Source organism: Medicago sativa, chromosome 6 (genome assembly GCF_051527215.1).
Source record: "Medicago sativa cultivar Bolivia chromosome 6, Bolivia_mono, whole genome shotgun sequence".
Classification (NCBI taxonomy): Eukaryota; Viridiplantae; Streptophyta; class Magnoliopsida; order Fabales; family Fabaceae; genus Medicago; species Medicago sativa.
This window is the reverse complement of record NC_140754.1, coordinates 7,398,560-7,470,648: the sequence shown is the minus strand read 5'-3', so window position 1 is coordinate 7,470,648 and position 72,089 is coordinate 7,398,560. Positions and strand designations below refer to the sequence as shown.

General features: G+C 31.4%; 3 protein-coding genes and 2 long non-coding RNA genes across 8 annotated transcripts; 1 reads left to right on the top strand and 4 right to left on the bottom strand.

Moving 5' to 3' along the window:
* The first annotated feature begins 11,014 nt into the window (after positions 1-11,014).
* On the top strand, positions 11,015-12,844 carry LOC146912469 (uncharacterized). Its single transcript, XR_015016503.1, has 4 exons — positions 11,015-11,396; positions 11,629-11,734; positions 11,997-12,113; positions 12,245-12,844. It is a non-coding gene; the product is annotated as an uncharacterized LOC146912469 (long non-coding RNA).
* An 8,418-nt stretch (positions 12,845-21,262) lies between these two features.
* LOC146912468 (uncharacterized) lies at positions 21,263-26,862 on the bottom strand. Its single transcript, XR_015016504.1, has 2 exons — positions 26,526-26,862; positions 21,263-21,554 (listed from the first exon to the last, which is right to left on the bottom strand). It is a non-coding gene; the product is annotated as an uncharacterized LOC146912468 (long non-coding RNA).
* A 7,589-nt stretch (positions 26,863-34,451) lies between these two features.
* Positions 34,452-37,108, bottom strand: LOC146912467 (transcription factor MYB16-like). Its single transcript, XM_085720599.1, has 3 exons — positions 36,788-37,108; positions 36,393-36,522; positions 34,452-35,357 (listed from the first exon to the last, which is right to left on the bottom strand). Exons 1-3 carry the CDS (start codon positions 36,918-36,920, stop codon positions 34,547-34,549), a joined length of 1,074 nt encoding a protein of 357 aa, XP_085576725.1. The 5' UTR covers positions 36,921-37,108; the 3' UTR covers positions 34,452-34,546.
* A 13,619-nt stretch (positions 37,109-50,727) lies between these two features.
* LOC146912466 (uncharacterized) lies at positions 50,728-52,547 on the bottom strand. 4 transcript variants are annotated; one of them, XR_015016495.1, is made up of 4 exons: positions 51,886-52,547; positions 51,158-51,793; positions 51,042-51,071; positions 50,728-50,951 (listed from the first exon to the last, which is right to left on the bottom strand). XR_015016495.1 is itself a non-coding variant. In XM_085720590.1 (4 exons), the coding sequence occupies exons 1-4, from the start codon at positions 51,891-51,893 to the stop codon at positions 50,812-50,814; spliced, it is 426 nt and encodes a 141-aa protein (XP_085576716.1). In that variant the 5' UTR covers positions 51,894-52,547; the 3' UTR covers positions 50,728-50,811. The 4 variants fall into 4 exon arrangements, 1 of the variants encoding a protein (XP_085576716.1); XM_085720590.1 differs by having other exon boundaries at positions 51,546-51,793; XR_015016494.1 differs by having other exon boundaries at positions 50,728-51,071.
* Positions 52,548-58,169: 5,622 nt separating this feature from the next.
* Positions 58,170-60,295, bottom strand: LOC146912465 (NAC domain-containing protein 92-like). The gene is made up of 4 exons (XM_085720589.1): positions 60,136-60,295; positions 59,751-59,974; positions 59,203-59,480; positions 58,170-58,913 (listed from the first exon to the last, which is right to left on the bottom strand). The coding sequence occupies exons 2-4, from the start codon at positions 59,947-59,949 to the stop codon at positions 58,425-58,427; spliced, it is 966 nt and encodes a 321-aa protein (XP_085576715.1). The 5' UTR covers positions 59,950-59,974; positions 60,136-60,295; the 3' UTR covers positions 58,170-58,424.
* Between the last annotated feature and the right edge of the window lie 11,794 nt (positions 60,296-72,089).

The following is a 72,089-nucleotide window of genomic DNA, read 5'->3' as shown; positions in this document are numbered from 1 at the left end:
AAATCCCTTCATGGGAGAAACCGTTATCGGCTGTGTTAATTCATTGCGATAGTACCGCGGCTATTGCAAAGATTAAGAATCGTTATTACAATGGTAAGAGACGACAGATAAGGCGAAAACATAGCACGATTAGAGAGTGTATCTCTAAATGGAGCGGTTAGAGTTGATTTTGTACGTACGAATGAAAACTTAGCTGATCCTTTGACGAAAGGACTTAATAGAGAGAAAGTCCAAGAAACATCCAGAAGGATGGGACTAATGCCTATAGCCCACAAGTGATGGTAACCCGACCTACATGACTGGAGATCCCAAGAAATAGGTTCAATGGGTAAAAACAAGTCATGAAGTGGTAGAACATGCTATGAGAGAAAGAATATAGAAAGCATGATCCTGCAGCGAAAGAAGGATGAGGTAATAGTAACTCTTAATGAGATCTATACTCTATGTTGAGTGGGGTACACAGCTACAGGAGTACCCTTGATAGACTCACCTATACGAATGTGGAACTTAGGCCAGTCCTATGGAATTTCGAGGCAGAATTCCTAGAGCATTCGTTAAAACCGGGATACACGTGCAGGGCCTTAAAACGCACGGGCTTTTAGAATACACCTATGAAAAGGTTTGTGTGTGGATTCTATGTCTGAGATAGAGTTCAATGCTGTAAGCAACTCTTGTTAAATCAGAATATCTTCCACTATGTTAAAGTTCAAGTTGTTGGCGACACCTTTGTATATTAGCAAATCTTATGGAAACGTTTTACGTTATTTCTCGAAACCATTTTGAAGTCAAGTGGGGGATTGTTGGAACACTAGTTAATTCTAGTGAAGAAAATTGGAAAGAAAAACACTATGAAAAAACTAGTGTGTAGGTGTGACTTAAAAATGTCCCACATTGAAGGGTCACCCCAACTAGTAAGTGTTTATATATGGGAAAAATGACCTCTAAGGGTGTGCCCTTGGGGTACCCAATTTTGTGAACGGGTGAACGCTTAAAAAAAATTGATATATATTTTTTTGTCACTTTAAAATGTTAAATTAATTAATTAATTAATTAATTTTTCATTATACGAAAGCGTTACGCGTAACAAATTGATGTGTTACATTCCGACCCGATCCAAACCCGTATCCAGAAGCTTCCGGATATTTCCAATTAAGAAAACATGTTTGCTTGAGGATTAAGCAAACTTAATCCCCAAGTCACGCGTAAAACACGTTTGCTTAAGGATTAAGCAAACTTAATCCCCAAGTAACTCTGCCTATAAAAGGAGAGCTCGCCCCACTCATTCTACACACCAAAATCTCACAGTTGATGCTTCCTGTGCGTTTTTCTCTCTTCTCCCTTTCGATTTTAACAAATCGTTCTTCTTCTTCTACTCCTTTCTGTCCCTTCGGTATTAAGAGTGTTCTTAAGACCATAGTCCCTTGGTCTTAGGTTCATATTCCCTTCGATAATATATGATTCTTCGGAATATAGAGTGCTATTAAGATCATATTAAAGAATGATCTTAACAGTATATATATTATTTTAATAATTTTAAGGAGAGATGGTGGTATCACCATATTTGAGTGGTCGTAGTGCCATATTCATGTTTTGGAGAAGTTAGAATGGTGGTAACACCATATTTGAGTGGTCTCAGCACCATAATAGAATGGTAATAATACCATATTAATTTGAACGGTTTCGAATAGAGCGGTTACGTACCGTATCGAGTGGCTTCGATCAAACGATTGAGCCATATTTTGAGGGTGTAATTCTCGAACGATTTATCTACAGTGCAGTAGTTAATCGAACAGTTGTAGCTGGGCTTGTTTTATCCTGGAGGCGGCGTGGTTGATAGTCTACCTTGCACAACTTTGGGTAGTGCCACGAAACGTCTTAAAGAGAGCGACCTGGTCGTGACTCAACCTAGTAACAACTTCGGTAGATGATAGAAATTTGGAAATTCAAATTTAACAGTTTGGAAATCCAAAAACAACAGGTATAATACTGGGATAATTTATGACAATCATCATATATATTATTTTGAAAAAAACACTTTTGCAAAAGTTAGAAGTGACTTTAAATATTAATAAGTTTTTTAAACACAATAATTCTATGTAACCATTTGTCACAACAAAACAAAATAAATAGAAATTATTTCATATAATAACTTTTCTTTATCCTTTTCACCATTTGATTAGAAACATTTAGAAGTGGCACAAGAAAATAATCTATAATATATTATATTATATTTATACAATCTTATGAACAAGTACCCCCACACAAAATAGTGTATAATATGTAAAACAGTGTTTTCATTTTTAAAATATAATATATTTCTTTTATCACTATGTGTGTTTAGTTTTTTTGAGAGGTGAAACCATTTTTTTTTGGGAGAATGGGTGATACTAATTAATTAGAATGATAAAAAAAATTGAATTAATTAGAATGATAAATGATAAAATTCATACCAATTTATTTTATTTTATCTCTAATATATTTCTATGTATATTTTCTTTAAAAAAATATTCATTGAGACAACAATTATTATTTTTATGGGGGTAAATAAAAATTATTAGATATTTTCCAGAAATATTTTTATTCTCTTCAAAAAAAATTCTTTTGTGGAGCCAACAACCCTATACCATTGTGAATGCATCTACCACTACATTGGATTGATTGGGGTAACTTTTCATTGTTTATTATTGGGTTAATTATGTTTCTAGTCCCTATAAAATAGCGACCTTGTAAGTTTAGTCCTTACTTAATTTTAATAGCATTTTTAGTCCCTATAAAAAAAAATTACTTATAATTTTAGTCCCTGCTAAAACAAAGTTTGATTAATTATCCTTAAACTCTTAAATTTTTGAACGATTTTTTTGAGACAAGATTAGAACACTATGAAAGGTTCGTTTACTAAAATTTAGAATTTTCATACATGAAATGAATTAAATATGAATTTTTTAAAACGACAAAAGTTAAAGATAAAAAGTAATAAAATCTGGATGTAGAAATCAAATTTTGCGATAATTTTTTGCGGAGGAACTTTTAGTAATGTTCTAAACATGTCTGCAAAAAATTGTTCAAAAATTTAAGAGTTTAAGCATAAATTAAACAAATTTGAATTGAGTAGGGACTAATACTCAGGGCAAAAAAACAAAATTAAGAACTAAAAATGCTATTAAAATTAAGTAAGGACTAAACTTTCAAGGTCGCTATTTTATAGGGACTAGAAACATGATTAACCCTTTATTATTTATTGTTTGGTATCAACTTTTTCATTGTTTAGTTATGAGAAAGAATATTCCGTGATGTTGTTCAATGTTCACACAAACACTGTATTTGTCCCTCAAAAAAAAAAAAACACTGTATTTGATTGAATAATACATGTAAACTACATATTATATAATTTTTTTACCCAAAAAAAACTCATTTCATTTTTAGTAGTAGTTATCTCCACAACACAAGAAGGAATACAAACACGATTAGAGTTCGTAGCATTTGCTTGATTCATGGGTTGGTTGATTATTGTTGCAACCTAAACACTTTAACTCAAACCTAATTTTAGAGTGCAACATTCATGATTTTGTAAACTTCTATGGGTTAAGGCTTCTAAACCATGTGTCACTCCACATATCGATGGTTCATGGTTCATCCGTCTCCAATGCACTCATGAAATCCTTTTAATAACAATGATTGACACCTTCATATGCTTCTCCATGTTATTACAACTTGGAGTTGGATAACAATTTCCAAGGATGAAGCATTGGAGTTGGATAACAATTTCCAACCTTAATCATTCAACATTGCTAGATAACTCATGAAATCTACTGCCTAATTCCTCTTCCTTTCCCTTCTATAATACACTACCATTTTGCCCCAACAATATGAATTTAGCATCCCTTGTAAAATCTCCAAAAGAGCTTGGGAGAAAAAGAGAGAATCCTATTGTATAGTGTTATGGAAAGCAATTAGAAATAGAAAATAGTCTCATTTCACGTAAATGTGAAAGAGAGTACATAGAGTATTTATAGGCAATATATGTTAAGTACATTAAGCCTAATCACATGCTAAACAACTCGATTAAGCTACGTAAGACCAGTTAGCTTGTAACTTAAGTAAACTAGGAAAAGTATGTTTATTTTGTTCTTCTTTCTCTAATACATAGACTAGAAGTTCTTGGATCACTTACTTCATGAGTACTTCTTTTCCATCCCTTGGGAAAAAAATTCCACGCCATGAATTAAGCTTCTTCCATAACATACTTGTGCTGCCCATACCAACTGCCCATACGTCCTTGAGGTAATTAAAATAATATGATTAATTAATCTTTCATGCATTTTGTTTTAAATAATTTTTTATTTCTATTTTAATTTCCGTTACTTGTTATTATCTTCATTATTAAAATAATAAGAAATTATAGTATTTTTATTTTTATTCTCATTCGTCCTATGCAGTTCGGATTTTAGAATCCGAACTGCATAAAAACCCCATAAAACCTCCAAAAACACATTGAAATATTTAGAATTTTAGAATCCGAATAGGGCGCGCAAGAAACTCATAGGGTGTGAAAAGTAATGGCCATTTCTTTTAGAGTGTGGGTTGTATAAAATTAGGCTGGGCTAATACAATACGATGAATTTTGCTCTTCACCCAGCACATTTTGCTCGCACCCTGCAGCGATGCCAAAATTGCCCTTGCGCATGTTAAGACATGTAGCGTGACTTAACTAACGCACGTTGTAACCTATGCGTGAGTTAAGTCACGCACCAAATGAGCCATGCGCAAGTTAACTTGAGTAACTTGTGTAAAAACTGATTTTTACTTTTTTATACTTTTGTTGGTTATTACTTTTTGATACCCTCTACGGTATATGCCAATAGCTCATGGGGAAAATAGTGATTAGTCCTGGGGAAAACGACATCAAGATGCCCTTTTCCCCACCAGACCGACCACTACTTCCCCCATAAGCCACTGGTATATACCTAAAGCGGTATAACCACCCTAGAAACTAATAAGAAACAAAGAAGAAGAAGAAGAAGAAGAGAAAGAGGGGGGGAGAGTGGGATGAGAAAATGTGAGGAAAAGAGGAAGTATGTGAGGGTTTTTATAGGTGGTATAGGTATATAACACTTAATGAGGTCCAAAAACGTGGTCAAATATTAAGGAAAACGTGCAAAAACCATTGAAGACCAATGACTACCGTCCAAGAAACGTTTGTGCTTCAGTTTTTAGTACCGGCCACCTTGCGCAAGTTAACTCACGCACAGCTTATAAGGTGCGTTAGTTAAGTCACGCTGAGTTAGTTAATTTGAATTAAAATTTGCGCTAGCGTGAATTTGAATAAAAAGTGTGATATCGTGAATTCGAATAAAAAGTACGATAGCGTGAATTCGAATAAAAAGTACGATAGCGTTAATTCGAATAAAAAGTATGATAGTGTGAATTCAAATAAATATTGCGATAGCATGAATTCGAATAAATATTGCGTATCGAATAAGTAAATTATAATAAGTACACAACATTAATTCAAATAAAAATGGCGTATTGAATAAATAAATTCGATAAGTACACAACATTAATTCTTAGACAATTTTATTTAGATATAATTTCATCTACGTTACATTACATTGTGGTATCATTACATTACATTACGTAAAAGACATGTACGTCAACTATCATTACATTACATTCGGAAATGTACCTTCCAACTACAACAATTATCTTACCTCTGAATGGGGTCAATTCAAACTAGCTAAAAAGCAGGATTCCGGCATTCGTCCAGAAGTGTTATTGTTCCATTCCAAATGTTAAATTCTTGTTGGTCTTGGTTTTAAATGATAGTATCTAAGTGCCAACGGAATGAGGTCCAGACCTTGACACTTCGATACCATCATTTAAACGAAGCCAACAAGAAATTAACATTTAGAATGGAACAAAAACACACTCGGGCGAATGCCGGTGTCCTGCCATTTAACTAGTTTGAATTACCCCATCCAGAGGAAGACAATTGTTGTAGTTGGAATGTGCATTCCGACTACAACAATTGTCTTACCACTGAAATGGGGTAAAGCCAAACTTGCCAAACAACAGGACTCAAGCATTTCGCTCGACATTCATGCTTTCCTTTGAAAAGAATAAATTTTTGTCAAGCTTGATTTAGATGATGGTATTCAAGTGCCAACGAAATGAGGTCCATTCCTTGACACTTAATACCATCATCTAAGCAAGCCTAACAAAAATATAATCTTTTCAAAGGAAAAACATGAATGCCGAGCGAAATGCTTGAGTCCTCGCCGTTTGGCAAGTTTGAATTACCCCATTTCAGAGGTAAGACAAATGTTGTAGTTGGAATGCACCTTATTATCCTAACTAATGACGATCTTCTGGCGGAATCAAGCTGTTGATGATATCTTCAGTTGATCTCATCAACGTCACCCGCATATCGATCCACTGGAACTTGGTGTGCTCCCAAAACATGCTCGTCACGTTTTCGTCGTTCTTTAACTCCACCCAAGTGAATGTTACGCTCCCCTCGTCGAGCTTTGGACGTTTATACCGAACATTTTGCACCCTCCTTATGTCTCTGGGGTCGAGTGCTTGGTTGAATTCATTAAGTTGATCCTTGAGACCTCTTAACGTTACATCAAGGCACCGAACCTTCAACCTCTGAGGTTCTCCGCCGTTGAATTCTGCATGAATGTCGATCCACCCGGCCATTGCTTCAAATCTACACAATAAGAAATTAATCACAATCAATGAAAAAACTCATTCAAACATTTCATCAAACACTTGGAGTGCAAATTATACATAAACCCTAAAAATTATACATTAAACATAAACATGCAAACATCTAAATAATTAAGCAATATTACTCATTTGCATGTAAAATTGTATCATATCTTGCAAAAAAATCAAAATTTAAACAAACCCTAATTCTATAAAAATTCTCTAAAAAAATCTCAAAACTACAACATAAACATGCAAACATCTAAACATTTAAGCAACACAAGCCATTTACATCCTAACATTGTATGATTTCTTGCCAAAAACACCAAAATTTAAACAAACTCTAAATCTAAAAAATTTATAACATGCAAACATAAAAGGTTAATGGTGTTTGATCATGAAAACTTACTTGTTATTGGAGTGTTGTTTGATTTGAACTTGAAGGAATTTTGGATTTGGGTGATTTGAGAGAGATTTTTGAGATTTTTTTTGATTTTAGATGAGAAATGAGGAAATGAGGTGGTCTGCATGCTTAAGACAGCACGCCACGTGAGTTAACTAACGCTACGTTAGTTAACTCACGTGACGTTAGTTAAGTGGCGCATGTTTAACACTTGCGCATGTTAACTTGCGCAAGGGCATATTTGGCATGGCTGCAGGGCGCGAGCAATTTGTGTTGGGTGGAGAGCAAATTTCCAATACGATCCAAGCTTTATTGAGCCAGACTCAAAAAGTGTAGTAGTAACCAGGATAACTTTACTGGCCTCCTAATGTCTTCCAGGCCTCCCAAATATTTAGGTAGATAACTTTCGACAGGATTTTTGTTTTTTAGAAAGGATGATGGTTGAATATGTGTGCGCGTATAATATTTTAATTTTTTCTGGAATAACGTGATAAATGATCAAACAATAAATTTTGTTTTGATACTAATGATTATACAATACTTCAATCACGTATAATTTATTTTAAAAATAGTTTTTAATGCCCTTGATCATTTTTTGTAAGTCATCACTTTCCGTCCCTACAAAATTCTTTATCCAATCATACCCCTAAGAATAGCTATCTATTCCTCCTTAGTTCACCATAAACATAAGTGAATTAATTACAACATTAAAACTATTGAAAGAGTTAAATGGTTCAAACCTGGATCTCTTTGCTTGATGGAAGCCAGGGGTGGCCTTGAGGGGCGGCAGCTCAGGGCACCATTATTTTAGGGACACCAAAATTATTATTTTTGCTTAGTAGTTAGTATTATAAAGATTTTTTTTTTTTAATTCGGTTTGATTAATTATATTGAGAATATATTTTTAAAAAACTTTGATTATAAATGAATTTTTTGCAACAAAAAAATGTAAGAAGAAAACTATTGGAATATAGAGAAATGATATTTTGACAACCACTTTTTGACAATTTTTGGACAACTTTCTCTCTCATACTCACATGATGTTGTTATCCTCTCTCTTCATTTTTCTCTCTCCATTGTTTTTGACCAATAAGAAGTGAAAAAAACAAGGTTGTCAACAAAGTTGTCATCAAATGGATGTCAAAATATCATTACTCTATTTAAAAGGGCACAATTTTATTGTTTCGCCCAGAACACCAAAATTCTTAGGACCAACTCTGATGGAAGTGAACAGACAAAATTTTAATAGGAGTGGAAAATTGTAATACGAACATTCTAAAGAATCCAAAAGTAACCATTTTCAATAAAACATTTGATTCTATAAAATTAAAAAAAAAAAACAAGAAGTAATATTTTATTTCCTCCGGTCTCATGTATAAGAAACAATTGACTTTTTAAATTAATTGAATGATTGATGTATCCAGTTTGAAATATAGACCGGATACATCAATTATTCAATGAATCTAAAACAACAATTGTTTGTGTTTGTTTCAAGTGTATCAAATTTATTCCTAGGAATAACATTCCTTGAAATATAAAGATAGGAATTTTATTACAAGGTATTTAGAAAAAAGATATTTGGTTAACATTATAATATTCCAAGGAACCTTAAAAATAGGGAATATAATAGGTAATTACACATAATTTTATTCTCATCTCCATAGGAACTTTATTCCCACCATTTTTTTGGGAAAACTTTTCTATTCCCAGGAACATTTTATACTCAGGAATAAAATTTAGTAAATTTGTAACAAACACACATAAGACCGGATGGAGTATTAAAATTTACTAAAAATAGTAAAAGATTGCTTTTGATATTTTTCAAAGTCTTTATTAGGTTTATTAAATGAACCCTTCATTTTGATAATTTACATTTAAAAATTCCTCGTTTAAAAGTTTGTTTTTAATCTTTAAACATGTTAGCCCTGCTCTAAACGGTGTTCTTTAAGATGGCATGACATTAGTTTTTTCAACTAAATATTGTAAGAACAAATTTGGTTTTGTCACAATAACAAAACAAAGGAACATCATCTAATGCTCTGATGACAACATAGCAACAAAACTATTTGTCTAATAACAGACATAAATTGAAGTTAATCCTCAAATCCATCTTCTTTCAATGATTCCTGTTTCTTCAACTTGATCCCTCTCTTTTTTTTCTTGCCAAAACCCTCCCCTCCCTCTAAACTCCCAAATAAAGTTTAAAGAAAACAAATAAGAAACGCACATTATAACATACACAATTGATCTTAAGCTGTGGATTACTACAATTTTCTATTATGTAATACTTACGATTACAAAATACAAATTGTGCTTAAATACAAATTTTGATAACAATAATGGTCGCCTGAGTTTAACCCAACAAAAGATCAAGTCCTTAAGTATCAACTACAAAGTCTTAAGACAAATCTTTGAGTAAATAGGCAATTACCCCCTGAAATTGTAAGTTTCGTCAATTACCCCCTAAAATTAACAAAACTTCAATTACCCCCTGAAATTGCACAACGTTAATCAAACTTACAATTTCAGGAGGATAATTGCCTATTTACTCACAAATCTTTTGTTGTATGAAAAACCCTAAAAAAGTATGAATAGTTTTGTTGCACATTTAGATTCCACGCATTAATTTTTACAGTTACGAACATGAATGCCCAATTTTTTCTAATAATACATGTCCTTTTATCCATAATAGTAAGGTCTAGCTAAAGAGGCTATACTCTCACCACATAGTAAATCAAAATTAAAATTTTATTTGAGAGAAATATCCACATTTATTAAACAACACACAGAAATAAAAATTAGCTCAAAAACTAGCTCAAAAAAATTCATTTTAAAAAGTCTTATACTATTTGATTCATCATTTACATCTTGTCACTATTTGATTCATCATTTACATCTTGTCAGAATACAAGTGCAGTACAATACAATTTTCTTCTCGGAAAACATTTAATTGGATAGGACACAGAAAATTTTTCATAAGAGTTTAAAGAAGGATGCTGAATTCCTTTAAATAGCATTCATATGTGAAGGTCTCATAATTACTTATGGTACGGACTTCAGTATGCATGATATAACTGCTACACATATTTGTAAAGAACAATTATCACAAAATTAGTGACATTTTCAATTGTCAATGTAATATGAATTGTACTCTATTATTCATTAAAATACTTTCATTAGTCTAATAATAAATTAAATGCTACACTTTCAAAACCGAAAATATTTATGACGACCATCACACCATAAGTTAAATTCACACAGCAACATTTACTATGTGTCTTGTGACTCACTACTAACTGTTGATAAAGATTGGTTTACACAACAAAAATTTGCAATGGTATACTTGTTTTTAAACTAGTTGAGTACATGCAGAAATATGCTTATAAGGTTGAAGACTGAATGTATAGGCGTCTATCTTTGTTATGTGTCAACGATCATATTTGTTCTCATCTCCAAACTTTTAACATGAGAGTTTTCAAAATAAAGACTAAACAACAATATATAATTAATCTTTTAAAATAGCACCAAACTCAACTAGAATAATAGAAGTCTGAAAACTACTACCTTAAAAGAGTTGGTAAAGTCAGATTAGCTAGGTAGAGTCTTTAGCATTAGGTTTAGGAATTTAGTAATAACTCCACACCAATCCTTATTATTTAATCCTAATGTACAATGTAAACAAGCCTTTCAAAACCCTAAACCTAGATTTTGAGCGGGAAAAATGCTCATTAAATTTGAATTTGAAATTCAAACCTCACAACTACCTTTTCAAAACCCCAAGGTGCATTTATACCTCTTGAAAAGTTGACGTAGGTAAGGGTTTGTTATTTACCATGCAACAATCAGTTTAAATTCAAATGCTATTAATAAATGTTGTTCCATTTCCTATGTGACTTACATCCTTCACTTCTCTCTCTCTCTCTCTCTCTCTCTCTCTCTCTCTCTCTCTCTCTCTCTCTCTCTCTCTCTACCTCTGCTATTCTCTCTCATTTTCCATTTTCTCTCTCAATCGCTGCTCTTCTCCTCTCTCAATTGCTGCTTTTCTTCATCCTCATCGCCTCCCGTTCCAGCCACCTCACCGGAAACCACCGCGTGAGTTGAGAGTGAACATACCCCGAAGTGAATCTCACATCAAATCTAGATATCGAAATCATCTGCATCTAGATCTGTTGGTTTCTACGACACGCTCCGTCACGGCTAGGAGCAGCGGGCTGATTTTTCCGATATAGTGGGCGGCACGGCCGCTATTGACAACAGAGGCGCCGACGATAAAGTTCCAACCCAGGTATAACCATCTTCAACTTAATATTGCTACTCTTGATTTTTATTTTCAATCCAAACACTTTCAATTGCATCCATCAAATATTAAAAAAAATCATATGTGGTCTATGTTAATATTCTCATCGTGTTTTTTTCCAACTTTCTTCGATGATAATTTAGCGTTTTTATTACTTCCACTGAAAACTGATTTTATATGAGACACTAATTTTTTTTTTCTACCTTACAAATTTCTTCAGTGAACCGGGTGAAGAATTTTGTTTTTTTTTCCTTCTATCTTTCTGCATTGGCAAAAGTTCATGGGAACAACAACAACCACTCAATATACCGAGATAAGCTACAAAGGTAAACTAAATCCTTCTTTCTGAATCATTTTTTCTTCTTACTTTTGCCACCACCACCTGTTTGATATAATGCTTATATGAAAAGTGGTCAAACAATCTGATATTTGAAAAATGGTCATGCATTTTGAGGTTCCAATTATAACAATTTACATTTGTAGGCTTATAGCCACCTGATGTTAATATACATGTCTAAAGACTTGCTTAAGTGATAATATTCTTCCTTTCTTTTCAAAAGTTTAATTGCAGCCCTTTTTTTAATTTAGGTTGCCACAAAAGATGAAGGCAAGGGAGAGGATGAACACAACTTTGGTTACTTTTATTCAAATTATTTCACTTACATTTTTATTGTCTGGAAGCTTTTTTTCCGTATATTGTTTAAGGTAAAAATGTGCGTAGATTTAGCTTTCAATTGAGCTTTTCTTTCTCTGATTTTTTTACATGATTTAGTTGTTTTTGCTTTGGTTGGTTTTGCTTTCAGTGACTTACGATTCTTCTGTTATCTCTAATGTAGATACTTATTGAAGCATATAGTGAAAAATATGAATGTCATGTGTTCTTTTGCTGCCAATATGAAGATGAAGTATGATGAGTGGCTGGTCTTTGGAAAAAGATGCAGAATTTCATCATGAGGCGCTGTTTTTTTTTTTTTTTATAAAAGTTTTCTTTCCTATTATGCAGGGACTGAATGTGCAGGATCAGAAAACCTTTGCAGTGATGTTTTGGTGCATATGGCATCGTTGAAATGAAAAAGTCTGGCACAATCAAACGAAGAAGCAACAATTTCAGTTCAGGACACGCATGAAGTGCAATCTGATTGGCAGCAGCTGCACGCTAAGCACAGTGCAACAACTGCAAACAGAGATAAAATGCAATGTCGATAGAACGTCTCTTTCACAGTTACCGTATTTATCATACAACCATGTAATCTTCATAACCTAAAGAGTGGTGATCACCGCTATTTAGGAACAAATTTTTATTGTGTTATTCTTCAATGTAAAATCACCGCTATTCAGAAACATATTTTAACTGTTAATCTTCAATGTAAAATCACCGCTATTTAGGCTAAGATTTTTTACTGTCTTCAATGTAAAATCATTGCTATTTAGGATAATATTTTTACTGTGTCATTCTTCAATATAAAATCACCACTATTTAGGAACATATTTTATACGTGTTATTCTTCAATGCAAAATCACCGTTTTACGTATTATTCTTCAATGCAAAATCACCGTTTTACGTACAAACATTGATTATGGTAATTTCCAATGCATCCATTATCTCAAGAATGTTATCATGTCGTTGCATATAAAATCATGACTGATATCATGGTAGCTATGCGTAAAGGGCAGCTAATATCCTAAATAGCGGCGACTTAACAACTGATGCAGTTTTTTTTTGTGCAATATAAATTCAGAAAGCACTGGATTTTTCATTTTCGTCTACCTTATGATTCATGTCATTGAATGCGTAAAGTGCAGCTATTATCTTAAAAAGCGGCGACTCTAAAACCATTGCAGTTTTTGTGCTCAGAATATTTTCAAAAAACATTTGCATTTTAATGCTGAAAAATCCGTTATTCTACATGTTAGTATAGTAAAAATCATAACTGATTTCAAGTTAGTTATGCGTAGATTCCACCCAATATCCTAAATAGCGGCGACTCTCCAAACTAATGCAATTTTTGTGTTTGAATGCATATTCAAAAACACATTTGCTTTTTCTACTTCCACTACCTTATATTTCAGGTCAGTGGAGAAAAATTCATTACTGATACCAGTTTAGCTATGCTTAAACTGCATCTAATATCTTAAATTGCGGCGACTTTCTAATTGAGGCAATTTTTGTGTTCAAAAATAAATTCAGAGAGCACTCGATTTTTAAGCTTTTGTGTACAAAATAATTTACTATTGAACCATGTATATACACGTGAAAGTAACAATTTAAGCAACCCCATATGTTATAACAAGTTATATAGGCCATCCTATATTGGACGAGTATGCAACCCCATATGCGAACGAAAATCCGAATAGACGTATGTGCAACGATGAAATGAAGGAACCTTATGTTCATGAATCAGTTTCAGGTATGGTTGGAAGCATTTTGTCGATTCTTGCTAATTTATTATTATATAAATGTATGTTGATTGTTTTGTCTAAAATGTGTTATTTGTCGCTGCACTACATTTCAAATGTTGTTTACAAAGAAATTTTCCGCAATGTACCAACATGAACTCATTTTTAATTGTATTTTATTAGTCACGTTGTATTGGTACTAAAGCACCTTTTTTATTTATTTATTTGAAAGGCGTATTTGCCGTCAATATGACCCGTGTGGCAGCACGGGTGCAAGGTCTAGTGTTGATTATGACTTGTATTCATTAGGAAAGGATCTATGTTAGGGGAACCATGTCAAATTAATATATGTGCTAACGATAAGTCTTGATTGCTAGATAATAAAGTATTGGGCTTAAGTTATTAGGCCTTTATATTAGTAAATTAGATTTCATTAGGTTTATTATATATATTCTCTCGTAATATTTTGTAATATCAAGCTATTGTTATTCTATGAAACTCTAGCCGTCTTTATTCATATTCTCTTTTTCTCTTTCTCTGATTTGTATTTGTATTGTTAACATTGATTTCCTCAAATGGTTTGTTTTGCATGGGTTCCAAAACAATTATCTTTGTTTAACTAAGAATTTTGTTACCACTGCACCACATTCTTTCATGATAATATTATAATACTCCAACTAAAATAATCAAGTTTTATCCCATTAACTGAGATCGATTATATAGATGAAATTGTTGCATAATGTTCAATCAAAAACTATATTTCGATCTCATTCATTAATCTTTAAATCTTTTTTAAAGTGTTTTTAAGTCTTCCTCTATATCTTTAGAAAAAAATTTCTCGTTTGGTTTCTCTAGATCTTTCTTAATTATTACATGATAATAAAAGGATAAATAATTTGTGTGTGCACACATTTGTTTCCCTTAGAAAAACTACCCAATCTCTGCAACCTCAAACGTTTTAAAAAAAAAAATGATAAAATAGATATAGAAGCACATAAACATTTTGCCTTTTTTTTTTCCGAGGAGAAAACCATTTTGCCTTTTGTTGTGTAAAATTACATTCAATAAATTTCATCTAATGGTTCCTTACAATTAATATACGTGGTTTGTCGTAGTCATGGTGATTCCATGCCCATGTGCTTCCATAATAACCTAAAATAAATGAACATTGACAAATCCTCATGGATTGGAAAGAAATTAAAAGTGGCAAAGTAGATGAGCTGTTTCTCATGTCATGTGGCCAAAATTTCACCACATCTGCATTTTTTGACCCCATCATGCATGGTATTGTCATTTGATGAAAAATCAACCGTTATATCAAAACACTTTTATATGCGTGCATAAACCTTCCACCAAACAGCACAGCCAAGATGACAATGAATTTGTAAAGCGTAGCTCAACTGGTAATGTCAAAATTATAAGATTAGATATTTTTATTCGTGCTCGAACTTGGACCGTGTAGTTATGTGCGTGTTTCAGTGGTGTTTACCACTTCTACTGAAAGAAAATATGAGAAACAAATTCATAACACAAAAAGGAAAAATGGGATAATGAAACAATCAATCTCTTCAAAGATCATTTGGAAGGAATTGAATTTTGCTACAATTTGTGACAAGAGATTGTATCCAACAAAAAGAAACTACCTACACATTATAATCATTAATGCTCATGAAGACATTCGTTGTTGGAGTATAGCGTTGGTTCTCATAAATAAAGGGAAATATTAACGTGTGTCTAGACCAATATAAAAAAGAAATCTTAAAAATTATGCATCCAATTTCTTAAACATTTAAAAATTATTTTCTTCAATGTAAAAGTTCTACTTTTAATTTTAATAACATGTGCCCTAAATGCTAGCGTGTGACCTTATTTAAATTTTATCACATTTTTACATCTAAGTACAATCATTTTATTGCGCTATAAATCAAACCAAGTCCATGTGGATATTGGAGCAAATTAATTGTTACCGGTCATGTGAATGGAGCAACCATTAATTATTAGTTTCTATCGCTCTTTATTTACTCTTTGGTGGTCACCACCAACAAGACTTGATATGAGTCCTCTACTTCTTGTGCAAGTTTGACTTCATCTTCACTTAATTTGCTTTATATAGAACTCATCAGAAAAATAACCCCACTTTTGATATGAGTCCTCTTCCTCTCCCTCGAGACCCAGTTGCACCACCCTATATACGCTTAAGTTTTGGCAGAGTTCATGCCTAAGCATATTGGTTGAAACCAAAAATTTCATTTTACTCTACTTCAAATTAACCACTTATCCAAACTCTCAATCTTGCACTCAATTGAGTAATTAGGGTTTGAAACTCAGTTATGTAATTAGGGTTTAAAAAGTTAGAATGATACAATGGTGGTCGTGATCAATTTATACACACGTGACACGACCATACCGACCATGGTTTAATTTACATACATACTTGATTGTCTTATCAAACCACTATGAGTTTGGTAACGATGAAGAGTCATATTACTTTAAACCATGTCATTTTATGAAAACTGAATAACTAATAATGGATTCACTTCTTATGATTCCATTTAACTATACTAGTCGGCCGACCCGTGCGACGCACGGATCTTATGGTTTAATATGTGTTAAAATAAATAAATATATCATTAAAAATATACGAACACTAAAAACATTGAATTTACAATCGAAAGAAATAAACATTATCTGAATTTTGTAAATTAAAACATTAGTCAATATCAGCTTTGTTATTATAAATTTCGAAAAACTTCCATGCAAACAACATTTGAAGTTAAATTAATATCTTCACCATCATCAATAGTCAACACTATGTTCAAGCCTTGCATTACACTAATAATAGGAGTATCAAATTATTGAAAGAAATCATCAGCCATCATTAATTTTTTTATGATAGTGTCATTAGCAATTTGAATTTCAATTTTAAAGGTGAATTAGGCGTTTCTTTTACACTAATAATAGGAGCATCTAATTATTCAAAGAAATTATGAGTCATCAACAATGCGTATCATTTTAATTCAAGCCATCAGCAATCTGTTTCATTTTAATTTTTATTGTGATGAAGTATTTTTTATAATAGTGTTAGCAACCATTGAAATTTCATGAAGAAATCATCGGTCCTCATCAATTTGTTTTTTTTTTTGAAGAATCAAAAATGGAATATATTAACATCGGCGATGGTTCCTTTAAAGCACAAGGTGTACTAAAGAGGCCACCCCGAAAAACAAACAATCACAGTATAATTACAAAGCAAAAGGTCAGTCGATACCCAAACAAAGTAACGGGTCCGACCACCATCTATGAGTGTCATAAACAAAATTGGCATTGTTAGCTTTTAGCCACCAAAATGAGTTATATTTAACCTTTTCTAGCATTTCTATCATGGAACTTTGAAGATTACATTTACTTAAACAAAAACATGAGTGATCTAGTGGCAAAAGTTGTGAAGTGTTTTCCTGTGATGTGTTATGCAGTTCGATTCCGTCCAAACCTCTTTTTGGAAGCAACAATATTTCAACAAACTTGAAGGGTAAAACAGTCATTTTAAAGGTGGTTATGGTTGGGAATAGGGTTTGCACACTATTCTACAATTATATAATAGATAGATAGATAGATATAGAAATAATATTGAAATTCGTTTACTACATTATTTTCTACATTCATCAACAATCAAATAGACATTCAATGATACACCAAAATACAATTGAGCAAATACTTTTTTTTCTAAACTATAGTAATCAATTACGATATTTGACTTTCACTAGGTGGTTCATATTGAAAAAATCTACATAAATTAAAGATAAGACCTGACTATATTTTATAAAGTTTATGTGACATCCCTCACCTTACACCTTACAAGTAATATAAAAACCTAATATCTCAAGATACATATCTAATTTGGGTGATAGGTTCTAATTTGGGTGGGTCTGATATGAGATTAATATTTGGATTGATTGGAACCCACTTAGATTGGTCTGGTGGTATTGATTTAGAATATTAGAGTGTGCTCATCATCAAGGTCTCAGGTTCGATTCACCTCGGTGTCAATTTGGATGTGTTAGTTTAACTTCTTGAAAAAAATTAAATTGAGTGGAGGACAATCAACTTTTTTAAAGCAAATTTACTTTAAAACTTGTGTGTTTAAAATTAAATATGTATCTTTTTCATAAATAATTGTTGTTCTTCAATAAAAAGTTTCGCCTTTTAGTTGCTCTAACATATTGACAAACCCTTTTATTAATTCGAATCGGATTTTTTTCTAGAGGGGAGTTTTGTCACCAATTCTCTAGAGAGACAATTATTCTCAATATCGACCACTAAAAGATTTGATGAATGAATATGCCCTTATAATTTTTAAATGAAAATATATATTATTGGTTTAAAATGTCAACCATATTATTGCTTTGAATCATTGATTGAGTGAAGCAATGAAATCTTGAGTTGGTTGGAAAATAATGTCCGATTTAAGATGGAACGTGTAATGCAAGCTATTTTTCTTAATAAAGATATATCACACATTGTTGCCATCACATTTATAGTGAGACACTAATGTGTCCATTAGTGCGAAATATAGACTTTTGAGGAAGCAGGCCATGATTTTATAATTATAAGTATCTGATTAATTTGTTCGAACATAATATTTTTGTAAAATACTCCTATCAAACTAAGCACAAGCTAAGTCTACCAAAAATTCGGAACAAAGTTTCATATACAAGAAAGACACAAAGCAAAAATTTAAAAAATTAGATGCAATTTAAAAGCATTATCCTAGGATGAAATATATTTTGACTCGTAGAGTAGAGACGGTCTAAAAGCATTAACCTCAGGATGCAATTTCTTTTTACTCAAAATGATAGTATGGTGAAAAATATGATGCTTTACAAGTGGTAAATATTTGAGTTTCTTTATTATCTGGTCAAAGGTTTAATCCATAAAAGGTGTGTATGAAAAAACATATATTAAAGAAGTTGATTTTTTAAAATGAACCTTAGTCACATCGGATAATTAGTCTTTGCTGCTACGCATCAAACACACTTAGTTTACAAAAAAAAAAAAAAAAAATTAGTATGGTCCAAAGTTAAAATACTTTGACAAGCTTCAAATAAATATGTTTCTTGGTCATCTATCTTATTTACTTGACCACATATGTTTTAGATCATTTGTTGATAGGGCATATGTTTATTTAAGAGATTTTTTTTTCTTCTAAAAAATCTAGCGATAAAATTCACATACACTAAATGTTGAAAAATAGGTAATTGTGGATTAAACCGGCGCTCCAACATCTCAATTGTCTCTCTCAAACCTTTTATCGTTTGACTTGTATTTAATGAGATTAACTTTTACACATTGACAATATAAAATGTTTTAATACATTCAATCAAATCGTAGTGTCACTTTCATATTTTATAGTTCCTAAAATATCTATACATATATATATATATATATATATATATATATATACGATGTTAATTTGATTGAATGCATGTGTAAAAATATTTACACTATCACTATATACAAATTAAATCATTTATTTATTTCCCTAATAAAGAATTAAATCATTTATTTTCTCCCTCCATCCTTATTTATAAGACCGTTTACAGAAAAGAATTTTGTCCATAGATATAACATTATTTACAAATTTATAATTATAGATTTATTTATTACTCTTTTTTCAAATATAGCTCTTGTTAATATTGTCAATTTATCTTGAAATTTAATAAGTTAACATTGAATATATCTATACACAAAGAATAATTTAATAATAGTCGTATATATTTGTGGTATATTTATTACTTAAACAACTTTTCATTTAATAATAGTCGTATATATTTGTGGTAAATTTATTACTTGGACAACTTTTCATAATACTAGATTGATGACCCGTGCGCCGCACGGGTCTTGTGAGCTAAAATTTAATGGTAGTAGTATAATGCCTCCAGTATTGTAACGTTACGAAAGATAAATGATAATAATATATGTTAGGAGCAATAAGAACATAGATGAATTTGTAGAACGTCTGAAAATAGTAAATATAAAGTCGTTGATAGTAAAAATAATTTGGTAATTGAAGTTTGAAAATCTCAGTACATCACTGAGATATTAAACTACACGTTACGAAATACTTCCTCATAAACGACGTTAGATGTCACAGTAGTGTCCTCACCATCTTCGTCAGTAATCAAAATCTTTAGCCCTTTCCCTAGTTGTAACTTTCGAAGCAGCAATTTACAATTGTTCGTGAGAAAGAGGAAATTGTTTTTGCAAATGACACAGCTAACATAAACTGTCTTCGTTGAAATTTAAAAGGAATTTTGACGTCTGAAGGAGATAGAAATAGCCTTGGTATAAACACTTTGTCACCAATATTACTTCCAGAAATTACCTTCCCCTCGAGTACGTATATTCCCATTCTAGTGATAATCAATCTGATTCCGTTGCATAATTCATGTTGCGTATCTAAATTCATTAACATATTAGGTTATTGCTAAGGAAACATTCAAATTATATTACATGACACTTAAATTACGTTTGCAATAAGACAATCAAATGTATTGATATATAGAACACAATAAGTTTATTACAACCTTTATAGTTATAATGGAAATTTTATACATATTAATAATTAACTACAAAACATTTTTTTGAAGGAACTACAAAACATTTTTAAAATACTATTTTTATATACTACAATTAATGTTACATCTATATCTTCATTTTTTTCAATAGTTAGCAATATCTTCTCGTCTTTCTTTGTATTACTATCAAGGGATCAATATTTTTGAAATAAAGTCAATACATATAGTAAATTAAATAGGGAATTATCATCAAAATGAGCATATAAAAGGGCCAAAGGATACAGTATCTAAGTCATATTTAGCCTTATGGAGTTTGAATCGTTAGTTCTATTTGTCGAATGTGATTAACTATAATGAGATGCAAAACAATGCAATTGCAAATGTCAATGATATATGTATCGATCCATAATCCCTGCATTAGTTTGTTTCCTATCTTGAATTATGACCAATAGACTCCTATATACAGTTGGAACACAAACGTCAATACTTTTTCTATGAGAACTCTAGCTTCAAATTCAATCCGATCATTTAATTCATTATTCCAGTCAACATGTGTAACATATTACCGCAGTAATATAAGTTAAAGATTATCACATCCATAACTTGTTACTTTTTTTTTCCACATAACTGAAGTAAAATTATAATAAACTATAAGTAAAAACTATAAATTTATGAAAGAAAAAAAAATACAATAAATTTATCCTTCAAATAATGTGCCTTAGCTTTTTTAGGAAATAATGTGCATTTCTATTACTATTTTAAAAAGTAGATTCATAGAAATTGTTAAGAAAAAATATATGAAAATCAACCCACTGCTTTCAATTCTCTTAACTCTCTAAGTTGCAGCCCACAAAGGCAAAAAAAAAAAAAAAAAAGTAAGATTATTCACATAACTGAGGTAATGGAATTTAGGTTGGTTATTTGTTTATGCAATCAAAGTGATTGATATTATTATACTCAAACTTAAGAACATCGAAATTGGACTTTAGAACACCAGAGTCACTCCTATCATGCTTGCTCTTTGTATTTTTTTCTTAAAGAACAGAATGCTTGCTCTAGCTTGTTGTCAAACTTAAAAGCTCTTTTCCAAGGCTCTTTTACTTGATCAAAACTCAGTCTTCTTTTCTTTTCTATTCCAACATTTAGCTACAGTCTTCATACCTATCATCTTGTGCTTCATGTATATCATCATGCAATCAAATAAAAAAAAATCAATATAAGCAAACACCATATGAAAACAGAAAAAACAAATGAAGAGACTAAATCATTTGTTACATATGAGGATGTCATACACGACCAAGCAAGTTTGCTCAAAAAAAAAAAATACACTACCAAGTAAACTCCAAGATTATGAACATTTACACCAGACCTACTGCAAGCATATATGTACATACAATAAAGGGACTAATCTGCATGGTTTTACATACAAATAAAGACATAAGAAATATCTTTTCACAACCGGCAAGCAATGGTTGATAACCAACACTAACAATTAAAATGGAGTTTAGCAAAAGTAAAATAAAGGATTTTTATAGATTGAAAGTGAACAAAGAAAATAATGGGAATCTCAAACAGGAGGCAAAAACAATTAAACTGAAATATGTAACCTCTACAGGAAGCCTTTAATTTCAAAGGTTCAGACTACAAATTGGATTGCAAAGTAAGTTGAAAACAGTGCAAAAATAAATGATAAATAGACATAATGCAAAACCCATAAGCATCGTGAAAAATAAAATAGAGGAGATAAATGACTGTTTTAAGATCATGCTTCTAAGATAGAGGAGAACAATCAAGTTGACATGAAGAAGCAAATGAGAAGCGTGGAGCTGAAGAAGATATGTGGGAAAATGATTTACTTAGAAAATGAACAAATTCAATTGAGCATGGCACACATTAATCTTTTCCACTTCGGTTGTCAAAGAGAGAAAAAATAGAGGAAGGAAATAAGAACAAAAGCGGATTATAAAAGCTATAAAAATTGAAGAAATAAATCAGTGATTGACATGAACAGAGAAGGGCACACAAAAAATTATGTGAATCAACTTCAAGAGAATGAAAACAAAAGAGACTAATAGAGATGCAGTCTAAAACCTAAAGTAGAAATGAATCAAAAGCTGAAATCAAAATTGAATTGGAATAGTATAATTAACGATGGTGTTTTATCTTGGTTTTTCGGGTGTCAAACATTGATTACGTTTGAACCTTTTTAACCGGTGATATCTTATTTTTTCTTGGGAAGGGAAAAAGTAAGCAAAACCCTTGAGAATCGAGGTCCGGGAGTTGTTTTCGCTATGGGAAGGTGTTAGGCACCCATAACGACTATAGTATCCTATAGGAACCGTCTTTAATTTCTACGCGCGCGCTTTATTTTTAAATGCTATTTTGAAAATATTTATTTAAACCTAAGAGTTTCTAAGTGAAGAATTGGAGGGAGAAGAATGTTTTTGGATTTTTATTTTAGTTGAATTGAAGGAATTTTGTTCCTTGCCTACGTACCCGTTTAAGGGATCAAATCCACCGTAGTTCTCTTCCAAAAATGTTTTTGTTTTTGTTGGTTGATTTTAAGTTTGAAAATGGGATTTTGAAGAATAGAAGGAGAGGCCTCAAGGGCATGAGATTATGAAATTGTGAGGTGGAATTAGTCATTTGCAAAATGTGGTCTAAACATGATTATTTTCATTGAAATTTGATTAAGAAAATGAAAAAGAAAATACAATGGGACTTTGGGTCCCAAGGTTTATTTGGAAAATGGTTTGAGTGAAGTTTGTTCATATTTTTTGGAAAATGATTTTTCTAAGTGTAAAACCTAAACATACATCTAAACATACAATCCTAAACATACATCTAAACATGCATATTCTAGCTATATAGTGATGTGTGTGCATGTGTCGGTGTTTGTGTCGGTGTACATTATTAGAGTCCATTGTCCTTTACATCATACCCTAGGTACATTCTATGGCCTCTTTGCCAAGAAATTAAAATCATGGAAGTAACATATTACAAGAACTCCTAAATCTTTACATTCTAATTTTTGCATGAAATTGAAAACTTAAAGCGCAAGAAATGGGATGGAGAGGAAGATGAAGTGTGAACGCTTATGAAGAATATGAGACATGAAATGAAAGGGTTAGTAACACAAGGAATAATAAGGATTGAAATGGATGCAAGTGAAATAGCATAGGGAAGTAATGAAACTTGACAAAAAAGGTAGAAATCCTAGCACACAAAAGTGGTAAAATATGCCTAAACTTTGTCATAAAATTCCCACAATCATAAGGCCTATAATTTTCATGCCATGACAATCTTCAAAGAGTTTCACTTCAGCTATGACACGAAAATTATAAGACAATATTACACCAAGAATTATGACACATTTAAGCATATTTTACACTTTATTTCCACAAACAATTATTTACATGACTTATAACACAAGGTACTAACAAATCACACTCCAAAACAGTAAAGAGCGACTCTAAATCAGGGGCATACGCATTGCAAACTCTCATACCAAGGACCAATATACCATAGCAAGACTTTGGGATCAAGAATATGCAAAATTTTCATAAGAAATTATCAAAAAGTGACACAAAGCCACAAGAAGTCTCCCTATATATTCTTATCAATTTTCAACATACCAAAATATCATGAGAAACCAATTTCAAGCATAAAAAATAATTGCAAGAGAGTTCACAATTTTTTGGAGGTTTTAACAAGGCTTTAACAAAATTAAAAGCACTAAACTAATCAAGAAAACAACATTTTCACCAATATTTTTCTAGCCAACATTAACAGGTAACAACCACCAAGAATCAACAAAAATATTAAGAAAAGCACTAGGAAAATTTTCTAGGAATTTTTTAAAGCAATTTTGAGTGCACCAGGGTGTAAAAAAATCAATTTGCGGGGTGAAAATAGCACAAAAGTAAACTGGCAATTGAAAACAAAGTCAAGCAGGCCCAAGCCCAAATCCAAAATGCAGAAACGGGTAGGGTTATGGATCGGGCTTATGGGTTAGGATCATGGTTCATGGGTTAGCCATAAGTTAAAACGTGAAAGAGCTTCTTCTTCTTCCCCCATCGTTCCATTCTTTCCATTCTCTCATATTCATCTACTTCCTCCTTCATTTTTTTAGCACAACACTTGAAACATAACACACTCATGCATCGAATCACATCCTTTCCGTCATATTTCCTTGAGAAAAAACATTAAACACAAAAGATTCACCTAGCTTTGGATCTGGAATCATGATTCTATCCTAAAATCGTTTTTGCAATTAAAAACGAGTCAACCTTTTCGGTTGGCTCCAGATTTCGAGTTCCTCCCCTTTCTTAAACGTTCACTCTCTTTTCTTCTATCAATCGTTTTTCGTTTTTAAACACGCAGCATAAGCAGGAACAAATACACGCACCAACAAGAAAGAACGCAACAATAAACACGCCAAAGCTTAAATCCGACGCAAAGAATGGAGATTCAAACGAAATTGCACATGAATCAACAACATATGAGAATTACAACATGATCACAGAGGAAGCACCAAACGTAGAACAACATGTGGAAAGAGGAAAGGATTACCTCACGTTCTTCGTTCGAAGCTTGATCGGTTGTGGATCTTGCTGCTGAAATCCTCGTTCTGATCCCTTGAATTGGACTGAAATCAGCTTCGTGTTCCTTCTTTCACGACCTGTTTCCGTCCTCCTTCTTGATTCTGGATTCGAATTCGCCGCTGCTTGTTCCGGTAGCAAGAAATTCGATGATGATGATGATGGAATGCAACTGAATCGAATTGTGCTTGGATTGTGAAGATGAGTCTATCAATTTGGCTTGTTGTTGTTGAACGAAAATGGAGAAGAAAACTAATTGGATTGTGGATGAATATTGGTGATGATGGTGGAAGGGAAAGGTTACGGTGGTGGAGTGGTGGATTTGAAGATTGGTAGTGGAAGAAGGAGGTTGTTGTGGTGGTTTGGAGGGTGGAGTTAGTTAGTTATGGTGGTGGAGTGGTGGTTTTTGTGGTGGAGAAAAGTTGTTAGAGATGGGGAAAGAGTTAGTTACGTGAGAGAGAAGAGAAGAGGGAAAAGAAAGAAAATTTATTTGTGATTTTTTGTGGAATTGTAAAGAATGATTGGTGAAAATGATTCATTGACCCTTTGACCAATTTATAGACTAAGTCATTAGCCTTGGACCAATAGGATAGAGACATGTGGCACTTGACTTGTAACAAACTTTTGAGGACCAATAGCATTTGGACACATGGGACTCTAACAAACTTAAAAGGGATTAAAATGTAAATAACGAAAGTGCGCGGACTAAAATGAAAATCAAAACTAAAATTGAATTGAAAGAGTAAATTGAAAATTAACGTAAAGCGGGACGATTAAAATCAACAAAGCAGATTAAAACGAATCAGAAATATTATGTGAAATGACCAAAACGCCCCTAGGGACTAAAATGACTCGAAACGACTCAAATGCGATTTTAAAATGATTTTTTTTAACAAGGGATTAAAGCAAGAATTCATACAAGCAAAATAAAAGACTTAGAGACAATTTTTAGAATTTAAACAGGGTTTTAACGCATGAAAAGACTAAAATGCCCCTAGGGGCAAAACTGACTAAAAATGACTTCAAATGCAATTTTTGGAAAGGGTTTTGACATAGAATGAAACAAAGACTTATTCAAACTACTTGAAAAGACTCAAACAAAATTTTAAAAGACTGAAAGAAATTTTAGCATAGGAAATGACTAAAATGCCCCTAAGGGCTAAACTGACTAAAAAATGACTTAACTGATATTTTTGAAGTGAATTTTGACATGAGATTGAAACAAGGACTTATACAAACCAATTTAAAAGACCCAAACAATTTTCAAAGATTAAAATGAGTTGAATTCAGGATATGACTAAAATACCCTTTTATATGAATTTTGCAAATAATATTGAAATAAAACGCAGAGAAAGATGCAATTGAACAGAGCCATATCAGATGACTTATAATGCAAGAAAAGAAGAATTGGACAAGTATTTTTAGGTCCAAAATTAGGGTATAACAGATGGAATTGTCAGTCAAATTGCAAATGAAATCGTCAATCAAAATCGATGTCAAATTTAGAAAGAAAATGAGAAATTGAGAAAGAACAAATTACATACCTATGTTGACAATCTTCAGATGACGGTGGCCAAAAGTGGAGATGATGAGGGTTTAGAAACTTGGGTGAAACTGTTGTGTTCAAGGGTAAAAGAGACCAAGGTGACTTAGAGAAGAGATATGCAGCGTGCTTCTTCACCTGTGTGGAGTTGAACTACATGTTTCCAATTAGATGTGGTAGTCGTTCCTATTAATTGGTTGCAATTTACATAAATTACGCTAGAAAATAGGGATAAACTTGGGAAGCATTCGGTGCACCTACATGGGAAAACAAAAAGATGGGCTGAGTGGGGAGATGTGAAGTTTTCATGTGGTTTATCAACAGACGTAATTAATTGCACTTCATTTTACAAAAATAGGAGGAAGCAACCGCACAAACATTTAGGTCTGATTTTTGAATTTCAAACAGTCAAATACTTTGGAGCCAAAATTATTTAGGGTTAACTCATTAGCATTAATTATTGCTAATTTGGCTCCAAATCTTTAGGGTTAACTTGTTGCAACGTAATAACTTTTAGGAGTAAGGGATAAGGGATTCAAGATTTTTGTAAAATAATCCTATAAAAAAGAGAGATGAAATATATGTATTTTTCCAAAAGCAAAGGTACTCACTCAATGAGTTAAGATCCTTTTCATTTGCTAAAAATAAATTGATAATGTCATTTGATGAGAGATAGATACAAAAAAAGTACACCCTCCGGTCACTAATATAAGCAAAAATCCACTTTTTAGGTTCATTCAATTAATGATGTATGTAGTCTTTATTATAGACTACATACATCATTAATTGAATGAACCTAAAAAGTGGATTTTTGCTTATATTAATGACCGGAGGGTGTATGTAGTATATCCTACCACTAAGTGGGTCTCAGTACTCTTAATTATTTTCAATTTTTTTTTATATCTTTATCATTTCAAATAGAAAAAATTGAAAGATTAAAAAATGGAGAGGATCTTAATTCTCACTCAACACCCAGAAGACAAAGGGATCAATCAATAAATGAGGGGGCCTTATAATGGCATTTATTTTGTTGGACAGCCAAAGATTGAACCGCACTTCTGTTTCAGGTAAAATTAATAGCATATCCTCCCTCTTGCGATATTCATGACCCTTATTTTAATCCTATACTACTACCTAAACGTGCCTCTCCATTATGAAATTTTTATTTCAACAATGATATTGGAATATCTATCATATCATCAACATATTACATCTATCATACTACTTTATTTCTCTCTTTTGTTACTCTTTACTTTAAGATGTATACACCCTGTGGAGTGCACGTCAAACATTTTCTTTTTTATTTTCAATATGATATTTATACAACCATTTTGTGACAACTTTTTCTTTTTCTCTATTTTTATTGATTAAAAACAATAGAAAGAAAGACAAAAAAAGATATATAATAAAAACATAATGTGAGTATGAAATATAAAGTAGTAAAAAAATTATCACAAAATATTTGTATAAATATCATTTCTACTGTGAGTGTGTCATCTATTCAAATATTCATACACAAGTGCTAACCACCCCTAAAATATTGACCATTCGTACACTCGCAGTTCCACCATAACTACTGCATTTGACAATTTGACACATTAAATAAATAAATAAATTTCGGTTCCCCTATATAATTTCACTATTTTATGAATTCAGTCCTCATATCGTAAAATCTATAGTTTTGATTCATCATTATATTTTTGAATAAAAAAATTAGTGACGTAATATGTTATAAATGATGTAGTATCTACTTATCAAATTCTAAGAATACTCTTTCATTTAAAACATATCATATTATCACCGTGTTGCCGAGCAACAACGTGCATATAGAGTCTCAAATATTGTCCTTTCCAATTGTCGGTTTGATTGTTATCGTCTTCAACTTCTGTTGATTTCACGTCCTTTTCTGCTGATTGTGTTCCTTCTTTTAATCTAGCTCTGTTTCTCCATTGTGGTACCCATAGCAACGCCATCAACTTCACCAAGCATCGATGTTTTCAACCTCAAATTGATTTCACCCCTAAAGGGTCCATGTACCTTCACTCCAAAATCGCATAACCCTCAAATCTCCGTCACCAAAACGCTTCTAGCCATAAACACCTTCACTCCCTTCACCCATAAATTGTGTGCTGAAATTAGGGTCTAACCGATCCTTACAGAACCAACTTGTAAGGTGAGGATTGTCACCCCACATATAAACACATTGTTAGGCCATATTTTGTCCGATGTGGGCATAAATGTTGTATTCTGACGGAAAAAAATGAAGTTTTGGAAAAACATAGAATTATGACACGATTTGTATACCGTGACACGATTTTTAGGCAGTGAAGGGGTATGTTCCTGGAAGCCAAATCGTGACACGATTGGGGAAATCGTGACACGATTTGTGGATATAATTTGTGTACATTGGGTCTTACACAAGGAATCGTGACACAATTTTGACAGTATTAGGGCACTATATAAGTGTTTCAGTTCATTTTTTAGAGAGAGCTTCAAGAGAGAGAAACTTGGGAAATCAAAGGAGGTAACTTTAAGGTCGAAGGTCTTTGATTAGGGTTTTCTTGAGAGGTTCTCTTGGGTTGGGAAACATTGTAAACACCTTGGGTGAGTGAAAATCATTGAGTGTCTTGTTCTTTGATGAGATGGGAAAAAGGGTAGAAATTAGGATTTGTTCTTTGTGAGCTTGTTGAATCTAATTTCTTGTAACCCTTTTGTATCTCTTTGTAAGAACTCATTGATAGTGGATTGGAGAGATCAATCTCTCCCCCATAGTAGGTCAAGTTGGACCAAACTGGGTAAACATTTCTTGGTGTGTTTGTTTCTCTTCTCTCATTATCTTTTGCTTGTGGTTTTGTGCTTTTCACTTTGATTCCTAGATTAGATCTAGGTTTTGTTATTGTTGTTGCTTGTGGTTACTTAGATATTGGTTACTACTTGTAATTGCTCCACACATCATAGTTTTATTGGTGTGATTTAGAGTCTGAATTCACAATAATAAATGATGGTTGGACCTAATACAACACCACAAAATACATTATAAACACATTGTCATGTCATATTATGTCCGATGTGGGACTCTTTAACATTGTGCTCAGTGCAAGTTGGCTTCCCCTGACATGTATTACGACTGTTGTTGAGTTTTCCCTCATTGTGCTCAATTGATGGAGTGATTTCTCGTTCAACTCCTGCTTTGGTTCGGTTTTCTTGATGTCTCATGTAAGGTTTTCTATGAAGGTTTGTCCGCCACCGCATCCACCACCTCCATATCTTACTATTATGGTTGTCATCTCAACTGCTGAAATTGAAATGTCATATGAGCATCCCCCTCGAAAGCCACTATGGAAACATTGTTACCGGACTACTCAAACAACATCAAGCTTGAACTTTGATGCTTTCGTTGGTGTTGTATTGGTTTCTTTGTTATGCTTAATTATTTGTGCTTTGTATTTCTTATTTGCTTCAAGTTCGCACCTAGCTATATTGTTAAATTGCTTTGGAAAGACTAGATTCTTAGGTACTATTTTTCGAATAAGAAGCTTAGAGAGACTATCACAATTGAGTTCATGATCCTTTCAAAGGTCTTGTCAATATGTGGTTCAATTGCTCATCTTAAAGACCACGTATAGTCGATTTTCTACGCGAACACCTGCAAATATCTTTTTTCAAAGTTGGGTTAAATAAAAGATTGTAAATCTTGACTATTCGTTTATTACTGACATTCGGTCATATGCGAAAGATTTTTGTATGGTTGTTAATTTTTGAATTCTTCTTTGTTAATGCTTTATTGTCCTATATGCATCTTTAGTGTGCATTTAATGATTTTGATCATTTGTACCAATTTCAATAGAATGGGAAATGTTCGATCCAATGCATCATCATTTTGATTGTACTATGACTATTTTAACATTTGAATGAATGAAGCTTGTTTTTCTGTCAAACAAAAAGAAGTTCTTTTAAAAAATAATAATAAGGGAAATGTTAATGAGTGTCCTTCTAAGGGCACCCTTTAAGAACTTTAGATAATAAGTTTTTATAAAAATAAAAAAAAAAACTTGTTCATTTAATGCATCAAAAATTGAAGTATTACACTTTTTCAAAGGATATTTTCGTAATTGAGAATCTTTAAAAATGTCCTTAGAATCGTTGTTAACAAGACTTTAATAATTAGGGGTGGGCAAAAAAACCAAGAAAAAAAAAACCAAACTGCTGAACTGAACCGAACCAAACCAAAAAAACTGAACCATTACTAACAATTCTGAAATTGAACTGAAATAGTTCGGTTCGGTTCAAAATAGTTCAGTTCGATTAGAAATAGTTCGGTTCATATCGGTAACTAAAATTCAATTTTGTTTAGTTTTTTTTTCATATTCTTTCCAACGATATCAATAATAACAGTTTGGTTCAGTTTGGAACAGTTCGGTTCAGTTTAAAATGCAAACAGTTCAGTTCAGTTATTTTAAATTTAGCAAACAGTTCAGTTGGTTTCAGTTCAATTTTCTTCCTGAACGGAACCATGCCCACCCCTATTAATAATAATAACTTTTTTACGTCGGTTAGAAGGTTAATGGATGCAAAAAAAGTTCACTAAAATACAACGTGTTACCACTTCCTTCCCGTTTCTCACCAAAAACATATTGTACGTTGTCCTTATTTTCTCCCTAGTCGTCCATCTACCTTGCTCCCTGGTCGTCCATCTCCCTCTCTCTCATCATATTTGCAATGAAATTTTCCAAAGTTATAGAACATAAAAATGATATAATGAAGTAGTAAACATGCCAAGTGTATCCCAAATAAAGAAAGTTGATGTCAACATGGATGATCGAGTTTAGCAAATGATCCAAGATATTGAAGAATGTCTTTTAAGCGATTGTGTGTGTAAGATTGTTTGTGCATTGAGGATGAACAGATTTTATATTTGGGGTTCACAAATTCTACACATTAGTCAATAATATTAATCTGAATGTAAAAAATATATTTTTAATAGAATTAATCAAAAAGAGTTAGAAAGATTTTTATATATATATAAAATAACTACTTCATTCGATTACTGTTATAAATAGAAGATCAATTTATAAGTTCATTGCATAACTTATGTATTTTATCTATATTACTGAACATAAACATTGGTTTTTCAAGAAACCTAAAAAATGGTGTTGTAAAAATAAAAGGAGAAGATAGAGACTTTACGAAAAATGTAGTTTTTAAAGATATTCTTTTATCGCAATCATAACAATGTTTCTTTTACATAACATCTCATTTATACATTTATTTATGATGTTTCTTTTACACAACACACACATTTATGTTATGATGTTACTAATTACGATTAGAATAAACAATAAATGATCATTATTTTACCTTAATTTTATATGCAGGCAAACTAAAATATGTTGAGTTCAAAAATAATTTCGTTATATGCCTTGATAATATTTTGTTTATAAATCAATATATCAATAATTTACATAATTTTTTTTATTTTTGAACAAACAAAAATGGTGAATATATAAACAACTGCAGTTATCCCCGCACAAGGCGTGCAAAAGGATAACCACTCAAGAGTATTTACAAGGACAACGTGCTAGCCTTAGCAAAGCACCACCGAAATATGCAAACAGACAAAAATTACAGGTGGACGCTCATACAATGGAGCGGTTGCTTCCACCAGTCATGATAGCTATACATAAAAGTTGCGTGTTTTGACTTTAATCATAAAAAAGATGTCAGTTTAACATTTTCGATGAGGGTAGAAGGTGTCGAAATAATTACATACGTTAGCGCAGTAGAAAGAGCGGACAGAGGACATTTCCGGTAGTATATATAATAAGAGTTCTTATCTTGTTATCGACAAGGACAAAATTTATGTCCATGAAAATAAATTATAGAAAACATCTACAGAAGTTGTGCTGCAAATTGCCGCTTTCATTAATTGGTCGTCCATAGTAAATTATTCTGTCAGTATTTCAGTATTTTATCTATTGAGTTCAGATTTAACAATAAGATTGTCATCAAAGTAAGGGGACACAGGGCACATGGGAGATACGTACATGATGTTCCATTCACATATTTTTCTATGTGATATAACTATACTAGTTAGTAGCACAAATGTTCTTAGTATATACATGATCAATATCAAGAGTCTAGGGCTCGAGTTTAGCATAAAATTATCTAGAAAATTATTATTATCAAAAAAGAAATATTAGCTAGAAAATTAACTCATACAGACTATAAATTAACAATATAAATTGATTGACATGGTTATAAAACTATATATTCATTTTTAAAATTTTGGACAGTAGAATTGCTTTACATTGTGCAATCCAAACTACTTTAAAAAAAAAAAAAAAACAAAAACTCACGTTTGAAGCATGAAAGGCACGTTGAGGTCATTCCACGTTGATTCAAACACAGACTTATCCAAAAATCACTTTCAAGAAGATAACTTCATTTGGTCAAAAAAAGAAGATGATAACTTAATACAACCCAATAATTGCTCAAGATTCATAACCTTGTATGTATGTATGTATTAAAATAGCTTCATTCTTCGACTTTCAAATCAACCACACCACAGAATACCAAACCAACGCCAAGCAATGTCTAAGCATAGAACCAGTCAGGAGGCATAATCGGCTCTGTTAACTTCTACCGTCTATGACATGACTCATTAACTACACATGTCACGTTGCACGTTGATATTACATTAGTTTCAACTCATTAGAGACTTACTTGCCAACGAAGTTTAAGTAATACTAGATATAAAATTGTCACAAATTCTGTTGATCCCATTTTTGAAATATTAATATGTGATAGGCCTAAATTTCATTGACAAACTAGTGTTTATATGACAACATTGATGATGGAACAATGCAGAAGATATTTTGACTCACACTTTATAATTTTAAGGATGTTTCTAGCAATTCAAAAAAATTGTAGACTATTTACATTGATGTTTATAATTTTGAAGATCAATTTATTTACGAGTCATACTAAGTACACTTGTTAAAGATTTCTACAAATTGTTAAAGCACAATTTCTAATACATAATTTCTATTTTTGGTAACAATTTTCTTTATCGATTATTAGGGAGTAATACTTGTCTATATAATATAACTATTAAAAGACAAATAAATGATTTTGATCTATGTATACTCAATATGGATAATTATATCCAACTTTTGTAAATAAGAATTCACCAATTTATAGTGGGAAGTGAGTAATAAATAGATAGATCAACTTTGAATTCAAAACTTGAATAGTGATAACAATGTGACATAAAACCAACTATAATAAAGTCCATACTAGATGCTTCCTATATTGGATTTTTGTGTAGACAGTAAAATTCATTCAATTCTCTCTCACACACTCTATCTATTATTAGAGGAAGATATATATTCCCAGCTCAAAAAAAAATGAAAAATAATAATTAACTACTACACTTTAGACATAGAAACTATTTCCCAAATCCAAACAAATTGATATTAACATTTGATGGTGAAAAGCTACCATAGAGCTCTTTTCCTCTAAAGGGTACCTAATTTGCTTTCACAAATTACAATTTCATACACATTTCTAGGAAACGTCTCTATTAAAGCATCAACTAGAAACAATGCACTAAGTGGAAATTATCATGTGTCTATGAGCAAGCTTATTATACATACATATTCAACAAAATTCTCTCAACCAAGAAGATGATCACAATTCTATAAGTATGAGTACATCATCTATTAGTTAAAATCAATCAAAAGTTCAAGATAATATTATATTAATCTCCACACTAAATTTTTTTATACGATTTGGATCCTCTACAATTCTGCAATAAGTCATACTTCATTATCTAACCTTTAAAAGATAAAATAAAACTTGCGGTCGTTAGATAAATTCAATAGTGAAAATACGACAAGACTGACTGTTGGACTGCAGAGAATCCAGATCAACAAATGTTAATATATTTTTCAATTAGTACTTTAATATATCTTAAACTTTTAATTAATTATAACTATAAGCACAGTGTCTACACATCTTATATCAAAACATTGGTGAATCAGATGGAGAAGAATTAACTAAATTAAGAATATTATTCCAGTAGTTATTGTTATCTTCATAGAATTCACTTCCACTTCCATTTCCACCATCACCACCATTGTTAGATTCACCTCCACTCTCTGACAAACTCAAGTCTTCAGAATTTGTCTTAAGCAAAAGATTAGTAAACCCTTCTTCAGCAATGACATCATCAACACTTTGATCCATTGACATAGTCAACTCATGATGAAGATTTGATGTAAAAGTCAATGAACTTTCATAACCTTTCCATTGATCTTGATCTTGATCATCACCACCTTCTTCTTTCACAATTGAACTTGAATTAGTCCCAACAAATTCAATCATAGACACAACACCATTGTTCTCATCATTATTAATATTTTTCTCATTACCATTATTGTTGGTATTTTCTCCTCCTCCAATTTCTCCACTATTCATAATTGGTGCAACATTCTCATTGAAAGATAAAGTTGAAGTAGGAGACTCAAGATTAATATTCCAAGCTTTCAAGTGATTATGATGAAGAAGTGAATTATGTGAACGAATTTTGGACTCTCTAACAAGTCTAGCTTCAGCTTCAAGTCTAGCACTTTCCCATTGAGCCATGTGACTAAGATTTGAAGCAGTTTTTGAATGAGCATTATCACTTGATGAAAGAAGTGCATCATTTTTAGGTTTGTGTGTAACTGGATCAATTCCCATTTTTGTTAACCTTTTCTTAAGATGTGTGTTCCAATAATTCTTTATCTCATTATCTGTTCTCTTTGCCAAATGTGTTGCTATAGCTGACCACCTAATTTTATAAAGAAAAACATAATACAAACATAACACAAAATGTCAATGCTAATTAATTAACATCCATACATTATTAACTCATCAACTATACTTAAACATATGATATGAGACTAATTTTGTGTAACATATTTTGCTACTCAATTTTAGTGAAAAAACACTACTAAAAAAGCTAACATCTGCGAGAGAAATTTGGAGAAGAAAAACGTGAAATCTCTTTCTTATTCTGTTGTTAAATTTTGTGACAAAAGAATTAGAAAGAGATTTATTTTTTCTATCACTAATTTTAACTTTTCTAGTAGTGAAATGTTACAAAATATTTTTTTGTATGATAGTGACATTAATATCCCATTGGTTAATATAGTTCAATAATTTGAAAAATGTAACAGTTTTTTTTTTTTTTTGAGGAAAGAAATGTAACATAATTTATGAAGCATCAGAAACCACATAATTTTATCATTTGGAATTAAAGTTTCACACCTTGAACAAACTTGGATGTCAGGGAGTAATAAATTTAAGAAAATGGCAGAGAGCATAACTTGAATTATTTGTTGGGGATGGGTTGGAATAGTTTTTTTTTTTTGTTCTTTTCTTTTGATTGAATGGGTAGGAATAGTAGAATGGAAAAAATTGAGGGGACATTGCATTTAAGACATACCTCACAACAAGGGAATTGGAAGAAAAAGAAGAAATTATAGCCCCAACAGAAAATGAATGATTATAGTAAGTGCTGAGTAAGAATGGGAACAAAAATAAAAAGTTGAGTTGCCACATATATAAATATAGGCATCTTTAATTTAAATTTTATTTTACAATATTTTTTCTAAAAAGAAAATCAACAAAATGAAAAAATTGTAGAGGTGGAAAATCAAATCAATTGTTGTCAAGAAATAAATAAAATCAAATCAATGTGTTTTGAAGAAAATGATAGGGAGAATAAAACCAATTGAAGCAAATGAGTTAAGGAAAATACTAAAAGACTTAAACCTAGAAATTAATAATTAAGATGACAACACAATAAGGAAATATACCAAACCTGTTCCCTAAGAGAGCATGAAGTTGAATGATGGTTTGTTCTTCTTGCAAACTAAACTTTCCTCTCTTAATATCTGGCCTAAGATAATTAGTCCATCTTAATCTGCAGCTCTTACCACATCTTTGAAGCCCTAATTTACAATATCACAACAAAAATCTTCATTAATTAACAACATGAAAAACATGTTATCATATCATATTAAATATAACCTTAAACACTATAAACATGTTATATATACTATTTATATTCTTAACATACATATGTTCAAATTGCGTTTAATCTTCCAACTTTCCAATTTCTTTCTGACTTCACACCAATGTTCTACCGGTATATAAATATATCAAAGCGAAGAAGAATAGTTAAACAAAAAATTAGAAAAGCAAAGGCATCATTACCAGCTTTAGCTGGCAAAGCACGCCAACTTCCATGACCATGTTCTTCAATATAAGCTAAGAGTTTTTGATCTTCTTCTGGAGTCCATGGACCTTTCTTTAAACCAACTTTGTCACAACATGGTGAACGTCCCATTTTGTAGTGAGTTTAACACTAAAGACTATAGTAGCTTTTGCTCTTATTTATATAGAACACAAAGAAGAGAAGAGAAAGAGAAATTTAAAGAAGTACTTAACCTATGGTAAGATAGAAAAAAAATGAGAGAAGGACATAAGAATTTTAAATGAAGAGATGGGCAGAGAAGAAAGGTCAGCGACATAAATGGGACAATAAACTAATTTAACCGTGTCTATGGGATCATATCATTGTTACAAAAGTACCCTTCACTTTCAAGTGAAATTATCTTCTATGGTATATTCCACCTTTTTAAGCTTGCTGGATAATATGGGAAATGGATCAATTTTTTATGCTAGCATCATTGTGCAATTATTGATCTTGATTGTTTGATCTCAAATCATTAGACGAGATTGTTTCAAACCAATTTGATAAAAATGTTATATAAGTGGTTTGATCTCAAATTAATAATCGAGATTGTTAATGTGTTCGGATCTATAAAAATGCAAAAAATTTTAAGGAAAAAAAATGTGTGACCACAATCCAAGGACAGTAAGGTTTTCTTATATCTATATATGTATAATCCCATTTTTTCCTAATATTAAAAATTTATGACGGATTTAAGTCACAAAACCATGTTATATGTACGAACTTTCCACTTTTGTTTATGGAGACTAATCCCTGTCAGAGATCAAATTTTCTTCATACATAAGAGTCATAGATTGAACCCCGATGACTGATTAAAAGGTCAAAATCATTTATAATTTGGACTAATTCATCGTTGGTTCTGCAATTTCAATAAAAAAAACCATAAATTAATGTGCAATACAACTTTTTACGTATGTAGCGGAGTGACAAAGACCATCTAAAACTTACACACAACTATAAATAACACACCAAATTTGAACTCAGCTTAAGTTATCAAGTATAACGATAACAAATAACAATATCAATATTATCAATTGTTAATTACATGTGCAATGCAATTTTGATGAAAGGATAAAATGGCAGATTGGGGAAATTAAGTAATAATTTTGTCTTTTTATGTTATTGTGATCATCATTATTATTACAAAGGGTAGAATTTTTAAATCTATTTACAGCAATGTGCTACCAAGTTGATAGCCATAGTTTTAAGAGATACGTCACCAAGTATTTATGACATTGTTAGAGCCGGTTTCTAATTATTCATCATATGGGTCCATCAATCCAAGTTTTTTTTCTTTCTATTTTCTTTTGTCTATCCACCAATGGCAGTAGGAATATATTTACTTTTTGATGAATTTTTTGGTGTTAACTTTTTGATGATTTTATATTAAATTATTTTTTACTACTATTAATTGAAAATACTTTTTTCTTCAATAAAAATTAAAAATACTTTTTTCACGCACTCTTTTTAACTTTAAATTCTCAATCATGAAAAATGTAATCATATATAATGTGGAAAAGTATATATTAACCCTTCCATTTATTTTCTTGACAAGGAAGAAGAACACAACTAGTTTAATAAAGGGTTTCAAATTAGGGTTCATTTAAATTATCATCAATATATAGTCTAAACTATAGCTATTCTTTAATACACCGTCGTTCAAAGGAAGAAAAAAAATTATTGAACTTAATGACGAGTAAAAGTGATTTAAATCAAATGAGTTGGATTTAACTCAAACTAGACAAAAATTAATTAACTTGATAAGATAGTGAATTCATTGTTTAGTTTAAATAGTTTATTAAGGGATCATGAAATGAGTGGATTTCACTAAATATCAATATTTAATCATAAAATCTGTATAATAATAATAATAATAATAATAATAATAAATATATAATACATTTTTTTAGGGAAAAAATATACAATACATATATGACGAAATATTGATTATACAAAAATTAATATATACATATTTAATAATCTGTATTTTTAATATGTATTTATATTTTAAATTTATTAATCAATATATTTATGACAGATATATCATCAATATTTTATGGTTAAATATGTAGAAGGTCATATCTAGCAACTACTACTAGTAGTATTTAGGAGGGACAAATAATTCAATATTTTTTGACAGAAAATAATTCAAACTTTTAATGAGTTTTATTAACCTATTAGCTATTGAACCTAACTTATTAAACTATATATTAATTGAGTCATAACTCTAACCAGCTTGACTGAATTCGAGTTCTATGACCCTAAATTTCAATCTCAAATTTAAACATTTTTATGTAAAGTAGGTTTGACCATAAACTTGACTAAACATAGTCTTGTCAGTCTTAACTTAGCCTGAAATTTGAATAATAGACTCTTCTCATGTCAATGAATAAATCCATGCATAATTTAGAGCTATATCCATTTGAGGTCGGCTACAACCTATTTAATAGAACAACTTACAAGGACTAGTTCTTCCATATTCTGAATCGTACGTATATGGTTTTCCTTAAATAAGTATTGAAAAAATTGCAACAAAATTTAGTGACAAAAAGGTAAAATTTCTCTTTGACTCTCTCATCACTGAGATTTAGAGAGAAATATTTTAGTTACTGAATGTTACGCATATTATTATATATGTATACTGTGTGTCCTTGTGAGCTTAACTCAATTGCTAAGAACAATGCATAATATATGTAAGGTTTAAGGTTTAAACCCCGACCACCACCAAAAAATATATGTATACCGTGTATTATTATATATGTATACGTCATGTTTCACTTATGTTTTTGACAAGATCTCTATGTGGTTGCATTAATTTTTATCCATTATTCAATGGCACATATAGACAGTCCAATCTCACAAGTATTAACTAAAGGACCAACATTTGATCTAGCATTAGGATGAAGTGACGCAGAAGCCTATATAGAAGTTATTAAAAGCCTTATTACTTTTACATTATGGAGCTACAATTGAAATTAGTGAAAGAAATAACTTAGAATCTATATTAGTACCATGGACTCTTTTTAACTTGAAAGTCATGGAAGCACTTAGCTATATTAATAAGGGAAAAGGCAAAATAACTTAGCCAAGTAAATCAAGTTGGCATCCACTATGGTTGAGTATTTATGTGTTTTAAATAACTCTGTAAGTCATCAATAATAAATTACCAAGAAAACGTGAGCTGCCAAAAAAGGTGAGCACTTATAGTTTGTGACCAAGGGTGATTTAATTCCATGGAGAACATTTTACATCAACAATATAATCGTGAGGCCAATATAGAAATTCAGTTGGTAAAATGTTGACTCATATTTTAAAAGAACGTGATTTTAACACACTTTGTTAACGTAAAGACTTCATTAGTCAGATATTTGCCTTTGTCAATGTTCTGAGTCCCGAGATTAGTCTAACCTCGCCGCCTTAGCGAGACTACATCTATTCGACTCATTGAAACTTTTTGTTATGTCAAGTAGTCTAATGACTATAAATTCATTCATTAAGATAAATAAATGAAGAATTCAAGGCTCAAACCCTGACTCATACATACACCCTCCGGTCACAAATATAAGCAAAAATTTACTTTTTAGGTTCATTCAATAAATGATGTATGTGGTCTATTTAATAGTCCACATACATCATTTATTGAATGAACCTAAAAAGTAAAATTTTGCTTATATTTGTGACCGGAGGGTGTATATACCACAATGTCCCTATCAGTTGAGCTAAATTAACCCGATTATTGAAATTTTTTCTGTTATCCAAAAAATGTTGAGAGGGTATTTTGGTAGTTTTATATGAGGAAAGGGAATTTATGAGGGTGGGGGCTCTAGGGTTGCGGCAGGGGATCTTGAATGATTTGGTGCATGAAAAGACAAAAGAAGGGTCCCGTAAGGAAAAAAAGGGTTAAAAACTTAAAATAGAAAACATAAATGTGAGTGCTTGTACGTGGTGTGAGATGCATAGGTCTCATGGATCCAACACTCATATTGGCCGCAGAAAGGACAATGGGGACACCAACTTAAATTTTCTTTGATCGTTGCCAGCTCTAGTATTGCAATGGTCCAGCATAGTCTTAATGAACCTATTAAATGAGTAGTGACTATTACACATGTCATTGTTATACAAGTATCACATGGTTTTTTTTTTTTTTTTTGAATAAAGTATCACATGGTTGATAATTGTCAAAAATAAATGAAGATTACTAGTGAATCGATTAGACAATGTTTTGCAAAAATACGGTAGAATTAAATTATAATAATAAATAATGAAATAATGTAAAATATTTAGATGTACTCTTCTAGAATAAATATAAGTAAAATTAATCACTCACATGCTTAGAAGAGTTTCCACTGACTTATTTTTCTTATTGGTGGTGTGAAAATGTTCGCAAGTCAAGCAACAATGACCTATGTGTAATTTAGATGCATGAGCTGAAAATTTAAATTTTGAGGTTTGGCAAGACTTGTTCATCTTACAACTAGCATTTGAAATTGGGTCTCATATCTCATTATAGGGTTGCACATTTGCGTTGATCGTCTTCACCCCTATCGTGTTTGTCAATAAGTTATAGTTTGCTAATAGAAGTTTGTGACAGTTGAGACTGCGAGGAGTGATTGTTGATGCTTAATGCATGATCTAGTAAGTGGTTTTTGACATGTCTTAGGAAAAGGGACACATGACTAGACCACATCAACATAAAAATGGGACAAATCTAGAGGTTGTGCAAATATTAGACTATGCAGTTAAAACAAACTTATAAGAATCTATTGGTACTACTTCTAGCTACCAATAAGATTCCCCTTAGTTTTAGTAGTTTAGAATATAAGAACTCTAAAGTTAAGCATGTTTTTTACTTGAATACTTATGAGACAGGTGACCTGTCAAGGAAGGTTCCCAAAAAATTATGTGAGTGAGGACAAAGAACGACGAGCTTCCTTTTTACGAGATGCATATGCCTTCACAACATGACCTCCCATCCCCCTTCTATACTCTAAGTTCCCTCTTTTTTTCTTTTTGGGGTTTCGTTTGAGAAAGCTCAAGTTCTTTCCAATAGTCACGTCCATCATTTGTACATGGATTTTCCTAGCTCAAACTAGTACTCCACTTTCGCATATGTAGTCTCATCTCTATGTATGATAATGGAATTCTCCAAGTGCCAAGAAACATTTACGCACTTCTTAAAATTAGAGTTGTCAAAATGGATCAATTTGACAAGTCGGCCCATTTACCCATATTTAAACATGGGATGAGCCGTTAAAAAAGAAAGCCTAAATACAATCGAACTTTTATGGCCCATATGGCGTTTTAGACAACAAAAAATAGGGTCACGTCGGGCTATCCCATTAGGCTTCAGGCCAGTCCGTTGTCAACATCTCCATGTTTTTTTTTAAATAATATCAGTATAAACTTTCTAAATTATCATCTAATTTTTTTAATTAATAATAATATATTAAATATTTAAATTTAACAAAAGATATACATTTAGCTAAAAAAAAAATTAAAACTTCAAAGTTCATATCAATTGAAAGAATAAAACTTGAGTATGATTGATATTTAAATCGATAATTGTGAGATATTATTATATTAAAGTGTCATAAGAGAAGAAAATGAGTCGATTAACAAAAAAAATAGGGTCAGACTTGTGAATTAGTCTACATCATCAATGGTCGTGCCGGACTCAATAATGTGAAGCCTAATAGTAAAAACGTCGGTTTGGTCTCGCACATTAGGTTAGAACGAGTTGGACCAGATCAGTCCATTTGACAACGCTTCTTAAAATACATATTTTTAATCTTATACTTATAATTTGAAATTTGAATTGCATTCTCAACAAATCACACAAGTAGGAAACTAAATGAAAAAGGAAAAAGGAAAAGCATTGACCTTTATTACAATGTTATGGTCAATTAAGCTGGAAAAAATACTTTGGTTGATCATGAATTCATTGAATGACTGATAAAAAAAAGTATACAAAGTACTCTTATTTCTTTTGTAATATGTGTGTATGTAAGAAATAAAAGATCTCTATTCCAACAATGTCATAATCAACGCTTAATATAGTTGAGATGTTTTATTTTAAGCTCAACAATGAGTAGGTAGGTTTTTGCTTTTTTTTTTTTTTTTTTTCTGTTGTTGCTAATTTCACGATCATGAGCATGATTATCTACTTGATGTGTTCTACCTAATTTCAAAACTAATACGTCAACATAAAGAAAATGATGTTATATTTCTTGTAAATTTGCATATTAATATAGGTTCAATTGTATATAAAAGCTTATAGGTGTCCCCCAAATATGTCCATTCTAATAGGTGAACTACTTTTTCAGTGTCACCAACAAATTAGATTGTGTTTTGAAGATACCTATCTTTCCTTTTAATTATTTAGCTTAGACCAATAGGAAAAGGAATCGACGAAATTCAAGGGTGTATTTATTATTTTTGCTATTATGTTTTTGGCATTATAAAAGGTGTTTCCACAAATTAAAATCATATAACTTGACCGAAAAAAAAAATCATTTAGATCCAACAACTGCTTTAATATCAAAGTGATGGAATTAAAATCATATGCACGTGAAAGTTTGGTATATTTCCAATCACCATGGAGAAGCTCTTTGCTTAGCTCAAATCCAGTATTGGAATTAAGACATCTTTGGTGAAAAAAATATAACACATGGAAATTAAATTCATTGCATAGGATCATAGCCCATATAAATTTTTTAACCCAGAACACGTGGTTGTTGAGTAGACCAAGATTCAAACACATATATACATCAAATAGTAATCTAGTTTTTTTTTTGACACAAATAGTAATCTAGTTCATACACGAGTGTTCAAACAGATATAAACATCAAATTGTTTAGAAACATTGCCAATGTGAAAATCTAATACAACTTTAATATTTACGCGTCTCGGGTCCAATTACCACATTGTCATTTTTAACTTAATTTTGATGGTACCATATTAAATGAGCATAGATCTTATTTTTTAAAAGTTAACTCATAAAATGAGAGGCTTCAAAACAACCGTTCAAAAACATTGACAATGTAAAACTCCAATAAAACTTTAATAGGAGCATCTCTAATAGAAGTTGTTTTCCCTATTTAAATTAGTTATCTCATTGGGTGTAAGAGATTAGTTTTTCTTTTTTTTCTTTTCAAAGAGAAACGGTGATAGTGATAGGAGTTGCATTTTGTTGGTTGAAAAATCAATCTTTTTTTCACTTTCATAAGTTTTTATCAGTTTGTTATGGATTTTCAAACAAAAAATAGAGAAAATCTTAAAGAAAAGAAAAACTAAAAACTATTTCAATTGAAAAAATATATATTGAGTCATTTCTTTTCAAAAAAAAAAAACTAATAATATTTTTTTTTAAAAGTGATTTCACTATGATATAGAAACACAAATAATATTGATTATTGTTTTTTTTAATCCTCTAAAATTCGTTCTCTATATTAATATTATTAAATGTTAATGTTTTTAGAAAGTACAAACACAAAACAACTAATTATGTTTATTTCTCTCAAAAGGAAACTAAATATTATTTTGTTTAATAAATCTCTAAATATCGAATGTTAGTTTTGTTTTTGATAATGTGTAACAAACCAACCATATATTGTTTTTTTAAAAACAACCCATTTCCTAAGTTGTTCCTTAGCTTTTGTTGTCGTTTTTTTGGTTCACGTGGGGAGTTTGAGAACAACCCGCGTTAGGTAAGAGCAACCACATAAGTCAGAGAGACACCATATTTTTATTCAAAACCCTAAGGTGATGATTTTATGGGTCATTTAACATATAAAGTGTTCAACCTTCACTTTTCTAAATGTCGGACTACTAACTCAGACTTGCTATACAGTAAATCTCTCTCCTAAAGTGAATTCCAACAATTAATCATGCTCACCCCCCACACGAAAGCTCGTCCATCCGCACACTTGTACTTGTACATGTACTTGTATTGTCATTGTTGTTTCCATCACAGGAAAACATGTCGCCTAAACACCTTGTCAGAAAGACTTCGACACAAGGAGCAGGTTGATCCCTTCATCAAACCACGACTCTGATACTACTATTGGGTCATGGTCATGGAGGTACCACCAATATTAGTCAAGAGAAACCACATGAGAGAGAGAGAGAGAGAGAGAGAGAGAGAGAGAAAGAGAGAGCATTGTTGCCCAAAACCTTAAGGCAATCAGTTTATGAGTTCTCTCACGTATAAAATGTTCAACCTTCACTTTTCTAACCGATGTCGAACTTCTAACTCACACTTGTTACACAACAGTTTTCATCCATAAAGCAAAAAAAAAAATGAGTAAGTTTTTTTTTATTTTTCAAGGGAAAATAGACGACTAATTTTTTTTTCAAAGATGAGTAAATACTAATTATCAAATCTACACATAGATTCTCAAATTATAAGTTTATTTATAAAAATATAGTTTGTTTAAGAAGTCAAATGCCCATCGAAATTGGTATCTTGAAGAAGCGAACCTAAAATCTTGAGAGGAGCACAATCATATGTCTCAAGCAAACACCGCCTAAACAACCCAAGTTTATTATTTATAGAAAAAATATAGTTGTGTTCGTGTGTCAATGGTAGACTCAATTAACATCTAAATGTCAAGCTTTTATACTATTAGATCACTCGATAGCAATTAATTGTGTTTATAATTAGATTTAAGCACATGTATTATACAGTTGTTTAAATTTTAACCATTGTGTTTTTTCAATTACTAGTCATCAATTCAAGAATCAAAGACTTGTGGTCTATCCAAACTGTTAACAATATTAGCTAGGATTTCAGAAAGAATAACAAAGGAAACGATTAAAGTTTCATAAGATTACGATGGCATCCTCTAAAAAAAAAGATTAAAATGACATAACATGAATGGTAACATAAAAAATCCAACATCCTCATCAACTTTGTTATCTAACATCTCCTCTCAATCTCACGATGCAACAACAGGAAACATCGAGAGTTTGTCAAACAAAAAACATGTCCCCTCAATCTAAATCTTACTAACCTTTAAACTTGTTGCAAATTAACCCTTAAAATAAATTGAACCAGCTAATATCATAACCAATAGAGAGAAACAACCAAAGAGAAGAAGCAAATGAGGGAGAACAACCAAAGCAAAAGAACTAATATATAAAATAACCCTTCAAGAGAAAATCAATCAAACATAAAAATCAATAAAATAAAAGAACCAATATGGAGAGGGACAATCAAACAAATAGAAGAACTAGCAGATAGATAAAGACCATCAAAGAGAAGAACCATTAACAAAGAGAGGATCAACCAAAAAAAAAAAAATCAAAGGGAAGAATCAACATAGAAAATCAAACCAAACCGAAGAACCAATACGAACCGAACCAAACTAATCCAAACACAAAGAAAGAAAGGAACAACCAAACAACCAACCTTGATCAAACCACCATTAATTAAATCATCATTGGCTGCCCAACCAATCACACCACTAACAATTACATCATCTGAAGAAATCATTGATTTTCTCACAATCACTAAACTAGATTGCAAGACCTACAATTTACCAATACCGTAGGAAATATGCCAAGTTACACGAAAGGAACCAAAAACTGTTCTTATAAACAAAACATATAACAAAATCTTAAGCAAAAATTGTTGTTCACGCATATGTTTAAGCTGAAACACACCAATAAAATACTGAAATACCCTTTCGGCAGTTAACTTCTGTGGATGTTAACCGGCGGTAACTACCGCGGAACTTCGGCCGTTAACTACCGCGGAAACTTCGGCTGTTAACTGCCGCGGAGCAATACTGGTGTTTTTCTGCTATCTTCTTCCCCTAAACTTGCTTAAGTATCAGTTAATTTGAGCTTATAGATAGCTTGTTTTCTAAGTGGGTTTTTCTTGATCGTTGCTTATTAACTAAAATACATCTTTGTAGCACAATCATTCTCTTATTGTTTGATTTGAGATATCAGTGGTAACTGAACCATATCCGGCAAATTGATATACAAGCTAGACATTGAAGTTTTGAATAGAGGAATAAGTTTGGAATTAAACGTGAAAGTTTCTAAAAACCCAATTGAGTAAAATGCTAAGAAAAGTATCAGCGTTTGTAATTCTTGATTTCATATCTATGTCAATGTGTTTGTCTGTGTTTCATTTGAATTGAAAATACAATTTCATTAAGAGAAATTTTACAAATTTGCTTATTTATTTATTTATTTATTTATTTATTTATTTATTTATTTATTGGATATTGCGTTGAAGTTTAAGGGAAGAATGTAACCAAAAAGAAGTTTAAGGGAAGAAGATAGCAGAAAAACACTAGTATTATTCCGCGGAAGTTAACTGTCAAAGTTTCCACGGTAGTTAACTACCACCGGTTAACTTCCGCGGCAGTTAACTATCGAAGAGGTATTTCGGTATTTTACTGGTGTGTTTCAGTTTAGACACATGTGTGAACAACAATTTTCATCTTAAGCAACAACACTTTATCCCAATCAAAACAAAAGTAACGGACTGCACTTGCCTATTTAAAAAGAGGAAGGTTTTTTATTTTCAACTTTATCCTTGTTTTCAACTATTAGATTTACAATTTTATTCCTTTTATTTTATTATTTAAATCATTAATTATTTTTTTAAAAAACTCATTAACAACAAAGAATTTAATTATCAATTGAAAAATTAATAATTAAATCCCCCTTAAAATAGAAACAACGCTGCATGAGCACTATTTGACATTATTAAAAGAGAGCTTATTTTAATTTTATTTGACAAAAATATATTTGATCATATATAGTATATTTTTTTTTGAAGGAATAGGAATATTTGATCATAGTATATATCATGTTTCCTTTTTTTTTGTGGTGGTCGGAATTCGAACATCAGACCTTACATATACTATGCATTGTCCCTTCCAACTGAGCTAAGCTCACGAGGACATATCATGTTTCCTTTGTCATAATGAATTATGAGTTTTGCATTAAAAAAAAAAAAGAATTGTGTGTTTTTTTCTTATGAAAAGAATCGAAGGATGTATTTCTTTTCACATCCTTTAAATTTCTAAAAAATCAATCGTTTTTTTTTAAAAGGAAAAAAATTAATCATCTGTTAGGAAGTATACTTCAGAATGAAAAAAATGTACTTTTGTTCAAAAGTATATTTTTGAACAAAAAAAAATTGTTTATTTTTAGAGGTATAATTCCAAAGTGATTTTGGGGGTGGGAAAAGAAGCTTATGTTGATTAATTGATTCATTTTTATGCTGGATTAATGGATCCATTGAAAGAGGCCGAGGAAAGTATTAAAAAGCCCAATCTTGTTGGATTTTTCTGTGAAAGTTGCTTTTCTCACATAACAACTTGCTTAAAACTATATGGAATTGACCAAAAACCTCTGGCGATAGTTAACTACAGCCGACTTCAAAAGAGAAAATCAGCAGTAGTTAACTGCCGCTGAGGTTTTTTGATCATATCCATATGTTTTTATGAAACTTCAAATGTGAGAAAGGCAATTTTCTTTTTCTGTTTTGTTTTTTGTTCACCAAAAACAACCTACTATAAACTCATCAAGTTTTACAAGCCAACTCTATCAAAAGATTTGGTTCAAAGAAAAACACTTTGAAAGTTGCTCAATAAGCATCTTAATTTTGCTTCCAAGTCGTAACTTGAAGTGGGTCTTCTATGTCTCCCTTTTATAGGATTCAATTTCACATCCCGTTAGACTCCATAGAGCAACAACCCAAATAATAGTCCTCACCCTCTTGAAGATTGAGTAGCCCAGCTGATTTAAACAATTGAAAGTATTTGCACATGATTGTTTTAGTTGGTCGACGGCACGATTTCTGCACCATGTTGAACTCTTTTGTAACAATATCTGATTATAGTAAAACTATTTCCTTGGTCTTGATGACCCTTGGTTTTTACATTTGCTTTGAAGGTTTTTCATGTTAAAACTTACTATCTTTTGTACACTTGATTTGTTATAGGGTTAAATATGTTTTTGGTCCCTATAAAATTGAGACCTTTTAAGTTTAGTCCTTACTTAATTTTAATAGTTCTTTTAGTCCCTAAAAAAATTTTATGCACTCAGTATTAGTCCCTCCTCAATTCAAATTTGTTTAATTTATGCTTAAACTCTTGAGTTTTTGAACAATTTTTTGCAGATGTGTTAAGAACACTAGTGTGCATCCCGTGCGGACGCACGGGTGGACTTTATCTTTGATTAGCAAATTATCATACCAAATGATCAATTTGGATAGAAAAATATTTATTTTTTTCAATTGTTAGAAACCACCACCACATCTTCCCCTACGTTTTGAAATGGGTTTCGGTTTTAGAAGGCATTGCAATTAAAAAGAAAAGGGTGGCAAACAGAAGATTTAAAGATAAAAAAGGGAGAAAAAGAATCAAAATATCAAAGATTACACCAGATTTTGAAACATCAAAAGAATCAAACGATTCTTTCTCAATGTCAACAGGATCGGGAGAATCGCTAAGTAGGACGGGATACTCAAATGAACTTCCCTTCTTTAAGTCATGTGTTGTGGGAAGTGAATTTGTTTCCAAAGGGTAAGACATGACCAAAGAAAAGAAGTATAACTATCCAAGTTAAGATGAGTTGGGATAGAAAAACTACATGCGCTAACACAAAGATATATAGACTCCAAAAGAATAATACGTGGGGCAAGATAACAACCACACACCTGGGACATGCAGAAAAATAATTGTATGGAAACAATGCCCTATTTGCCATATCTATCAAATAAATATGTATATTTTATAATGTTATAATTTTAATAAACCCATGGAAAGTATCTCTGTTTGGTGGTCTTACTTGGCTTATTACTGGCTTATAAAACATGGACACCATATAATACAAAAATACGCTAAGTACATGGCCCACCTCGCAGAAAAATTCAAAGAATGTAATAGTGAGTGGTAAATAATATCTGTTTGTCATTCAATGGCAATGAAAAGGATGAATGATCTTTGCATGAATAGTCTACAGTAAATTAAAAGAGCCAGCAATCTTGTAATAGTAAGTGATAAATAATAAGAAGAAAGTTCCAAAATGTCAATAAGATGTGACTGAACATTGACCGAGAGATAACTACAAAATGTCAAGAATACTTTATGGATGTAACTTGTAAGGAGGACTGTATGTATAGTACTATAGTTCATTCCACAAATTTTGCACATACATCACTCAAAACATTCACTATAACACTTGATTATTTTTTTCTTAATTTTTTCCGCATATATTAGGATACCTCGAGTGTTTAATAATTACACGAATGGAAAATGCATGATTCACAGCAGTTTTCAAATGTAATTGATCTTTATGTCTTCATCGTGCTACAATGTTAGTTGTCATAAAAAAAAATTGGTAGTTATCATAACACATAAAGAGTTGAAGCAGGCAGTAGCAGCTATACGTGGTATTGATCTATAGTAATTTGAATTTAATCCACAAGAGTACAGACTGCTATACTTATTTAAACTCCAGCTCCAGCTAGCATGAAATGAACATGAGAACAAATTAATTTCAATGTTTCTCTACTTTTTCAATTCAAACTCTTCTCCTTGGAGTGGTCACTACACGAAAGTGACATTATTCACTTCAAATTCATCCCTTTTATCGCTTTCATATGATCAATCTGTTATGTCGAATTGATTAGTCCTCTTTATCAATGTACTTTAGGTGTTTCTTGATAATGAACTAATGGTGTATGCTATTCTATATTCTGCAATGGCTTTGATTTGTTATGGTACATGGTTGTTAAAAGGAGATCTCTTGTTTGTGGTAATGAGTTGAAAACTACTTTATGTCATTTTCATGATCTTCATCAAGCAATGCATAAAAGCAAGGAGAATTTGATACCATTGACAATGATGTGAATGAAAACATGTATATCTTATAGTTATAGCAATGGTTATCCATCACCAACAATAAAATTGGATTCAAAATATTTTGCCATGAGTACAATTAGGGAATGAAGAAACATTCAGAAAAGTAGACAACGACAATAAAGATCAACATACAAAAACAAACAACAGTTTTCAATCCTTGACAATCCTAGTAGACTTGGCCGATTTCTTTGACCTCTTCCCAGAAGAGACACTACCAATTGAATTAACATCCAGACTGAAACAACAAAAAACATTAACACAAAAAACAAACAGTGGTAGTCTTTACCTCTAATCACTTTCATGAAACGCAAATACGAAAACTAACCGTTCATTACATTCTGTAGGGATGTGTTCTCTGCAAATAAAAAAAATGACAAAAATTTTAAGCTGCATGGAGTTGTATCCCAAAAAGTCTTGTATTAGAAATTAGAAAATACAAACATCCTCTAAATATCTTCACTTTTGCGAACTGCACCACCAACACGGGCAAGCCTTCATCAACTTTGGCCATAAGTTGTTTAAGGTGATCCACATAATCCCCAAAGAGAGCCATCTCAAATTTCCCACTTACAATCGAAATTCGGACGACATTTCTAGTATTAAATAAACAAACAGGCATCCTGTAATTTTCATAATGAAGCAAAAATCCAACATGCAATCGGTTAACTGAATCAAGATCATCTTTGTGATTTTCTCATCCCTTATATACTCCTTCTCATCATATATTCCAGTCATCAGCCCAACGACATCTAAAGAACAACTATCAATAAGAAAAAGAGGGACCAAAAAAAACATAAACAACACAAACAACTGAACTATAAGCACATACCAATCAGAAAATCATTGTACACAGTTTGGCGGTTAACCTCTGTTATGTTGGTCAAGGCCAATCCAAACTTGGGAAGCAAGGGTCCATCAACAACATTCACTTGGAAAAACAACTTGTAAGTATGAGAAGTTTTCCTGTAAGAACCACTGCTCGGAGCGACCAAACAATAGGACAGCTTATACACTTCACCCTCAACCAGCTTGTTCTGGAAAAGATAGAGCAATTGTTTCCTGACCGTGGCATGAACCCTTCAAAGATGAACAGGCAAAAAGGCTTTAAAACAAAAGCAATAAACATTAACCAAAATAATAATCAAAGGCAAACAAAGAGCAATACAAACCTTCTCATCAACAAACACCATCTCAATCGAATTGATCTGTTCTGGATGAAGAAAAGCAGGCACCTCCCCACAGACGAACATCACAAAGCTTGAATCTCCAAGACTCCCTTACAGGAACAACATCAGACAGCAAATCAAAGCTGCGATCAGACCCGGCACCTTTGTGACCAGACTTAAGACCCTTGTTATGAGGCCTAACACCTTTCAACATTGCATAAGACATGTTAAAAAAATGATTTAAACCAGAGCAGATCGGAAATCGGAAAAAGAAATGAATGAGATGAGTTGTGAGAAACAAAAAGAAATCCAGGACTATTTATAGAGGATGAAGACAAAAGCAGACAAAAGGGATTTGAAAAAGAGGGGGAAAGATAAAATCTCCTTTGATGTGAAAGGACATGTAATTGAATTAGCTTAAATCAATTGAAGGAATTCAATCAAACCCCACGTGCATCTCCAATTCATCCTCTATTCCCTGATAATGACCGTTTTAGAAGAAACACCACCATAGAGAAGTAAACGGCTGTCCAATCAATCCCAAAAAAATTCATAAAGGCTCATTAAACCGTGAAAATTTCACCAAATATGTTACAAAAGTCAAACCACCAGCAGATGAATATCAACAGTGGACGATTTTTTCCCCTCTTGATAAGAGTATGGATTACTAAAAGTTCCTCTGCAGAAAATTGTCGCAAAATTTGAATTCTACGTCCAGATTTTGTTAATTTTATCTTTAGCTTCTGTCGTTTTAAAAAATTCATATTTAATTCGTTGCATGTTGAAAAATTCTAAATTTTAGTGAATGAACCTTTCATAGTAAGGATAATTAAACAAATTTTGTTGTAACAGGGACTAAAATTAGAAGTAATTATTTTCTGTAGGGATTAAAAAACCTATTAAAATTAAGTAAGGACTAAACTTAGAAGTTCCCAATTTTATAGGAATCAAAAACATATTTAACGCTTTGTTATATTTTTTGTTATGCTTACTTCACGCTATTCTTGCAAGTTTTGCAAGAATTTGTTTGCCATTGTGTTTCTTTTGTCATTCCATGTTACTTACTATGAGGTTGAGTTAGGTTAACCATTCTAATATTGTTTTAAGTTATGCCAAAATTCAAATTCAAAATGGTAAGAAAGCCCGTAGATATATGTGAGGGGTGCATGATATTACAAAAGGATATAATTGAATTTGATCAATCCAATATTTTTTTTTAAGAGGTTCAATCCAAATTTTTAAGTATCATAATTTGTCTTGTAGCACACTTTTATTTTGGGTACAAGCTGAACACTTTTTCATCTCATAGGAAATGGACGGCAAAAGTTTTTCCCATACATCTATCTTCTATCATGCATTTGTTAAGAAGCTGATTGGAGAAAAACATGAAAAGAAAAAAAAGTGTCCCTCCATTTTTATTATGTAACTCATTGGTATAAAAATAGCAAGAAATTAACATAGTCAAAATTGGGTGCATCTACAAAAGACACCGGAAATAAAATTGGCAAAAGGCTAGTTGATTTCATGCTATATATGGAACATTTGTGTTTATTGATTTTGTTTTTAGTAGTAGCTTAAGGATAAAGGAAGATAAGCACAAGGCACCCTTATCCTTGCAAATAATTGCCCTAGCTTGTCTAATTCAAAACGTGATATATAGTCACAATTAATCACCCCCCAATACCCCAAAAAGACAACGGAGAAAATGACAAAGTATTAAGTGGTGATCAAGGTTTTTCATCATGTTATTGAGAGTCTCATTAGATAAAATACTCCATAAAAATATATTTATAAATAGGAAACATCTAGGCTAATTTTTTTTTTGAAATAGGAAACATCTAAGCTAATTTTATAAGGTTGAGTTAGTCTCATGAACACTCCGGTCACCTTTCAAATATTGGTCTCATGTGAATGCTTTGAAGAATTTAGGGATTTTTTTTTCATAGAAAAAAACCATAAATCTCAATATTTGATATTATTTAAATTTTAAATAATAATTAAATTAATTTTAACATGTGTTAACAAATTAGAAATCTTCCACATCATTAAAATAGTCCATATGACAAATGTCTCGTGCACTTACATTAGCCACATATGTTGAGATTTAAAAGCGTAGACAAAAAACATTTTGAAGACTAAAAGTTGGTGAAAAATTTCATAGGACTAAAAACAAAATTTAAATGCTATAAGCATGTTTATCTCAAAAAAAAATCTTTTGGTCCTATAAAAAAATCTTTTGATGCCTATAAATATCTAAAAAAATTCAGCAAGTTTTGGTCCGTAAATGTTTTTAGAGCAATGCTATATCTCTAGAAAAATAACATCAAGAATTCTTCAAGAATAAAGAGCAGCCAATCACAATGCACTATTTGTCACAATTCAAGGAGGTGTTGCTGAAAAATAGGAAGTGAACAAATAAACCATCCAATTAAAACTTGACAACTGTGTCTTGAAAAATTCTTGATGATATTTTTCTAGAGAAATAACATTTTCCATGTTTTTATTAGCAATCCTGGCAATGCAGATTTTGGAGGTCTTTTAAGAAATGATAGAGGAAATTGGATTCAAGGCTTTTCTGGATCTTGTGGTAGAATCTCTAATTTACTGGATGAACTTTCAGCTATTTGGAGAGGGCTTCAATTAGCTTGGGGCCTTGGATATCAATATATTATCATGGAATCATATTCTCAAGCAGCTTTGGATCTTATTGCGAATATTAATCAATATGACTTTCATCCTCATGCAAACTTGCTTTCTCTCATTAGGAAGCTCTCTTCTCTTTGTTGGGAGGTGTCATTTAATCATACTTTAAGAGAAGGTAATGGATGTGTTGACTGGTTGGCTAAGTTTGATGCTACAAATGTTGACTCCTTAAAGATATGAATGTCTGCTCCTCCTCAGTTAAATATGACCATGCTTGCAGATACCTCTGGAGTATTTAGGCAGCGAATTGCTTTGTTTTTTTTTTCTTGTTTTTTTTTCTTTTCCCCAGGATCAAAAAAATTGTTTTTATTAGCATTTTTTGTCATTGCTTTTAAGTAAATTTTTGCGTATCTTTAGAAATTATGAATTATGTCCTCGTGAGCTTAGCTCAGTTGTTATGTATGGATAATGCATAAAATATGTAAGGTCTGAGGTTCGAACCCCGGCCACCACCAAAAAAGAAATTATGAATTATATTCTACAATCCTATTTACTCCCTCCGTCTCACAATAATAGTCTCTTTAGCATTTTTTCTTTTTCTCAAAATAATTGTCACTTTAGAATACCAATGCAGCATTTATTATTTTTTTCCATTATTATACCCTTGTTTATTGAATTTCATCAAACTTAACTACTCCACTAACTACAATTAATAAGGGTATTTTAGTAAATGATATTAATTTTACCATTGAAATCAACACAATCAATCATTTCCTTAATAACCGTACACAAACCTTAAACGACAATAATTTAGAGACGGAGGGAGTAATACATTAGAAATATCTCTTACAAATGTTCAAATTTTTGGGACAAATTAAATATGATTTTTAATCTTTTAACATTTAATAATTCATATTTTGTTATAAAAAAAAAACTAAATTTTCGTGAGATTGTTGTAATATTTAAACATGTTTCAAAATTGATTAAAAAATATAAAGGGTACACATGAGTTGACTTAAAAACAATGATCAAAAGTGGTAACATCATTTGAGGATCAAAACTTATTAAAAAAGTTAAGAGACTAAAAATGAAATTTGTATAAACCAAAAAAAATATTTAACTCAAAATTTAATCAAATGGTTTGATTCAAGTGATTAATGAATTCCGTTAAAGATAAATCTATCCGTAGAACGTCAATTATTAACTTCTTGCTAGAACTCTATATTTAACTCAACACACGAAAGCTGCACGACTTGTTGAACAACACCCAATTCGCTTTTTTCATTTCTATGGCTCTTTCTCTTGAAATTTGGAAGGTTAATAAATGATAAATTAAACCTAACTAATCGTTTGAACGTGACTTAACCTCTTATACTACTTTCGTAAAAGTGATTTTCATTCTTTGGTCTCCATTAGACAAAAAAATTATATTCGAGCTTTCTTTCACTCTATATTTGTGTATCTTCCGTATCAGTTTCAAACATCTATAGTTTTGCTTCTTTACAGTTGGAAGACTTTCAAACTAAAGTTTGACTAGAAAAACTTTTTTTCCTTGTTAGCAAAAGTGTGGATTCATGGATACCTACGAATACAATTTTGTGTGCCTTAAGCATGGCTTTGCTTTATGAGTTTGTTTAATATATCTCTTAAAAAGGGTCTAAAATGGACCCTTGCCATTTTTACCCAAAAAAATATGAATTTTTTAATAATAATAATAATAATAATAATAATAATAATAATAATAATAATAAATGAAAAAATATGTAAAATTTTGCTACAAATATGTAAAGTTTATTAAATAATAGCAAGGATTCACCTTAAAATCTATTTTTATATGTCCATATTAAATGCACCATATTTTTATAGAATATGATGATAAAGATGTTACTTTAAACACTTTTAGAGATGATGTACGGTAGATCAATGTATTTGAAATCATTTGAAATTTCAGTGACAACTTACGGTCATGTCAAAAGTAAAAAATTCATGATCCTCCTCGTATTAACGAGTCAGATGGTGACCTATTTGAAGAAGGAAAAACAAATATGAATGCTTAAAAAACAAAACTCAACTCAACTCATACTTTTAAAAAAATAATATGGTGATCTATTTGTCTCACTCTTGAAAACAAATGATGAATGGGAGCTTCAACTCTTACCTCTAAGTATATGTTCATGGCACATAATGTCCAAATGTTTTTTTTTATAAGCAAATGTTTGTTTGTTGGTATATTGTTAGAGTGGAGGAGGAAATGTTAGTAGCAAGGATCAAAATCTAAATTAAACCTCCCTTTTAAGTTGCTTCGATGTCTCAACTTTTCAACTATTGAGCTACAACTTCGGATACATCTTCTATTCACTATTTTAATTTTAAAAATAGATTATCGACATATATCATAGTTATTTTTAAAAGTGTATATATCAAAATACATGAGACAACATTCAAAGGGTATAGCTCAATTGATTAAGCCGTATTAATCTAGTGAGAAAGTATTGTAGTTCAATCTTGACTAAACACACTTTTTAGAGGAATGAAGAGTAAGCTACGACTTAAGAAATTGAGAAGATATCAATGTCATAGTCGGCCCAATCGACCAAAGCTTGTGATAATATTATTATAGTTACATGAGATAAATAAGTTTCGAATAGCTATAAAAAAAAAAAAAAAAAAATTCAAATAAACTCTTATGAATATCCCTTTGATCTATCTATTTTTAGATTGTAACTGAATTTAAAAAACTCTTGCAAAATATGGAAGTTCACTTGTTAATATATTATGAGAGCTTTGTTTATTAATCTTATCCAATCCAATTTTAACAATATTGGGAATTTGGGACAAAGACATTTGTGTAGTTTTTATATCTCAAATCACTATTTACACGTCTTATTCATCGAATCTTTTGACTTCAATACAACTTTCTACTTACAGAATAGATCATATGAAGATGGAAAACATCTTCCTCCAATGATTAGAAGCCAGAACTTGATATAATCTCTCTACGGTCAACTTAATTATTATACTTACTACTTTCATAATTTTAATTAGAGAATATTAGGTACTTGTTAATATAAATTAAGCCTTATTTAATAGAGACAAGTATATTTAGTGTTTTTTCTGCTACCTTTTTTTCCTTTTCCAAAAGGTTCAGTGTTTCTATGGACTTGATTTATACAAGTACTTTTGCAAATCATCATTAACTAATCTTCCAAACTATTTAATAGTACTACTAATTCATTAGAGAAAAACAAGGTACGTTTACTTATTGAGGTCCACATATTTCCTAATACTATCACGTTTTAAGATTAAGTTCAATGTTTAGTTAATTGAATTTTAAATGTAACGTAGTTTTGGTCCTAACCTCAAATAAATAGGTATCCTTGAAAAGAGTAGGTTGAGAGAACCTTACCCAAAAAAATCTACTAATTTTAGCTTTATAAATGTTAAAATACATTTTAGGTTGTTCCATACTTGAACTCAATTTTGATTTTTTGATGGAACAGTTCTTGAACAACTAAACCAGCAATGTCAACAATATTGTTACGTTGCATACTTTCCGTGGTATCTCAAATTTGAATCCAACTTATACTTATATGTGTAAGTTTAAGGGATCAAGTTAAAACTAAAAAATAAGATAAGGAATCCAATTTAGACAAAAATAAAATTTAAATTAAAAAAAAAAGACCAAAAATATATTTTAGTCTTTTATATAACTTTCAAACAAGACAACTTTTGAAAACTAAATACCAAAAAAGACAATTAAGTTTCTAGTACTAAATCTATTTCCTTGATTTTCAAGGATAATATTAACTTGAATTGAATTCATTTACATGTATTATAAAGTTAACTCCTAATTTTTTTTAATCATAAACATCCTAGTAAATATCTTCCAACCTTCTTCTTCAATAATTCCATAGGCAACCATTGTCAAAATGTCCTACTAAATCTGATGAATATTCTTCATTCACGTATGATCTTTGAAACATTTCATTGTTGTACATCATAGATGAAATGTCAACATCAAAGGATTGTGAATTTCCAACTTGTGTGGATTGGTGTGACAAACTAGGGGTCCATGAAATAGGGGAAATATTATCATAAGAAGGGTTTGAAGAATATGAAGATGTTAACATAGGAGTATCAAAGCTACCAACTATGTTGTTGTCTTTGTCTTGTGTACTTTGATAATCATCAATTAGATTTGGTTCATTGAAACATGTCACATGTGATGAATCTTCAATAGTAGCTTTTGTTTCACTATTGTATGGTGAAGAATCCATCAATGGAGGTAGAAGTTCTTTTCCAATTGAATTGAACCTTACCAAATCTTGAATATGCATTTTCTTTCCACAAGAACTTTTCTCAAAAACTCTGCATATAGACCACTCCTTCTGAAAGAAAAAAAAAACAGTAAAATTAAATCCAAATTATAGGTAAAAGTATAGAAAACAAATATTATCGTGGTTTTAAATTGTTCTTTGCAACCATAATTGCATCCTGCAATTGTAATTGCGGGAGCAATATAAATGATTTTGAAGTCTTCAACCTGCAATTTCGACTACATCGATCGCATGATGTCATAATATAAAAGTTTGCAGTGTAACCTCAACCACGATTTAAAACCGATTATTCAACTTCACCTAGTACTATAGTGAAAAAATTATAGGGAAAAAAACTCACCATAGCTCTTTTGGATACATTTTGCATAGAATATGTGTCTTCTAATCGGAATTCATGCATGACCCAATTTGTTTTTTCACCTTTAGGAGCTCTTCCTTTGTAGAAAACAAGTGTTTTCTTCATTCCAATTAGGATCTTCTCTCTATATATCTCTTTGTCTTTACCTGTTGCCTTCCAATATCCAGCACATGTGGCCCTATTTGTCCTTAGACCAGTTGGATATTTTCTGTCCCTCACACAGAAAAAATACCACTCCTTTTCACCCATATTGGCCCTCCCTACACAATTAAGAAAAAATAGAAGAAAAAAATTAGATACATAACATCAAAAATCATAAAAAAGAAATTCAATTCGCAGTCGCGTATTCTTTATATTATAAAGAAATCGCAGTCAAATACAGCTGATACAATTGCAACTGATGATGCTATTCGATTGAAGAAGCATGAAATACCTTGATGTCACGATTGCATACCGATTTAAAAACTCGATACTAATTTTTTTTAAGAGAAAAAAAAATGGAATCAAAGGTAATGAGAAGAAATACTTACAAGGCAAATCCCAAGGTTCACACTTGTTCAAATCAGCTTCACCAATGGCTATAGCACAAAAAGAATTATTAAGAACTTTTTGAGAGAGGTAATGAGTTATGAGTTCTTCATCTGTTGGATGAAACCTAAATCCAGGTGGCAATTCAAATTTTTCATCACTCTCAACATTTCTTGAATTTTTCTCCATTGCATCCATCATAATTAATCGCAAATTAAACAAACTCCTGTTTCATTAAACAAACAAGTTAAAACATAAAAATCCCATTAATTTCAATTAGTGATTAAAACAATAAGACCAAACAAAGAAATCAATCATCATGAATTTAGAAAAATATTATTAATACATGAATTTTTTAACTCAAATAAAAAAAACTTCAATACAAACCTTTCAAGAAGATTAGATAAGGATAAAGAAGAATATTTTTTGTTGGTGTTACAATAATTTTACTAAGAATAATGTGTGTAAATGATTAGAAGATAAGTGAAAAGAAAGAATGAAGAGAGAAAGATTTTTGAGGAATTTGAGGTTGTTAAGAAAAGACAGTGTTGTGTGTGAGGAACATAACTCCTTAAATACTAGATTTCTTTTTAGGATTCAAAGAACCGTGGCATGTTTCAAAACTTGTCGTTTTACACTTTTTTGTAAGGTTAATTTTAATTTTCTTCTTGAAACTTGACCAGGAACACTTCACCAATATTGAGTCTTCACGTAACTGTTTTTATATCACAGTGCTTTTTTCACGTAACTGTTTCAATTAATTTTTATAAAAAAATTAATTGATTAGTATTATCTTTAACCTTTGAGAAATTACATTGGATGTAGCTCATTTTATGTCATTGATAGTAGTTTCACGTTTTTCAACCGTTTGCTATTTTTATCAAGAAAAATGAAATGATTAATACTATATGTTTACCTTTATTATTGAAAGTAGAAATAAAAATGAAATCATAAAGATCAAGAAGATCAAGATCAAGGAAGGGTATATTCAAAGGAGTTGATGTTAATCTTTTGCCCAAAAATGTGTACTCATTAAATGCATTCACTTTTACATGAGAAATGATGTGGTTCTATGTTACTAAATACGGGTGAAAAAGATATTAAAACATTAGTAGTCATAGAAAAATTGTTATTGGTCTAGTAACCAACACATACACAAATTGATTTAAAATTCCTTAAGCAACAACAATTATATCAATTTCTTAAAATGTTTTGAAATATTTCTAGGTTTGGACTCTTTTAACTCAAATTAACAATGTTTTAGACTCTTTTATATACTCTATAGTTGTGGTAAATGTTGATAATAATTCCAAAAAGTCAGCTTTTTTCAAAGAAATAAGGAGAACAAACGTTGAGCAATATATAAACTCTATATGATCAAAAATATCCACCTCATCCGTAGATGTTATCCACTCAAAAGTACATAGGTTGTGCGAAGCTAAAAAACAAAAGAAGAGCTGTTAGTTTAGAAGTTCTAGTTACTTTTGAGAAGAAAGGGACAAAAGACAAATATGAGAAATCATAAAGTCTACTACACAACAAAATATAACTATTATTTTTCAAAAAAAAAAAAAAAAGTAGTGATAAGAAATTACATGTAATACTGTATTTGGCAATGGATTTGTTAATTTTAAAAAAAAATTAGAAAGGGGGTTTTTTTATTAATAAAAGTTGAATTAATGGTCTCTTTACAACTTAGAGGATTTGACTCTACTTTTTGAGGTTATTTGATCAAGTTTTTACCACTAAACTAACATCTCATGGATGCAAAGGAATTTGTTAAGATGCTGCCTACACTAAATTTTATAAAATGAAGACATCTACCACTTAGCAAACATTTATTTTTAATTAATAGTTTCTAATTAAGTTATTAAATTTGATGTACTGCTCATAAAGTTGGTTTAATTTTTGATTAAGAAATGGAAAAGGACATTGTAGCTTAAACGAATTGAACCTTCTTTACACAAAGGCTTGGGGTGTCATCTTTAATTTTTATCATGCAATGAAGGTTTAAATGATGCAAACTTTTTGGTAGGGATAAAAGAGTGGCGTTTTTAATTTTTTATTTTCGTGTCTGTTTTTTTTTTAAGGAAATATTTTCGTGTCTGTTGTTCTGTCATGAATTATTTAGGTACTATAAATATATAATATTTTGTTGCTAATGCATACAATTAGTTATTAATGGTGTTGTTCAATGTCTAAGTAACATATCATCCTCAATAGTGAGGTCTTCACCATTTAAGAGCTGGTATCTAATAGGTACCTTCATTAGGTTGGAGGTCTCTTAAGAGTTAAGACACATGGTCGCACTTAAGACTCTCATTCTTAAGTGGACTCCACACCACTTTTTAATAAAATAATCATTGTTGAGTTGTTTTTGTTGAAATGTAAATGATAAAGAGTTATTGGTGGGACCCATTTAGACCTTTTGTTAGAGGGTCTCTATTGGAGTGGTTGAGTACCTATTAGGTACTATTATTAAAAAATTATAAAAAAAGTGATGTGTCCATGTGGGACCTATTTAAAAACTCAAGATTGAGGGTCTCCATTGTGGATGTTCTTATATTGCTAAAAAAAATGTGAAACCTACTCTCGAATGTTTATTTAAATGCCTAAACAAGTCAATTGAGTTTTTCTAGATTATATGTTTGATAGTTTTGATCTCGATGACGGATAGAGTTCTTGGATTCATGCGTGTGCTTTTTAAAGAGTAAATTATCAAATTGGTCAATGTCTTTGTAAGTCACTCTCAAATTAGTCTTCGACTCTATTAATATTTGAAACTAATCTCTGACTTTGTCAAAAGTTTCTCAATTAGGTCCCTCGTCATGTGACAAAAAACATGAAGACAATGACCTAATCGAATTTTTTTTTGACAAAAACAGGGATTAATTTGAAATATTAATAGAGTTATGGACTAATTTGAGAATGACTTATAAAGGCATGGACCAATTTGGTGGTTTACTCGTTTTTTAGGCTAGCTTGTAGGTCTTAGTGAGTGGGTGTCCAATAGGGGCATTAATATCGAATGGGGCTAAATGAAGGAATGGCTACTAAAGTGGAGTCTCTCTTGTATCTTTTGGTGGTTGAAGGGTTAAGTGGAATGACGACTATAAGGTCATTTTTGCATGTGGCGGAGCACTTCTTGAACTATAAGGTCGGTATTGTGCCTTTTAGGCATCTTGGCCTCCGAGTCAGGGCTAATCCGTGCACGAAGAGGAAGGGTATGTCAGCCTCGAACAAAGGGTAACGATTCTTCTTAACTTTGTTCTCAAAAGTATTCATATTTTCTACTTCTTGTTGTGAAGATACCGGTTAAAATCTAGAAGCTCATCACCCAACTTTGGTGGTGGATAGCTGGTCACGTTGCATGCATGATTCTAGTGTGTTTATTTAGTTCATTCAACATATCTTCTAGCTCTCCTAGGAATGAGCAGCTCAAAGGTAAGTAGGTTTGAGTTCTAGCTAAAGTTTGGAAGAGGCTAGTCATATCTAAGGCCAATGATTTCTTTTGGCAAATGTTGTTTGATTGGGCGCATTTGTGTAATACTCCCTCCGTCCCTTAATGTAACCCCCCTTTGCATTTTTCACATTTCTTAAGAAAAGTTGTCAGTGTAATTAATGTGTCTGTTTTATGTATTAATATTACCAAATTGTCCTTTGTTTGTATGTGTATTAAATTTGACTATTCATATTTCAAGACAAGTTAGTAGTATTAATTAGGGGTATGTTTAGGAAAAAAGTAATAAATGCATATAGTAATTTGAAAAGGGGGTTACATTTAGGGACAAAAATAAAATCAAATGGGTGGTTACATTAAGGGACGGAGGGAGTATAACATACAAGTATACGTCTCGTGAGCTTAGCTCAATTGGTATGGACAATGCATAATTAATATATGCAAGGTCTGGGGTTCGAACCCCGGCCACTAAAAAAAATACTATACAAGTATAGATAGTCGTAACAAGTAATAAAGATTAATTATGAGAATTAATTATGAGATTGTTTGCATGATAAATGATTGTGATTAAATTCTAAATATTTTCAATTGTATAAATTCAATTAGTTAAAATCTCGATTAATTAAACAAGTAACAAACATACTTTGATGACAGTAAAAAACATATTTTCTAATGGAGAAAATACTTAGGGACATTATTCTTGTACAATTCATTTATATAGCTACATGCTACAAAAATTGTACAACAATTGAGTCCAAACATAACTGTTAAGCTTTTTTTTGACAAACATAACTGTTAAGCTTTTCAGCAGTTAAACACTTCTTTGGACTTAAATAATTATTCATAATCATTTAATAGTAACTAGTAGTTCTATTAATTAGCAATATCCATATTAACCAATCATTGACACTCATTAACTCTTAATGAGCTTATATTCAAGCTAAAATGTCCAAACATAACTTTAAAATATATAAACATAAAAATTCACTTGATTAAAGATGCTAAAACATAACCATAACATGTTTTTCACGACAAAATTGTAAAATCATAATACCCTAACTTAAAGGTGTTTAGCTCATGATGGAGTGCAAAGGCTCATGTTATATACCAAAGGGAAAAATAAATACAAACCTGGAATTACAAAAGTTGTGGCACTCATATTGCAACAATCCATCTTGCTTCTTCTCCAAATAATGGACTTCAATGGAAAGAAATTAGATAGAGAGTGATAATATAATGAAGGTGGAGGCTAGGGTACGAAAATTAAGTTTAAATCAACCTATCTTTCTTACCGAAGAAGTTGTCTCTCTTAAATGGGTAATTTTTTGGACATTTTCTCTCTCCTTTTTCGGCAACACTTTTATCCTTTATCTCATAAAGAAATATTGGCACAATACCGCATTAGTTATGAAACATTCCCTTTTGTGGTCTTTGATTAGTGAGGTACCCCATGTGCTCTTAGGATAAGATTGTCACGCGTTGGATCCATAATCTACGGGTGTCTTGTTTTGATATTTGTCGTCTCGCAGCTCATTGCAACAATTTCCCATATTTTCTCTAAATGAGTTTGTAACAACACATTAGCAACCTTCTTAAAAAAAAAAAAAAAAAAAAAAAAAAAAAAAAAAAAGAGTTCACCAAAAAAAAAAACCTTCTTAAAAGAAACTACACATAAGTGATAAACCACACATAACTCATTCCAAAAACACTTAATTACTATTTTATTTATAAAATAACCCTAAAAATATAATAGAGTTGATACTAAAGGAATTATTCATTCAAAGCTTAGTTTTTTTTAAGAAGCTAAACTAGTCCACCCAAATGGACACCGGAAAGAATTGAACTTAAGACCTTAAGAAGGAGCACGCTTCAAGGTCTCAAGCTAATACCATCAGACCAATTCAAGTGAGTTTTCATTCAAGCTTAGTTCTTCTAAATAACGTATTATTTTAAGTGTTATCATCATGCATGATCATAAAGTGTTATACAGGTAGGTGATATATCCTTCTTTGTATAGTCATCCATGATTGATCATAAAGATTAAAAAAAAATATACAGTTAAAACTCTATAAATTAATAATGTCAGGACCGGAGAAGAAATTTATTAATTTAGAGAGTTATTAATTTATCGATAAATTAATAATTATTAATTTAAAGAGTTTTTAAGTAATTATACTGTACATACCAAACAAAAAGGCAAATTAATTTATGCCTCTTAGAATTACGTTGCAGCGAACCTTGGAACTCAACGTAAATTAGTAACTACTGTGTTCATATGCATTGGAAATCAATAATGACTTTTGAAGTGCAGTAAATGTAAACAAGAGGAACAAATGTGTTCAATGTATTCTTAATATTTTTTTTTTCAGTTTCTATGAATTATTAATTTATGATTTTCTTGGGACCAAAAATTATAAAGGGATCTCCCGAAAAATTATTATCTTATTATTTTATCGAGTTTTTCAATTTTTTACATTGGCTCAAGTCGGGACCGGACAAATTTATTATTTTAGAGAGTTTATTAATTTACCGAGTATTAAATTAAAGAGTTTCTATTGTATATCAATGGGAGGTGTCTGATAAAAGTTAAAATGATGTGTTATTTAAGAGACTACATTGAACTACTAAATTAAGTTAAAAGACCATAATATTACACTAAATAAATAATATATCAAAGTCCCAAAACAATGAAATATGTTAGATCAACCTATTGATCCACGTAGCCTATAGTGATCGAAAAAGACTTGAAAATATGCAATCAATAACTAACAAGCCCATCTAATTTTACCTATTTATTTAATCGAATAAGATCAAGCTGACCCGACTCGTTAATTGTAGCTCCTGACGGCATTTAGGCAAATTAAAAAACGAGTTCACATCAAAATGAGAGAGGTCCTAAGTCTGTGTTGGTATGAGACTGTATAGTTGAATGAATGCTTAAAAGAATCGTTTGGTATTATATATACTAACAATATACATCTTTCTGGTAGCTTATTCCAAAAGAACTCCACAGTTGAACGTGCTTGACTTGGAGCAATTTTTGGATAGTTGACCTTTCGGGAAGTTTCCAAGAAAGCATGTGAGTGAGGACAAAACAAGATGAAAAGACTTGTGTTGGTTTGTAGGGTTAGTCAGCATACTTAAATTCTTATGAGATGTTACAAGTGCTCTCAGAGCACACCTCTCCTAGTATGATGTGGTTCAAGGACGAACCAAGTGGAAGTTTTTTTTTTTTTTACGAAACGAACCAAGTGGAAGTTGGTGGCCATGTGATGCCTGAGACTGACGAGGACAGGGGAGTGATCGTCAGTGACAAGACATGACAACGAGCGGCTCCTGACAACTTCTAAGTAAAAGAAAGACTCGAATTCAAACCACAATAAGAGAGATCCTAAGATTGTGAAGATATGAGTCTGCAAGGTTGAAAAAATGCTAGTAAGAATTGTTTGCTATTGCCTATATCAACAATATGTATATCTTTTTTGGTAGTCTATTCCATAAAAACTCCACATTTAAGTGTGTTTGGCTTGAAACAATTTTGAGATTGACGACCTTTTGTAAGGTTTTCTAAAAAACGTAAGAGTAGGAGCAAAATACGCTAAAAAAAATCGTGTTGGTTTATAGATCAATCAACAATACTTCAAATCGTCTGAGAAATGTTACATCAATCGCTATAACCATGATCATGGTATACACCACCATTACTTGTAAAGAAAGGGATGAAGTAATTGCTTCCATGACACAATGATCGGTGACACCTAGAATTATTTTAGAAAAGGTTACAATTAGTTTAATCAACCCAATAATATCACATCAACTCTAACTAAACCCTTTCCATTCAAGGAAAGTAATAATTGATTTAGCAAAAAGATGCATGCCCACATGCCCCAACCCACACACGTTCACTAGAATTAGACTGGACAACTTCATTGATCAAACGGTGGACATTGAATCATATATAAATTAACGGCAACACTTACGTTGTAACTTGTAAAATAATTGAATCTTTGATTGATTAGACAGCAATGATGACATTGAATGAAACCTAACATTGGCACGTGGGGAGTTCTTATTGGCTATAAGAAGAGCAAGAACATTATTCAACCTTGTCCTTTCTTTGATTCAGTGTGAATGCTTCCTCTGTTCAGACAAAGCCTACGGCTGGGAATAGGACACGTGAGAGTCTAAGATTTGTAGAAACAAAGATAGGCTTATGAATATTTTTTTAAAATATTACTCCCTCCCAATTTATCTGACCCCTTGGCTCATTTCACCCAGATTAAGAAAAATATATAAATAAAAGGGAAAGTGGAATATATTGTATTGGGAATGATAAAAGTAATACTATTTAGTGTTATATTGTATTGGGAATGATGAAAGTTGTATTGAAAATTGAAATGGGTCAGTTATTTTGGGACACTTTTTTTAGAAAATAGGTCAGTTATTCCGGGACGGAGGTAGTAGTAATTTGAAAAATTATAAACCAAATCACTCATTATGGTGCGTGGGGATAATTCTAAAATATCAATCCACAAAAATACACAATTTGATACAGTATATAAATGTGAAAGCATCTTAATATACGCAGGGTTCTTAGGACATTTGTTAAGAATTAAAGGTAATTATAAGTTCAATGTAAACAAAGTTAATTTTTTAAAGTTTAAAGTTGTGTATTTAAAGGTAATTAAAGGTAATAAATCATTCTCAAGATATAATTTCTTCTTCGGGCTTCTTAACGTGTGTCCTTAGACGTTAAGGACACTTCTTAACATTTCAAATTTAAATATAATTATAAAAAAGTTAAATAAAGTCGATATATTTGATACAAAATTTGAATAATATACATCATATTTGTTTGACTATTTTTGCTTATCGAAGAAAGTGTGATTTGGCTAGGTCAAAAAAATATGTATAAGATTTGGAGTCCAAAACAAGGATATGGGGAATGCAATAGCTTCTGTTAGACTGTTATGATACACCCAAAGGTTAGGCTATACCTAACTATGTTAGGGGTTTGTTTCAAATTGTGCATGCATCTTCTGCTGATAAAAGTATAAAATATTACTCACTTTCGACTAAGTATCATATTCCCAAATTAAACAAAAACTCCTATGCTACAAAAAGTGATGGCTGCTAAAGGGGTTCATTAATTAATTAGGAAGGAATAGCCTCATGTGTAATTTTCTTATCATCTTATGTGAGTGTGAATAATATTTTTTCTAATGAAAGAAATGTTTTTTCTATATATAATTAGCAAGTACAGTACTGGTTGACAATATGGTCTCTCTATGCAATATGCATGCATGCGATATCACAAATGTCTCGAAGCCTTCCAATCTAAATCAAAAATTAAAGTTGAAAAGACTTTTAACCATGAGGTGCTGCCCTAGCCTAGATGCACCTATAAATAAATTAGGTGTATGCATATTAATACTAGTATTAAGATTGGTGAAATATATAATTTTTGCACGTCACATAGATTTGGACACTTTATTTGTCCAGTTATGCACAAAAAAAAAAAAAAATCATGTATTTACTCTTAATTTTTTTTCTGAAAACTCGGTATCTGATTCAAGGACCGACTAATCCGAGGGGACCAATCTCACCGCCCACTTGTGGGGGTTCCATTCTAAGCCAGAGCAAAGCTCTGTATGGACTTGCCCACCGAAATTGGCACCAGAGAAAATCAAACCTGAAACCTTTTGAGATGAGCAGACTCCAAGATCCCAAACCAACCACTAGGCCAACCTCAAATGGATACTCTTAAATGAAGTGTCCAAATCTTTATTTTCACACAATAATTACTCATATTTGAGACATTAAAGTCTTATTTTGAAAAGAAAAAAAAAGGCGTTCGTCCAAAAAGTAGAGAAAAATGATTCTGTGGCCAAATTATGGCTCTTTTTTTAAATAAAAAAAAAACTTGGTATCCGATCCAATAATCGAATAATCCGAGGGGACCAATCCCACCGTCCACTTGCGGGGGCCTCGTTTAAAGCCAGAGCAAGCTCTGTATGAACTTAGCCCACCGAAATTGGCACTAGAGGGAATGAGGGAATCGAACCTGAGACCTCTGGAGGAGCAAACTCCAAGATCCTAAGCTAACCACTCGGCCAACCCCAAATGGGTTAATTATGGCTCTTCTTATTTTAATTTTTTTTATTTTTTTGTGATTAATGTCTCTTGTTTAATTGTAATCTGAATACTACCTAAAGAGGAAACGTGTTCAAAGAACTTGGAAAATATGATGTGTAGTTTTTTATATGATAAAAGATTGAAATGAATTCAGTGGTCACATATTTAAACACTTAAAAAAAAAAATCCATGACATTGTGTTTTAATCTTGACCATTCATGATTTAATTTGATGATCATGATTCACTCAATTCACCCCCTTTTGCCCATAAAAAAATGATTTCGGCAATTTATTTTTATTAAACCGCGAATATGTGTGTTTTAAGTCCAATTAAGACAATCTTTTTATGTGAGTGATTGATCTGACCTTGAAAGACGCACGTTTAAGATATGTTAATATTTTTTTTTTTGGTAGTGAGATGATTGTTAATATGTTATAGTGAAAACCAACTTACACCATAAACACCGTGACATTTTGTAATGAAGATGATTTTTTTTGCACCTAATAGCAGTTTACACCAACTTAATAGTAGTTTTAGTCCCATAACTTTACCAAAGTTGCGATTTTGGCCCTTTAAGAAGAAAAAAAACTACAAAATCGCCCACTAAATTTTGCACCTGTGACAGTTTTGGCCCCAAGACCAATTTTGACTTGGTCTACGCTGACGTGGCACCCTAAGTGAGGTGCCACATGTTATTTTTTTTTTTTTTATATATAAAATTGGCCTTAGGGGGTCAAAACTGCTACAGTTGCAAAACTTAGAGGGCGGTTTTGTAGTTTTTTTTTCTTAGGGGACCAAAATCGCAACTTTGAGAAAGTTAGGGGGCGAAAACTGCTATTAAACCAAAATAAAATTTGCACGCACCTATTTTAGTTGGTTGTTCAATGATAATTTTCTTATATTACCAGCAACACATGAGTGTAATGTTATCTGAATGTGGACATTAACAACACGAACTCACTCCCCCCTTCCTAAAAATCCTTAAAAAAAAACATTCACTAGGTTGAAATACTCAAGTGCTACTTGCAATTCATGCAAAAAAACATTGGTTTACCCATCGGTGTGAGAAAATAGTCTACTCGTTCAAGGGTTATATTGGGATGAAGGTTCGTGCAAAAATCAGTGTTCTACGTGAATGCACAAAATTATGCTATGCAATCATGTAAACAGTATTTGTCTTGCACTGTATCTACAATATACCGACACATTTACTATAGAAAATGGACACCTAATTCATGTAAAATTTCACATGATAATATATACAAGTTGATATGAAAGACAAAAATGAACACATTTACTATAGAAAAATTACAAAATATTACCCTTAGCTACGTAAACCTGTTAGTTTTTTTATTGTTGTTGATTTGTAGATGATATGTTAGGATGCTACGCTTTTTGTCGATCTTTTTTTCGGCGAGAACCTAGGGTGTTTTTGTATCAATACATTTGGTTAGAAATCTTACCTTGAAATGACAGAAGTAGTTAATGTGATATTTAAATTAGGGTTTTGTTAGTGAATACTCTCATGACACTCTTTAAGAATTTTAAATTTAAATATTTTTCTTTAAAAAACTGAAATACTTTAATTTTCGAATAATGCTCACTACGGGATACTGTTAAATGAGTGAAGTCGCTAAAGAAGAGCTATCACTTGGTCAATGACAATAGAGTGAAATGTGTTGTGATCTTCAATTCTTAAAAGGGTGTAATAATCTTAGGAGCTATCTTTTATTTTTGAAATAAATAAATAAAAAAATAATGGTCACATCTAATAGACTTTTTTTTTTGGATTGGGTTTAAATCCTAACAAGTAGGCAACATTAAGAGTCTCATATTGAGGTAAATTTTCTGTCAACTACAAAAGACATCCATTAATAACAAACATGGGAAAAACACCACCAAGTAATCAACTAAGGGGGCACCACCAAACAAAATCACATGGTGAGAGCCCAGATGGAGGTAGCTTACTGCAAGTCCACCATAACAACCAAAAAGTCACTTAAACAAAAATCACTTGTAGCATCCCGATAATGTACAAACGATAAAGTGATATGGTATTTAAGACATGAGACTCTTCTATCTAATAGACTAGTGTTTCCGATTAAAAAAAATTCATGGACTTAAGTCCTTACGGTTAATGTCTTCGTTGAAAAGTTCGGCCACGAAAAAAGCTAACTATAAACTAGATTAAAGTATTTCGCTGAATATTGATAGGTGGGTCATGCAGTCAAAGAGAAAATGACTACCATTGTGTCACTATCGATAAAATTAATGATGTTATGGATGTTGATTCTTATAGGATGCGGCAATGTTAGAAGTCTCGCATTGAGTAGAAATAGTCTCCAATATGATACTTAAGCCATATATGGAACTCCCATCTTATTATAGACTAGTTTTTTGGATTGGGTTATCTTTATGGGCATAGTTGGTCCTAATAATTTGAGAATGGTTGCATAAGTCATCGTAGGAAGATTCTAGATGTTTTTTATATTATGAGTCACACCCATTTTTAGGAGGATCTTTAGTTCCATCAAGATGAGTCTTGTTAGTTTTTTAAAAGATGTCAATTTAGTGAATGTAATAATTACAAACACGAATGAATTAAAAAAGTGGTTTTAGAATAACTTAGTACTAGTTGTTGTCGGTTTTAGTGCATTTTATCAAGCTGCCAAACGGTTGTAGTGGAACTAGACTTATTGGTATTGGTAGAGAGAACTTATATACTCCCAAATATCAGGAGAGGAG

What these genes read in the sequence shown, in the direction of transcription:
- LOC146912466 (XM_085720590.1), bottom strand. An exon ending in GTACAATGATTTTCTGATTG is followed by an intron (nt 51,072 to 51,545) that starts GTATGTGCTTAT and finishes TTTTATTTGCAG; the next exon opens with AGAACACATCCCTACAGAAT. An exon ending in CCTACAGAATGTAATGAACG is followed by an intron (nt 50,952 to 51,041) that starts GTTAGTTTTCGT and finishes TTGTTGTTTCAG; the next exon opens with TCTGGATGTTAATTCAATTG.
- LOC146912465 (XM_085720589.1), bottom strand. Translation starts at nt 59,949, where the DNA reads ATGATGGATGCAATGGAGAAAAATTCAAGAAATGTTGAGAGTGATGAA. An exon ending in TGAACCTTGGGATTTGCCTT is followed by an intron (nt 59,481 to 59,750) that starts GTAAGTATTTCT and finishes TTAATTGTGTAG; the next exon opens with GGAGGGCCAATATGGGTGAA. An exon ending in ATGTATCCAAAAGAGCTATG is followed by an intron (nt 58,914 to 59,202) that starts GTGAGTTTTTTT and finishes TTTTTCTTTCAG; the next exon opens with AAGGAGTGGTCTATATGCAG.
- LOC146912467 (XM_085720599.1), bottom strand. Translation starts at nt 36,920, where the DNA reads ATGGGACGTTCACCATGTTGTGACAAAGTTGGTTTAAAGAAAGGTCCA. An exon ending in TGCTTTGCCAGCTAAAGCTG is followed by an intron (nt 36,523 to 36,787) that starts GTAATGATGCCT and finishes ATTGTAAATTAG; the next exon opens with GGCTTCAAAGATGTGGTAAG. An exon ending in CATGCTCTCTTAGGGAACAG is followed by an intron (nt 35,358 to 36,392) that starts GTTTGGTATATT and finishes TTATAAAATTAG; the next exon opens with GTGGTCAGCTATAGCAACAC.